The following is a 72,089-nucleotide window of genomic DNA, read 5'->3' on the forward strand; positions in this document are numbered from 1 at the left end:
TTGATTTTAGTTAAATTTTATCTCTGTTTAGAGTGTCTACAGATTTGTATACTGTTCACTACATACATAGAACCATTTACACAGACATTATATTACCTGAGCTTACTAGTCTGATTATTCCAGCCTCCTTGGTATAGCAGGGTCTGGTACTAATTAATGCTTACTTTTCTCTTCAAACTGTGTTTGTTTCCTTCCTTTGTAATTGTTTCATGAGAGCTGGATATGATGTAGTAGGTAAAGAGACCTATAAATAGGTCTTTACAATACCATTGTAGAGTGTGTGGGGAGAAACAGCTACAGTCCTATAATTAGATCTTACAATACCACTATACGGTGTGTGCAAAGAAGCATTCTACAGTCCTAATATTAGATCATGGTGTTTTAAGGACTCGGGCTTTGTACTATTTTGCAAGTATCTCCCAACTGTTTGTGAAGTTTGGTTTTGCTGTTACACTTTTTGTTTCTATTGTTCTTGTTTGTTTGGAGTTTCAGTTTTCCATCCCTTTAGGTGGTACTGGACAGTAACCGTGGACTAGAGCTGGGCATTTCCTTTCCCTTGAGTCAGTTATGCTCTAATTAAACCCTTGCAGTTAGAGTCTCCTTAGTTTTTCCGGATCACTGACCTTGCTAAAAACAGCTCTGGTATAACTCAAAGTGGTTACTCCCCCAACCCCTGCTATATATATATGTGTGTGTGTGTGTGTGTGTGTGTGTGTGTGTGTACAAATGCATATATATGTGTATATATTGTATATGTATACATATATTCACTTTGTGCTGTTCTATCATATCATATCATGATACTTTGAGAACTTGCTAGAATCATGGAGCTAAAACTCAAAAGCCTGGGAATCTCCAGACTTACCCATTAGCAAGCTATCAATTACTATTTAGATTTTTTTTCCAAAGGCTTTTCTCCCCTTTGCGTATTGCCTCACAGGCTTCTGCTCCCAGTAGTAGTGAACATTTATATTTACCCATCACTTTGTCTTGGAAACTTTGGGAACTGTGCTCTTTCTCTATCTCATCATGTCAACTTTGCCCTGAGAAAAGTGGTTGCTTCTTCAGTATATTTGCTCCTTACTTGTTTCTAGGAAGGAAATGACTTCCCAGCTCTTTCCATGATGGACTAAAAGCCTTGTCGTTCACTTTCTACAGCTTTCTCCTTAACCTCCACGTAGTCAATCACCTGGCGACTTAAGCACCCTAACCTGTCGTATGTCTTAACATTCTTGGAATAATGGGCAATGGGTATCATGTGCCATTCTAAGCACTAAGTCAGTGCTTCCTAGGGATCTTTCTTTTTCTCTTTTTTCCTTTTTATTTTTAGAATCAAAAATATGTAAAGGTATTATTGTTAATAATTGATACCCAAGTACTGCTTTAAATTTCGGAAGAGAGCAGAATGCAGGCATCTGTATTTTCTTCATTTTTAATTTATTTATCTTATTATTTTATGTGTATGAGTGCTTTTCCTGCATGTATGTTTATGTACCATATTCATGCAGTGTACAAGAAGGCCAGAAGAGGGAGGTGAACCCCTTAAGAGTGGAGTACAGACGGTTGTGGACAGACACATGGGTGCTGGAAATTGAACCCATTCTCTGGGAGAGTAATCAGTGCTCTTTGCTGCTAAGCCATCTCTTCAGTCAGCCTACTTCTCTCCTTTTTAATAACCTGAAATTTAGTGCCAATTACTTTCCACTAGCATACTATAGAGCACTTCTGAGTAGCAGTAAGTCCTCTCTCATTGTAAATACTCTTCACACTCACCCACTTCTTTCTTTGTTTTAACCAATGATATGAAAACTTAGTACATTTTAATGTGCATTTTTGAACTTTTGAATTGATGCCTTTTGTTCACTTTTCTCATTTACAATTTACATCTATTTCTTTCATAACAGCCAGAATAATTAATGTGAAACCTAAATCATACCATGCTACTTTATCACCCAGTGACCTTTCAGCATGAAATCCCAATGGCAGTTAAATGATAGCTCATTCTTAGAATTAGATCATTGAACTGATAGCAACAGCCACATTCTTTTCTAACTATGGACATGGAGTCTCAGATTTTAATGGAGATTGCATTGAATCTGTAGGTTGCTTTTGGTAAGATGGCCATTTTTTACTATGCTTATCCTACTGATCCATGAGTAGTGGGATCTTTCCATCTTCTGACGTCTTCTTCAACTTCTTTCTTCAAAGACTTAAAGTTCTTGTCATACAAGTCTTTCACATGCTTGGTTAGAATTACACCAAGATATTTTATATTATTTGACGTTATTGTAAAGGGTGTAGATTTTCGATTTCTTTCTCATCTCTACCAACCTGAAGAAAATTTATGTCTAAGTGGATCAAATACCTTGACATAAATCCAGATACACTAAACATGATAGAAGAGAAAGTGGGAAATAGTCTCATTCACATTGGCACAGGAGATACTTCCTGAACAGAACACCAATAACACAGGCACTAAGATCGACAATTAATAAATGGGGCCTCATGAGACTGAAAAACTTCTGTAAGGCAAAGGACACTATCAAAAGGACAAAACAACAACCTATAGAATGGGAAAAGATCTTCACGAACCACATACCCAACAGTGGGCTAATTTCCAAAACATATAAAGAACTCAAGAAACTAGACATCAAAAAATAAAAAAACAATAATCCTATTAAAAATGAGATATAGATCTAAACAGAAGAATTTCAAATGGCCTAGAAACACTTAAAGAAATATTCAACATCCTTAGCCATTAGGGAACTCAAATCAAAACAACTCTGAGATTCTATCTTACACTTATATGAAGATCTAAGACTAAAAAAACAAATGATAATTCATGCTGAAGAAAATGTGGAGCAAGGGGAACATTCTTCCATTGCTGGTGGGAGTGCAAACTTGTACAGTCACTTTGGAAGTCAATATGGCAGTTTCTCAGAAAACTGGGAATCAATCTACCCTAAGAGCCAACTATACTAATCTTGGGCATATACCCAAAGGATGTTCAACCATACTCATACTACAAGAACATTTGCTTAACTATATTTATGGAAGCTTTGTTTGCAATAGCCAGAACCTGAAAACAACCTATATGATCCTCAACCAATGAAGAGATAAAGAAAATATGGTATATTTACACAATGGAGTATTACTTAACTCTTAAAAAGAATGACACCAAGAAATTCGAAGGCAAATGGATAGAGCTTAAAAAAAAATCATCCTGAGCAAGGTAACCCAGACCCAGAAAGACAAATATGGTATCTGCCATCTCATAAGTTAATAGTCGTTGTAAAATAAAGGATAAATGTGCTACAATTCACAGATCCAGAGAGACTAGGTAACAAGGAGATTTTACGGAAGGCCTCCCGGACCTCCCTGGGAAGGGGAATAAAAGATATTTGTTAGTGGGCTGAGGGCAGGCGGGGATGGGAACAGGAGTGATCGGATTGGAAGGGGCATGGTGGGAGAAAACTGAAAGATACTGCTGAAAAGTGGGAAGGGGAGCACAAGGGAATCTCCCAGGAAAAAGTATACCCAGGCTAAACTCCTAGCAATAGTGGATATGAAGCCTGGACTGCCCATCTCCCTATAACTAGATTGGTGCCTAGCTGAATTGTCATCAGAGAGGCATCATCCAGCAACTGATGAAAACAATTGTGGATCCACAGCCAAACACTAGGCACAGTCTAGGGAATCCTTCAAAAGAAGGAGAGAAAAGATTGTAGGAGCTTGAAAGGTCAAGGACATCAGAAGAAAACTCAGAATCAACTGACTTGGACCTCATAGGGACTGAAAGGAATACCGGGGAGCCTGCCTGGGACTATCCTAGCCATTCTACATATGTTACAGTTGTATAGCTTGTTCCTTTTTTGGGACTCCTAACAGTGGGAACAGGGACTGTCTTCGACTCTTTTACTGATCTTTGGGACCCTACTCCTCATCCTGGGTCACCTTGCCTTCCTTAATTCATGGGGAGGTGCTTAGTCTTACAGCAACTTGATATGCCATATTTTATTGATACTCTGCCCTTTCCTAGACAGAAATGGAAGAGGAGTGGGATGGGGGTAGAAATAGATGGCAATTGTGGAGAGGAACTGGGAGGAGTGGAGGGAGGGGAAACTGAGGCCAGTTATTAAAATGAATAAATTAATTTGTTTTAAAAAATGAACATGTTTCTCTTCCATTTGAATTTGACAAGTATACAGATGTAGAATTTTTCTCGGGCTCCTATATGATTCTAATTTTGAAATTTTGGAATTGAAAAGAAAATAACTGCAAAACTTACATGTTTTGTGTATATTCCATCAAATGTGGTATTATGGACTTTAAGACTTGGCTTTCAGAAGAATTTCATTGTAATCTATAGGACTTTTGCATAAGGTAACCTAGTAATTATTACAGCTTTATAGCAGACATAAATGTTCTATATCCATTCTCATTTTTGAATCACATTAGTACAGATGAAAGCATTGTTTGCTCTTCACAAGAAAAATAAATGCTCAAGAAGATGACCAAACTTGACTTTAGTTCACATTAAAATGAGCGCAACTCTGATTCCAAACTAAGTAACCTCAAACCTGCATATTTAGCTACTAATTCTTTAAAATCAGTCGGGATGAGAAAAGCAGTCTTTAGAAATGGGGTAAAGTGCTCGCCCCCTCACTCACCACACTCACTGGATTCTGAGTCTGCCTCCTGGCGGTAAGAGTGGGAAGGCCTGTCTGAGAGTCAGCCCCACTCTCTAATGATCTGCTTCCCGTGGCTTCAGAGAACAATAGAGCTGTGAACCGCATTTCTAGTTCTTGTATGCTCTTCTGGGTTACCTGAAGCTCCTGGCTTCTTTCGGCAACAGACGGAGAAAACATCCGTGTGGTCTTGAAGATTGTGGGCCTTCCCTAGCTTCTAGGAAACGAGAGGGTTTTTTGATATGGAAGAGAGAGTGCTGAGCTATGTGATTCCGGAGCAGGTTTCCTGCATTTCTTCTTTGGGTTGTTGGGGTGGAGCCATAATCAAGGAGTTATTTTCTACACTTTGTTAGATAGACTCCCAGTGGTATCCATCCATCTGAAAAGCTCATCCTTGTAAGCTGTGTGTCTGGGTCCTGAACAACATGTTGTGCTTGACAGAGCCCTGGGGAATACTAGCTTAGCCACAACAGTACATTTGTGGGGCTTGTTGTTAATGATTCTGCGTAAGCGTACACCCGGTCCAGAATCAGAAGAAACACAGTGGAGGCGAAATGTGGACGAGATCTCCTATGTGCAGATTCCACGGATCAAGGAACCCTTCACTGTGGCAGAACTCACAAGATAAAATTTGCCAGTGTCCTCGTTACAGAAAGGCTTCATGAAAATAGAATAAACACAGGGAATCTCTCTGACATAAATCTTTGACTTTAGAAAACTCTGGACAGTTAACAGTGGTGAAAGCCCTCCTCCCATGTTGCGTGTAAGGGCTTGAGAAGAAGGAGCCCTTGTGAGGGAACTGTGTACCGACCTGAACTGCGCACGACACCCACAATGAAGAAACAGAGGGGAGTTCTCGGTCACCAGAGGCTTTAAGGAACTGTGTAGTAATTTGACGTGAGAAAGATAAGACTTTAGTGATATGATCTGGAAGGGCTGCGTCATAGTAGGGAAACCGCATTCCCGCAAGCATGGCCACAGGTGTGCCATGATTTGTGGCTAGCTGTCACAAGAAGGCTCACTTCGTACTGGTGCCTTCCCTGGATCAGACATCATTGTCAAAGCAAAATGAGATTTCGTCTGCTCCTGTGATGACCTCAATGATATTCTGGGACAGCCAAAAGAATGAGAGAGAAAGTATTTTTATTGTTTGCAGGTAGTGCTTTATGGCTTCCCTAAGCCAATCATAGTGGAGTCAGCCCAGAGGTAGCAAACATTCTGTTTTCTAAACAAATATTAGCTTTAAGTTTTCTCTTAAAGCTTTATTGAAGTATAACTAATAAGCTGATGAAGTATATCTAATGTGTGAAACTGGGCTAGCTTGGATACATGCTACATCTAAACCTATGAAACCATTATAATCATTCTAAGGAACATGAGCCCTATTATTGTATTCACCTGTTATGTTTTATAATCTTCCTGTGTTCTCACAAGCCCTTCAGGCAACCAATAAGCTATTTATTATTTCTAAGTAAGTTATTTCCCATTTTCTAGGCGATCATCTTTTAAAAATTATTCTGATTTTTAAATGTGGCTCATAGAAATATTTTCATTCTTTTAATTAGTATTCTGCTGATGTCACAGGAATATGTGACAGTATTCCTGGGGAGAAATAAACAGACTATTCACCCTCGATAGTAAAACAACAATAGATCGAAGTAAGAATATCACCAAACTTCAACTGGGTGGGGCAATGACTTTTATCTTTTATTGCGATTAACTTACAGGAATGTGCATGAGGGATTTCGTACAGGAGTAGAAATGATTCAAAAATAGCTGTAACACCAAAATCTCACTTAAACATCAATGAGAACTCACAAAAGCTGCAACCTGGAATACACTGAACAATCCACAGGCAGCTTATAGATTGGAGATTGTCTCTGGCATCTCAGGGTAGCTTCTTCCAGGTAACTCAGCTGCCTGTATCTGTATCGGTATTGGTATCAGTATCGGTATCTGTATATGTATGTATACGTATATGCTTGGGGAGGGAGGAGCCTAGTCTATCTCATCAGTTTCGGGGACTTCCTGAAGACTTTGACTTGTTTGTGCCTGAGATTAAGGAAATCTCCAGCATCATAGAATTCACCTCACTTTATAACATCTTTTATTCTAATCGCTTACCTCCAAGAAGCCTTAGAGGAAATCACTACACAACATCTGTAGGAATACATACTGTTTTCCCAATTATCTGCTAATGGATATTTGTTCTATTTTAGCTTTGTGTCTATTACACAAAGACAAAGACTTGTATGTTAATGATATTCAGTGTAATGTTTTAGTATACTCTTATGCTTTTGAAACAAATGTTTCTCTTGTTCTAGTGAATCTATCCTTATTAACATATAACATTATTAATATAAGGAAATAGAAAGGCATATATTATGAAGCTCCAGGACTCTTCCCAAGTCTTTTATCATCATCTATAATTTCCGTGCCAGGAGCTTTTATTTCTTCCTCCAGAATACTAACTAGCAGTGTATTTATAATATCGACATTATGCCATTAAATGGACAATACATTAACATGTATTTCTAAGATGTAAGTGCCCTTCCACAACTCTAATGAATACCACATGAAAAAATGCAAATGTTAAAGAGTGGATGTAGTAAACAAGCTGACAATTGACTAGGCACATTTTATGTGCAATGAACATATAAAATGTAACCAGTCTCACTAGCAATAAAGATTCAAATATGAACAACCATTTAATTGTATTACCTACATTTGGAAAAGATTTAAAAGCGTGACACCCTTAGGCAGAGAGACAGAGGATTCTCTCCAGCTATTTGGTAGGTAGAAGAGAAAGGTAAGTCTCCAAATAAAAATCACTGCAGAGGTATGAGCCTTTATAGAATACTAGCTTATCGAGATTTTGGCATTCTCTTTCCATGGACTAATACTATTATTTAAAGTAATCTGGGTCTGAAAAAACATGGGATAAAACCAGACTCGCTGAACATAACAAACAATGAGGACTACTGAGAACTCAAGAACAATGGCAATGGGTTTTTGATCCTACTGCACATACTGGCTTTGTGGGAGCCTAGGCAGTTTGGATGCTCACCTTACTAGACCTGGATAAAGGTGGGTGATCCTTGGACTTCCCACAGAGCAGGGAACCCTGATTGCTCTTTGGGCTGATGAGGGAGGGGGACTTGATAGGGGGAGGGGGAGGGAAATGGGAGGCGGTGGCGGGGAGGAGGCAGAAATGTTTAATTAATAAATAAATTAAAAAATAAAATAAAGTAATTCTGTGACCAAGATAGCAAATTACTTGTAAAGTCATAGACAAATTAAAACAAATTTCATAAATAACTTTCCTTACCATGAACAAAAATAATAGAATTCACCATAAACATGTGTTTAAACATAGATTAAATTAATTATTAACAGACACAAGGAAAATTTATTTGTATTTAAATGTGAAACTTTGTTTCAAATTGTTAGTGAAGTCATATACTTTTGTTGTATTTTGACAATTGAATTGCAAACAAATCAATATGTTAATTATGTTTTATATAGAATGATCATCCAGATAAAACAAAAATATTAAAAATGGTGTTTGCAAAAGTACAGTAAACTTACTAACATTATTATCTGATGATAAGTATCTATAGCAGGGAGGAGAAAGAAATTAATTTTTTTATTCTACAACTATTATGTTAAACCTTTGTCCTCTTAAGTTTAAATTTGATAATTATCCTGAGTTTATATAAGAGACTATGCTGTTAGCAGGCCCAAAATATTCCGGGATGATAGAATATTATATTGGCAATTTTTGTTTGAATGTCCCTAAAGAAAACAGTTCTTGGACACCTGGGAACGCATCTAGAGCCAAGACTCTTGCCAACCCTAAAATGGCTCCCTAAATTAAGATATCTTCTTTTCTGCTCCCATATCCACCCTTCCTCCATCTCAACCATCGCTTTCCCCCAAGGTCTCCCCAATCCTCCCCTTCTCCCTTCTCTCTTCCCATCTCCCCTTACCCTCACTCCACCCCCACCCCCGTGTTCCCAATTTTTGCCCGGAGATCTTGTCTACTTCCAATATCCAGGATGATAAATATATGTTTTTCTTTGGGTTCACCTTCTTATTTAGCTTCTCTAGGATCACGAATTATAAGGATATGTCCCCAGCTAGGTCCTTGGGCAGCAGAGGAGAGGGCGCCTGATCTGGCCTTGTCCCATAGCCACACTGATGAATATCTTGCATATCACCATAGAACCTTCATCCGGCAATGGATGGAGTTAGAGACAGAGACCCACATTGGAGCAGTGAACTGATCTCCCAAGGTCCAGATGAAGAGCAGAAGGAGGGAGAACATGAGCAAGGAAGTCAGGACAGCGAGGGTTGTGTCTACTCACTGAGACAGTGTGACTGATCTAATAGGAGTTCACAAAGGCCAGCTGGACTGGGACTGAATGGGCATGTGATCAAAATGGACTCTCTGAGCGTGGCTGACAATGAGGGCTGACTGAGAAGCCAATGATAATGGCACTGCTTTTAATTCTACTGCATGTACTGGCTTTTTGGGAGCCTAGTCTGTTTGGATGCTCACCTTCCTAGACCTGGATGAAGGGGGAAGGGCCTTGGACTTCCCACAGGGCAGGGCACCCTGAATTCTCTTAGGACTGGAGAGGGGGGAAGGGGAGTGGGGAGGAATGGGAGGGAAATGGGAGGATGGAAGGAGGTGGAAACTTTTAATAAATAAATAAATTTAAAAAAGAAAACAATTATTTGTGTTATTTTTAAAATATTTCTATAACTTTGAAATTATTACCAAAAAAAGCAGTTTAAATTTTGTTTAAACAGGAAACTGTAATACAACCACAGTGGGTTATCCACACAAAGACATGGAAATGAGAGGAAGATGTGAGCTTCCGTGGAAGAAAGAATAAGGTGTGGAATGAGTAAAATTTGTTAGAAAATATATTACAGTGTCAATCAATTTAAAAGAAAATAACTAAAAATATTTTAGCAAGTGAATTCATAAATTGCATCTGTCTCATTACTGCTTGCCAGCGCAATCCAGACGGCATTTCTCGGCAGTTGACAGTTTTATTCATAATGGCCTCGTGTCTTTTCAGCTCCATCTCTTGTTGGTATGCTTTCATTTCCAAAGACTGGACAAACTCAACATTTCATTGAATCAAGTATCTTTTATATCGTGTAAATTCATTATGAATCAATTCATTATACTGAATATTCATTAGGCACCAATTTTTCCAACCTTGTATCTTCAAAGGAAAATGTGAAATTTTTTTAGACAATAAAAAAAGGATACTAAAAACAAAATTTTCATTGACTTTGTGCATTTTACTGAGGATTTACATTTTTAAAGAGAGAGCTTATGAATAATGGAACCCATGGCATGTGACCATGGGCAAATACACTTGCCATTTCTAATGTAATTGTGTGTGAATGAAATTCATTGATATTTGTTGTTTTGGTGACCCAGATTCACTAGAATTTTTTACAGAGGCATGGATAAGGGCTTGTTTACAGTTTCAAGGGCACTAGTAGCTACATCACTGAAGAAAATGTCTCTTGATCTTCTGTCAACCATTAACTAGATATAAATCTTCATTAGAAATGAAACCCCTTCCAGTTCCATGACAGGGTGCTGATATTCCCTAACTTTTGTGTACCTTGTACTTACAGCAGAGCTGTTGTGAGTTCAATATGTCATGACAAGAATCCAACATTCTAGAAGTCACCATTTTATTTTGTCCCTTTTCCCAACTCTTACATTTTTTTTGCACCCTTATTCTACTCTGTTCGTTGAATCTTGAGGGGGTGGTACCAATGTTGTATTTATGGCTGAGCATTCAATACTCATTTATTCTCTCTATGTTGACCAGTTGAGAATCTCTGTCACCAATGGCCAATGAGAAAAGCAGCTTTTCTGATCAAAACTAACAGCACCTACCACTAATATATGGCCACAAGCTTTGGTGTTTAAAGGGCAGTTTAGCTGCCATAGGACATTTTAGTAAAAAACAGTGGCCTCAACCACTAGAGTCTATGGTCTTCACAGCCATGAATTATTGACTGAGTACCAGATGTGAATTGCTTCTTGTGAAATAACCATCCAATAAAATTGGTTGGTTTCCACCATGACAGACTTGCTGCTATTGAGTCAACAAGATCATTTCATCTAGCTGGCTGGTAATGCTTTGCACAGGGTCCATCATTCAACAAAACTGTCAATGACAATTCTCCCAGCGGCCTGCATAGCACCTACCAATGCTGTGAGGGCTTTGTCAGCAGGCAGGAAACTTCCATTCTTACTCCTTCCAGAGTCTCTGCTCAAGTTTTCACAGCTTCCGTTTGAAAAGATCAGTACCAGTTCTGGGATTTCTTTAACAAATAGGAATATTGAGGTGCTCAGTGTACAAAATAGTTCATCCTTAGTATGAGACTTTACCAGAGTTTGTACCATGCCTTTTTTTTAACTCATTCAATTCATGGGCTTTCAATTCACACTGAAGTCAAGTATTTCTCACATGTTTTGTTCTTTGTCATAAAGATATAAAAATATACCACCCTAATTACTAAGACCTTTCTTTTTTATTTTTATTATTTTATTATTATTATTATTATTATTACAAATTTTCAACTTCTCCCCTCCTCCCATTCTCCCTCCCCCTCTCTCTTCAGTGCAAAGAGCAGTCAGGGTTCCTTGCCCTGTGGGAAGTCCAAGGTCCTTCCCCCTCCATCCAGGTCTAGGAAGGTGAGGATCCAAACAGACTAGGTTCTCACAAAGCCTTACTAAGACCTTTCAGTCTGTGCTGGCTCTACTCACTGTCAGCAGATTAACTCTTTAAAATTTACCATCTGTATTTCTAAAATCCCTGTCATCGAGCACTGCATCTTAACTATAAGTGCAATCATTAGATAATGAATATTAGAACATTGGTAAAACCTCAGACACACATCATTACAGTGCAGTGTTACAGTGCAGGTGAAGGTGCTTTCACAATGACCACCTCTGCTGTTGACTAAGGGTGTGAGGTCACATAGTTTACCAAATATCTCTGCTCCTCACTTTCATAATAATGAAATAGCTATCCGTCCTCATAGACACATATCGTTCGTGCTTTAGAGAATAAGTGAGATCATGCATAACTCTCCAAATATAATTCCTATTACAAATAGGAATAAGTGACCACTTAATATATATTAGCCTACCCTAATGTAGGATTTCTGAGTAACTGAATTACTGTAGATCTCATTGTTTTCTTTATGTACATAACTATGTGAGATAAAGAGAACTTCCCAGAAAAGTTGATCTAGATTTTAGATCAATTTTAATAACTCTTGCAAGAAAAGAACTGAATTAATAATTGTTTTAATATACTTATCTATAAAGTAATTGAGAGAGATTGCAATTAGGGATGTCACCACTGAAATTAAAGTTCTTAAACATCCCTTTGTCCAGCTCTGTTTGATGGCAAATAATTGGCATCTATGATAGCAAAAAAATGAATCACTCTCCAGTAACAGGTTTCCTAAACGGTTTTAGCTATCAGAGATAATTCTTGAAATCTTCATTTCAAAAATAACAAACACAATGTTTACATTATCTACCAGAAATCAACAATGACTCGGAAATATTAATACGATACCAAATAAGCCTATTAGCACATTCTTTTGAGTAAGTGTACTTACCTGTCACTCTCCTTCCATCATCAGTTATGACAAAATTTGTACAGAACATCTAAGTAGGATGTGCCAAAAGCAATCGTGTCTTACAGAGAGGAAGAAAAGCTTGTGCAAGACAAGGAACTTGCATCGTTGGAACAGATATACTTGTAAAGTAAAAAGAGCTCTATAGGAGAAACTGGATTGTGAGCTTCCACATCAGATTGTTTGTATGGGAGGAGAAACATTGTGGTGAACTAATGAGGAAGCAAGCAGATTCCTTGTCCTTTGGCACTATTCAGATCTGGCCTACAGACCAAACAAAACAGATGAGATCAACTTCAATCAGTCTAGTTAAGGAAAAAGAATGTTTAGCAAAATTATGAAATACTCTTTTCACCAATAAAACTACACAAAACTGACAGTGGGTGACTAAGAAAATACTATTATGTGACTACCAATCGATTTGCCCACAATGATTGTATAGTTAGACATGTGGTTTGTGGAGTGTGCTTCAGAGCAGCTGGGACTCATTCCATAGCCACACAAAAAGGTGCTGTGCAGGAAATTCTGACATCTCACCCCTTTCTCCCTCCCTTCCTTCCTTCCATCCTTCCCTCGCTCTTTCTTTCCTTCCTTCCTTTCTCCATCCCTCTTTCTCTCCCCCTCCCACCCTCCCTCCCATTCTTTCTTCTACCCTTTCCTTGTTCCTTCCTTCTTTCCTTCCACCCTTTCCTCCCTCTTTCTTTGCTTCCTTCCCCCTTCCCTCATCCTTTTTTCCTTCCTTCCTTCCTTCCTTCCTTCCACCCTTCCCTTCCTCTTTCTTTTTTCCTTCCCACTGTTTGCTTTTTCCCTCGTCTTTTCTTCCACTCCACCCTCCCTTTCCTCTGCCTTTTTTCTCTTCATTTCCTCATTGTCTAAGTCTAAGTCTCTCTCTTGTCCATTCTACATTTACAAGACGCCTAAGGTTACTGACATAGTTAAAATCTGTAGGACTCAGCAGGGATTTGTCTATCATTAACGTAAGTTTAGTTTTTACAATACAAAGTATGTTTCCACCTTTATAGTTTCAAAAGACTTTGGGGGCTAGAAGTTTAATTGTGACAGAGTGCTTAGCTAGAAAGCTCGAGGCCCTGCTCTGAATACTCTGTACCACAATTCATACAGACATGAAACTGACCACAGTTAGACAAACAATTCAACAGCAGAGTAAACGTACAATCAAGCCAGTGTATTTACAATAAAACCCCCCCAAAGACAACTTCAATGCCAAGATTCATTTGAATTATTTTGAGTTATTTTAATGTACATATGTGTTTTTAAGCTTGAAACATTTTAAGTTTTTTTTTTAAAAATAATCTCCACAAATATTTTTAGCGCGGCCTCCTCAATAAGTGGCTCTTGTAAGGCATGAAGCAAAGGAAAGGATAACAGGCAGTTTTGATTAAAGATAGCTTCAAAAGCTTCAGCCTGTTCCAAGCCCAATGACAGAATACGCACAACATGTACCAAATAGACTTTAAAACACATTTCACTAGCATTGCTTGTCATTAAATCACCTTGAAAACAAGTCAGTTCCAAAGACAGAAATGTGTAAATTCTTCGTTGTCTTAACGGCAAATCTGTTTGTCTCCTCTTGAGAAAACAAGAAAAGTGTGTCGTGACTTCATAAACCTCTGGTCTACAGAAAAGGCTGCAGAGAAGGCTCAGGTTCCTCACATTCTATTGCATAACAGTTTCCTCTGAGATTGAAATGATCCCACATTACAGGGAAGCTCCTTAAACCAGAGCATAAACAACTGAAAATCGCTTTGGGAAGGCCCTGAAACTGACCGGGTTCACTTAGGCCCTTTCCAGGGAGTAGGCAACCCAAACTGCTGAGAGTCACTCTCGGACGAACCAAGCAGCAAAGATGACTCTGAGAAGTGTTTTGGGTCACTTGGAAAGAACGCTCTCTAACCCGTTGAGCTGCCTGAAGGCTATGCAGGGTGCCCCGGGTTCCCAGCTTTTGTGCTCACTCCTTCAGGGGTGGGCTTTGGTGATGATGCAGGTGTCTCTGAGTTATTTCTGCTTCTTTAAGTGATCCTTCACCAAGGTACTGTAAACAACCCCGATAAAGCTCATTGGCTCATCAAGTTGGATTTGGGTGGTATCCATACTTTGGTTGGTTGCAGACTCCCTATCTGGGGTGAGTAGATGTGCATACTGTGTCTCCCCAAGAAAAGTCATTACACAACATAGATGTAAATATTACTTATTGCATTCAGTGTTATTTGATACAACAAACAGACATACATTATAAACTGCATCACCTGCCATATATTTCTCTAATGGTTCAACTATGTTGTTCTAAGTCTGCATGGATCCCCATCAGCATTTCCAGGTCAGGGTGTGTGTGATGAACGGAATGGCAGGTGCAAACCACAGCAACCTGAGTTCTAAGCTCTACCCTTCTCAGTCCTCTCATCCCTCCTGTTCACCCCGCTCCTTGTCCGCCGTAGCAAAGACTTAAAATCCTCTGCCGTGCGAATCATGCATCACCAGACATGGAATAGAGATGAAACAGAGACCAAAGAAGGCAAGATGATGTCAGTGGGAAGATAATGTGATCCAGTGCCGCACAAGTGAGCAAGCAAAGTTTGGTTTTGTGAATGTCAGACAGCTCATTCTTCTGAACTTATGCTACAGTGAATTCCCAGAATGCCAAGTTACAGCTCCTGAGAGCTTCAGGATCTAAGTGTCTTTTGTGTGTTCTAAATTTTCAAACCAAAAATGTATTTGAGGGCCTTAATTATAATTTTTAAATACTTCATTTGTGAATTTCATACCTTCAAAATCCAAAGAATTAATGAAAGGTAGAAACAAGCTTCAAGAAGTTGCTTCAAAGTCTAGGCAATTGGATACTGAAAGTCATCTTCTCTATCACCAGGTATCACAGTGTGGTGGTTTGAAAGAAAATGGCCTCCAAAGAGAGTGATACCATTAGGAGGCATGGCTTTGTTGGAGCCTTGTTTGTGCCTTCACTGGAGAAAGAGTGTCACTGTGGAGGAAGGCTTTGAGGTCTCAAGACACACCCAGTATCTGAGTTCACTTCCTGTTACTTGTAAGATGTTGAACTGAAAGCTCCTTCTCCAGCACCATGTCTGCCTGAATGCCTCACCATGATGATAATGGACTAAACCTCTCAAACTGTTAGCTTCTACCTCAAGTAAATGTTGTCCTTTATAACATTAACCATGACTAGAAACCCTAACTAAGACACAGAGCAAGGATGGCATTTACATCTGCTGGAAAAAACATGTCAAATTATTAATAACCTATCAACAACATAGTCATATTCTGGACTCTTAACCTTCCTTCCATGTAAGTTTTGGCTGTTCAGTTGAGCAGGCTGAGCCATAGGTTGGTTTTGCTAGAACCTTCACAGATCCTCCCATCTGATAAGGGCTCCTGCACGCCCTCCAAATAAATGAAGACACTGTTTCTACCGCGCATAAGAAGGTCTGAAAGCGATACATGCCATCCCTTCAGTGTGGAAAACATGCCTTTCTTTTTCCTCGCCATTCTGTCAAATTTGAAAAGACTAATGTGATTATGTATTTCTGACCAAGAGAGTTGAATTGCCAAACAGAAAAAGTGCCAATCCAAATAGATTTTTTCTAGGACACTGCCCAACAGTTCAAAAGGAATAAATTACTTCCCAAAGCCAAACACAAAGAAGTTGCCTTCCTTGGATTTAAAAGGCAAATGCACAGGCTTACTGTATTATACACAACACACTGTTTTCATTACTGTGAAAAGTACAGTGAACTCAAAAGCAGGAAGTGCAGATGTGAGGGGCTGACGTTCCTCCCTTGCCTCTGTCCTGTCAAGTCAGGTTTTGTGGTTGCCACCATGTTGGCGTCTCCCCTTACTGTACATTTCACAGCGATGCAACTGAGTATATGAGTTTCTCTGCTTCCTTTACCCTGACAGCAGTTCCTTCCCCAAAGCCACCACCATAAACTTGTAAACAACCAAATATGAGAAAGCTCTCCAGCTTTAAAAGTGATCTTCAGCTGTTTGTGGATAAAAATCTGAAATCGATTTTCTTGGCTTACACTACTAGACTTAGCATTCTCCAGCATCATCTTCTGCCATTCCCTCAACTTCCATCAACATCTCAATATTCTCCCACTCTCTCCAGCACTGTAGGCTTCCACTTCTGTTTGTACTACCCCTTCTCTGACTTTCCTAACATATGTATTACTCATCTTTCCAGTTGGAGAACAAATAACACTTCAGAGGAGACCTGCCTCTCCTGCCTCACTGGATTGAGCTCTCCTACACAAACCCTCATGACAAGCACATGCTATACTAAATTGTGGCTGCTACTGAGTCATTGTTTGCAACAGATAGTCAGTTAGTATGGGAACACAGGTAAAAGAAATTTACTCAAGGTTACTTATAGGAGGTAGATTTCTTTTTCTCTTGCTTCCTGTCAATATATTGCCACCCTACAACTCCTGGATAGGGGTAACTTTGATCACTCAGTTTTTCTTCTGTCTCCCCAACCCTCTGGTTCTTACTATTTGTAGAATTATGAATTTTTTTGTTACTTTCAAACCATAAGACTGGTTTAATCATTAATGAGACTATGAAGTTTCCCAATACATATTTGAGTTATTAAACAGACTTCTATTTCCAGATTGGAATGTGAGGAATTTTGTGCCTGCTACCACCACACTTGAAGCCTAAATCCCAAAAACATAGAACCTGAGTATAGATAAAGATGGGACTTTTATTTGTTTTCTTAATAAAATGATTTATTAATTCTTTGAGAATATCCATACAAAGTATTTTAATTATATTCATATCCCATTTCTTCCTGTAATTCAGATCCAGATTCCCAGATCCAACTTCACCTCCCTAATCCCTAATTTTGTGTCCTCTGTTTATTCGTTCTTAGTGAACTCATCAATCCCATTTTGTGCTTCCCATGTACGTATGGGCCCTGGGTCATAAACTGGAGGTAATTCAACTTACCGTGGATGGTACCTTGAAGGGAAAGTGAGTCTCCCTCTCCTGGGATCCATTACCTGCCTGTAACTCAGCAGTTAGAGGTGGGGTTAGTGAGCTTCTTTCTGTTCCATGCTGGAGTCTGGGCAGACAAAATGGCAGCTGCTCTGAGCAGCAAGTGCCATGTGTGTGGTGGTCTTGTGAGGTTTAGAAGACAGTTTCTCTCCATCACCACCTCCAAACCTCTGGCTCTTGAAAAGTATTTTCATAGAGTAAAGCCTTTTAAAAGATGATTAACTTAAAATTAAAACGTTCGGACAGCCCCTAATCCAATCTGCCTTGTGTCCTTATATGAAGAAATCTGGCCACAAAAGAGACATCAGTAAGACTTATGCACTGCAAGAGGCAGCAACTTGTAAGCAATGTACATAGGCATCAGAAGACAAGTGTCTCAGCATTTTTACCTTGACACCAGAATCAGCCTCAAAAACTGTGAAATGTAAATTTCTATTGCTACTCCCACAAATTGATAACACTTTCCTGTAGAGAGTCTAGCAAACTAATACAGTATGAAAAATTGGGAATATTTTCTTTGCAATCTGGAGCTGAAATCTACCATTGGGATCTGAGCATATTATTAATTTAGTGGTTGCAACTAATTATGATCTCTAAAATCCAGAAAGAAATATGGCCATCAAATGAGAAACCTGATATAAATAATTCATAACCATTAAGTAAGTGAGAGGCATGGTAGTGGGCGTTTCAAGGAATGACAATTTTTTTCTCCTTTTAATGGATCAGGAAACAGAATGAGAGGCTGAACTACTGACTTAAGTACTTTCATAGCTAGAAAAGGGAAAGAGAGGCTACAGAAAAAAAAACCAAACCTGGATATAAGCCAGCTGAGCATTACAAAAAAGCAATGACTTCGGGGCCTTACGACTTGTGTAAGGGCCCAGATTTGCTAGAACCTTCAGAGTGATCTTGAGTCAGGTTACTTGTCTTCTCTCAGCCTCAATTTCTTCATCTATAAAATGAAAATAAAAGTAATATTTAATTTATAAGACTGATAAATGGGTTAAGTGAGGTAGCTTACAAAAGTAAAGGAATTTGCAAGATATTGCAGTAAGTAAGTAGACTAGACAGCTTGTATCTAAATCCAATTTCTATTGCTATAACAAAAATAGAAGAGTCTGGGTGCATCATAAAGAAATATTTTAGCTTATCTTCTGGAAGTTCAAGGTTGAGAAGCTGCATCCATACAGGCCCTCTTGATGGTTAGGACCCTGCAGAATTTGGAGTCCATAATTAAATACTCAGTGATAAGGAACAAGCAAGATCTCTTTTTGTCTACTTATAGAGCCACTGTTGCAGTGGGAAGAGCCTCCCACCATGACCTCCTTGGATATGAATTGCCTCCTAGAGGTGGTACCTCCAGGTACCACTAGCATATGACTTTGAGGACTAAGTTTCCAACACATGGATTCTCAAAAGACAAATGGATGCAGGTTGAGAAGCCAAGACACCAGAGTTATCCCAATTTACCTTCATGTTTTTGCTATTGATGCTGTTGCAGCTACTGCGTTTTTATTTCAGTTGATTAATTGCCTGTTTCTGTACTTACTTCTATTGAACACATAAAATGAAGCAAACATATTTAGGGATGACTAAATGAACTTGTGATAATTTTATCAAAACAAAATAGTTTCTCTTTTCAAAATAAAAGATGTTCTACTCAAGAATCAGCCAGATCCAAGTCAAAACCTTCTCCTTCAATTTTCTAGATAAGTGGTGTTGGGGTTGGACCAAGTTCTCCAGACTACCCAAACCTGTTTTCCTCATCTATAAAATAACCACAATAATAACTACCTCACATTTTGGCTGTAAATAATAGAGGCAATTATACATGTATGGTACTTAAGTATAATAGCATTTATATAACATGTGTTATGCACCAGTCACTGGCTTGTGCTCTTGAATTGTATTTAACTTATTATGGTCTTCTCAACAACTTCATGAAATAAATACTGTTATTATCCTCATTTTTCTGGGGGGGGGGCTAGGATTGGGGATGCTAAATAATTTGCAGGACTGATAGGTGTTGAACATGGCCTCAGGAAATCTGAGCTTTTCACTATTTTGAGATTTCTGTTCCACCATCCCTCCATAAATGATGAATATTCAATCCTTGCATTTTCCCTAGGGAGTAATTATTCTTTTGAGATTTCACAATATTTTGTTTTTATTTTAAGAGATCTTGGTTGAAAACTAAAACAATCAAAGGAATGTTCTCACAAAGTTATATTAATGATAAGCCTCAGATTTCTCATCTTTCCAGACATGAATCATTTTTTAGTAGCAACTTACTATGATTGTAGAAATATGTAGCTCATGTAAATACAAGTTAATAACACAATTCACACGATCCACAGAGAAGTGGATACACATCAAAATCCACAGAAGAGGCAGGATATTTTTATGGGATAAACAATGTTTGGGTATTTATTTTATTTTAAGTTTTTGGTTTTTTGAGACAGGGTTTATCTGTAGCTTTGGAGACTGTCCTGAACTAGCTCTTGTAGACCAGACTGACCTCAAACTTACAGAGATCTGTCTACCTCTGCTTCCCGAATGCTGGGATTAAAGTTGTGCACCACTGCCGCCTGGCTAAGAATGTTTGGGCATTTTTATCTTTTAGACAAGGATACACAATGACCTATAGATATTTTTAAATTAAAATGTACCTGTCTTATAAAATATATTAAAAATTTTAAATATCATCCTAAAAATATTTTTTCTTGCTCTTAGTTTGTGAAGAAATCTTGGCACTCAGGAAAAATTCTCCAATTTCTCTTAATTCAACTTCTGTTCCCCTCTGCCTTTCTTTATCTAGCGTTCACTGAGCACACACGCACTGAGGCCAGATACTGAAAGACACCCAGAGAAAAAGACACACCCTTCTTCTGTGAAGGCTCTCAGATTGTCAACCAATTACAGTAAGTAGAAAACTGGGTTTTCTAAGATAGGGATTTAATAGCTGGAGACAAAAACAGGTGAAGAAAATGGGAGGAGAAGGCTGTTGCAGTGAGCAAGGCTTGCAGGGCAAGGTCTTGAGGGTGGAGATTGGAATATGTTGTAACTGATACAGCTTCCGGGAATGTAGCAAAGGCTACCAGATAAAACACACAGCATTGGTTCCATCGTATACAGTACCCTGGAGATAAAGAATTCTAATCACAAAAATGGGGAAACAGGAGCCCATCAGTGTCATTAGAACGTTTCCTAGTTTGGCACAGAAGCCAGATTGAAGAAATTTAAGAGCAGATGAATTCAGGAGTCTAAGTGCGGTTGCTAAGACAAGGCTCAAATGAAGCAATTGCTAGTAGGAAAGTGGAAACTGATGAGGAGGATTCACAGGCCCTGGGTATGCAATCCTAGGTCTTCTGTATGCAAAACCAAAAACCAAGAAGGTCCCTGTTTTCCCCTATCTTGCATGTACGATTTATGAACAATCTAGAAGCAATTTGTTAAGATTAGTATTTATTGTGCTATTATACGGTGCCAGGCCCCGTGGTAATGCTTCACATGCATTGCCTAATCCTTACTTAACAAATAAGGAATCTGAGGCACGACAGAAGGAGCAACACCCACATGGTCACCTTAAATCTCACCCTTAGCCCCTCAGGTTCCTGGTTTTGTTCCCCGACACAGTCTCCAGTCTAAATCAACCCCATGCTCTTCTTAAAAGAAAAACTGATTTGCCTTCTAATCTCCCCGGTTGCTATCCAAACCATGTTCTGTAATGATGCTCTTGGCTCTAAAACAGTCTCTCCCGGACTCAGCTACTTTCTTCTAAAATTTCAGCACTCAGTCTTGGACCTTTTAAATTTGCACACACTAGCTAGTATTGCCCTAGCACTCTGCAAAAGCTTTTGTCAAACTTACCCACCCTGTTCATCAGAGCACTGGTCCATTGGACACCACTTCTTTCTCCTTGGAAACCCTTTCTCCCTGTTGAGTGTAGCAAAGATGTTCTTCAGACATCGTCACTCGTATGTCAGTAGCACTTTTACCAGCTCTGGCTGGTCTTTCCTAGGGACAGGCCTGTTCCTTTTCTTTTCCTTTGTGCCATGTGTGCAATCAGCATTGGTTTTCTGTTATTTATTTATTATTATTATTATTACTATTATTATTAATTATTATTTGTCTCTGTTTTGCCCTTCAACATGAGCCCTCGTGTGCTCACTGGTGAGTTTCCTATGTGTCAATGTCTGGTCTCACATCCATGCAGATATGGGCAGTACTAACTGAACTTACTGGGTTACTTGGAAAATAAGAGGAGGGGTTGGTGGGCTATGAGGACCCACGTGGGCAGCAAATGGATTGAGGTGGTCATGTTTCCTTGTGCACATGCATAGAATTCTCAAGAATAAAGAAAAAAATTTAAGTACAGTTCTTCCACTTCCCCTTCTCAGTACGATGCTGAAATATAAATATCTTTCTATACTCTTTTCTTTTTTTTCCCAAGATCTAGTTTCAAGGCAACTTTGAAACCAGTTGGCTCAACACCAACTCGAATTTACGGCAGCCGCCCCAAAGACTTCCCTGAGGAACCAGGAACATTCCCGAAGGTTTCCTTCTATAAGCAGGCAAAGTACACAAAGAATTCATTCTGCTGTTAATCTAGGGCTGCCCGGAGTGCTCAGATTTCTGTGTTTATGAAAATGAATGCCAATAAATTCAACTGGCAGAATGCACTGAAGCCTGCCGCTGTGAAAGGAGAAAGGGAGAAGCTGAATCCAGGGACAGGCATCCTGGCACACAGCCAGTGCTCCAGTTCCTTCCTGGCTGGGGGAACCTCCATCCCAAATCTAGATACCTAGCCTCGTAGGCTAGGACAGAGCAATGAGTAAGCTTCCATCAAATCCACAACTAGCAGCCATGCCGACAGTCTAGGCGAAGGCATGACTGCGGACCATGCCACAAGACACACAATTGGCACTGATTGGAAACAGGAACACCGAGAGAAGATTCTTAAAACTCTAGCGCTGAAATGTGATTTAGGTTTTTTGGGGGTCAGAGCAAAATTAAACTCTCGTGCCCAATATTTGTACAAAATAAAAGCAAACAGTGACCATCGTTCACGTCTACCCTACAACAGTATCCATTTATGAGATGAGTGGTTATGCAAAAACTTTAATAATCTCTCTCTCCCTCCCTCCCTCCCTCCCTTCTTCCCTCCCTCCTTCTCTCTCTCTCCCTCCCTCCCTCTTTCTCTCGCTCTCTCTCTCTCTCCCCTTCGCTCTCTCTCAACATCGGTCCTAATATTCTTTTTGTTCGTTCCTTTGCTTGCTTAATATTTGTTGAGGGTCGGAGGAGCAATGCAATTTCCCCAGCTGTTCCTCTGCTCTCCTATAGGATTAGCCTTTGAGTAGTCAAAGAAACTTTTTAAGAAACTTTTTCTTCCTTCCTTTCTGTGTTTCCTCTGTCAGCTAAACACCATCAAGCAACCAGAGACTTGAGAGTAAATCCGGTAGGGGAATAGGCAACAGCTGAAAGCCTAGAAGGCAAAAATCACCTCGGGACGACCCGGAGCTCCGGGGCAGGTGACACATTGAAGGTTTCCTTGGCTCTGGTTTGATAGTTTCATCCCCGCCCACTGGCAAGAGAGCTAGCTCCCAGCGCTGCTGCACAGGCGCGCGGAGGGGACCATAAAAGCTGTAGCGGAGCAGAGAAGCGGAGCTCGCCCACCACCCGCGGAGAAACGACCCACCATGCACGTGAACGGCAAAGTGGCCCTGGTGACCGGTGCAGCGCAGGGCATAGGCAGGGCCTTCGCCGAGGCTCTGCTGCACCATGGCGCCAAGGTAAGGACTTCTCTATCCACCCTCACGCTGGAGCCCCGAGAGTGCAAAGCCCCAGGCTCGCTAGCAGACCTCCAACGCCACTGGCAGAGAACCCGAACTTGGATGAGCGCTCGCTGAGGTCTAAGATGGGAGCGTCTTGTTTATTCATCGCTTGAGCGTCTGCGACTCGGTGGCAGGAGCTGCACACAAGACCTGCTCCCTCTCTCTTCTTCTTCGTAGGTAGCGTTGGTGGACTGGAATCTCGAGGCAGGTGTAAAGTGTAAAGCTGCCCTGGATGAGCAGTTCGAACCTCAGAAGACGCTGTTCGTCCAGTGTGATGTGGCTGACCAGGAACAACTGAGAGGTAAGACATGGGAAATCAATCCTTAGACTCGGGAGGGAACACGCCCTGAGCAAGCAGCGACCTGAAGACAGCCAGGTAAGAACCAAGGAGGCTGAGCGCCAGCATCGCTCTCTTGGGAGAAGCTGCGACCTTCTAGCTCCATTGGATAGTTTGGACTGTTATGTTTCTTTCTGACAATCCAATAGCCATAAAAACGAAGGGAAGACAGGACTGCCTAAGAAATCCTTTTATTTTAGTTACTTGGCAGCGCATAATGTAATCAAATGTCTTTTGTGTATTCGAAGACAGTGCTGCTACAGTAATTACTCAGTGTGGGGACAGGCTGAGGAACTGTGGCAAGAGGTCTCAGAAAACTGGATGATACAGAGTCAATGACAAGCATTTGTGGCTTGCCTTTCTCTTAAACACTTCAGAGTACTAGTTCAAGGGTCAGGGTCACAGGCAAACCAAATGCTTTTAACCAGATATTTTCTCTGGGTAGCCCTCCCCCCCCCCACACACAAGATGGTTCTTAAAATAGTAACTGTGTGGTGTTAGAATTAAAGAAGAAAAAACCCTCACGCCTTTCCCCAATGTTTTCCTGTTTTTCTGTGATCTCTTAAAATAGACTTGTGAAGTATCAGGAAGAATACCGGCGTCAGCAACATACACTGGCTGTATAGAGGGCTCAAAGAATTTTCATAAAGAAAATTTCCCGGGGCAAAAAAAAAATAGAAAAAAAAGTGTTGGTGTTTCACAAGGTGTTCTTCAAAGTATGAAGGAAGTTGGTAGGCACATTTTTAATCCAGAAGTCAGTGAACTTCCACCAGGTTCACTCTAGACTTTCTATTAAAGGGATACTAAGGTCTTAGGTTTCTTCAATCTTAGTATAGCCTGTGAAGAAAATAGACTGATCTTTAGAAGACTGTGAATCTAAAGATAAGGGAAACCGGATAAAGAGAATGTCATTAAAATATGAAAGTGGTGTTAGGCAATAGGTAACATGCCATAAGTAGAGCAATTTATTAAGAGCATCATAATGGAGCATGCATTGCCAGAGGATAGTTTTATTGATAACATATTAATGGCATCTAGGCTTAAAGAAGACCCAGCACTCATACTGCTGGTGTAGGGACTGGTACAGATAATTTGTACGGCTTCACACATGGCATTTAATGTCAGTTATTTTGCCAGTAGTTATAATGAGTACCATGACTATGAACATATTCCTTAAGCATAAGTAGTTGTAAAGAAAACTCAGGCTTGTCAATCATCAGAAGTCTACCTGTTGTTTAAGACATACAGGCCTAAAATGAAAGGATGGCAGTGATTCTCACAACATCAGAACATAATGCTGCCCACGACTTTTTAAACTGTTTAGATACGCTGGGCAGTGGTGGCACATGATGCCTTTAATCCCAGCACTCGGGAGGCAGAGGCAGGCCGATCCATGTGAGTTCAAGGCCAATTTAGTCTACAAGAGCTAGTTCCAGGACAGGCTCCAAAGATACAGAGAAACCTTGTCTTGAGGGAAAATAAGACTGTTTAGATACATTGTAAAATTACAGAGTTGAAAGGGTTCTTGGATACAATCTAGACATATTATTGTACAAATTAACAGTTGGAAACAGCACAGAAAGTTAGATGAATTACAAAGAATATCATAACATGTAAATGTCAGCCGCACAAAACTTTTTAGTCATGTGAGCCAGGATCTCAGTGATTCATTAAAAAGCAGATGGCACAGGGCACTTTGGTAAAAGCAGAGCAATGGCAACTAGGGGGGAAGAAAAGGTAAAGATGAATCAGACATGTGTGTCTGATAATTTCCCACAAAGTGGGGCTGTCTCCGTAGAGACGTGATCATGAAACCTAGGACAGAGGGGTGCAGGGCAGATTCATATTCCTTGGCCTTTTCTGGAACCAATTTAGGACTTAAGAAATGGTTTTAAAATTCGACTAAAATGTAAAAAGTTTTGTTTTATTGTTATTACTTTTGTTGTTTTTCAGTTTGGCCCAATGAGTATAAAATGATGCCTATGCAGAAACTTTGACAATGTGTTTAGCGATCAACTTCATGTCAGTTGTCTCCCCCAAAGTATGTGATGGTTGTCAATAACTCTAAAAACTTATTTTTGTCCAGATAAAATTTGGGATGATCTGCCTCTTTAAAGAAATATACATGTTCACTTGCAGGCCTGGAAATACATTTCTGCCACATGAAAGAACAAAGACAACACGGTTGTTGTCTACAGTCTGAAGTAATAGAAGTAGAAAGAAAGTGACCATGGAACTCGTTAAATCTATAGACCTGTATAAAAAAATTATTCTTTAAGAAGTATGAGTTTCCCAATACTACGGTAGTAAAGCCAACTTTGAACTGGCTAAAGAGGGTTGACAAGACCTGGATGTGAGGTTAGACAATGCAATGAGTGAGATTCGGGTCTTGTGATCTATGCAAAGTTTCCCTCCCAATGGAACACAGTTTTGTACAAAGCCATAATGAAAAGTAGCGATGCTAATGAGAGGGAAGACTGAAGCAGAAAACATGAAGGTAGCACTAACATCATGGAGTCAACAGAACACAAAGTTCTACTCACTAGGACGTCAAAGATTTCTCAAATATGGATTGAAATGCATGAGTACTCGAGTTAGTTTAATGCTTCGTATATACAATATAGCTTATTCAATGGGGTTATTTGAGGGGCTAGGGGCATAGTTCCTACGGTAGATCACTTTTCCATAGTGTGTAGGCCCTAGATTTGACCCTTGCTGCAAACATATATAAAGAATGTATATTTATCATCTATGCTAACGAGTTATGATTATGTCTTAAGGAGAGAAAGATACTAGCTGCCCAAACTGACCTCAAGAGAGCTCTTACTTTGGGATGCTCACTTCTCCAACATTTACTCCATCAATTTACTGATTATAGAACATTAATATGAATTCAAATCACCTAAAGATATGTTGAAGTCAGATTCTGATTTAGTAGCCATGCAATAACTCTACTATGTTTCTAATATTTGGGTAACTCTAGCTGACAAAATTGGTCTATAGACCACTTTACTGAGAACCAGATCACGAGTGTAATTCTTACAAAGTGGGCAAGTAGATTTAAACATCCAACCAAACCTGGTGGCGCCAGCCTGTAATTTCAGCTATGAAAGCTAATGCACGAGGGTTTCAAGTTTAAGGACAATCTAGGTAATTTCGTGAGACCCTGACTCAAAATCAAAAGTCAAAAGATAATAGAGATATAATTTAGTGCCTAGACTGTGAAGTCCTAAATTTAACCTGTGGTACAACAATAAAATAGAGTAAAATAATAAAGTAAAATCAATAAAATCCATGCCCTCTCATAGGAAGTTATGTAAAGACAGATATGGAAAATTAAAACATCCATCTCTTTTTCATTAGATACTTTTAGAAAAGTCGTAGACCATTTTGGAAGATTGGATATTTTGGTCAACAATGCAGGAGTGAACAATGAGAAAAACTGGGAACAGACACTGCAAATTAATTTGGTAAGCTTTATTGGGCTCATTTATTCACTGCAATTATTTAATACCTCTTCTTTATACATAATAATAATGTTATAATTATATTCATATAACAACACTTATGACCTTCTGTATAGAAAAGTATAAGTTAGCAAAAGCTAGCAAATAAAATTTTCATAAATATGAAGCTATTTGATATTTGTTATTAAGGAAGCATTTTTTTAATATTAGAGGCAAAAAAATACAGCTCATTAATACCTGAAATGCATGGATAAGTGAAATTGAAATTTCAGTACATATAAAGTTTTATTAAGATATAACCCCGAAGACATTGACATGTATTTCTGTGTCTAGCTTTTTTGCAGTAATGGCAAACTGAATGTTGTGACAAGAACCTTATGGCTTGCAAAATGCTAAAAATATTTATGTCTGGTCCTTCACAAGTTGAGATTGCTAAACCCTGACTCAAACTTACTTATTTGAAAAACAAACCTTAAGTTCTGGAAATAGATCAGAAAACAAGGCTAAAGAGACAATTGAACTTTCTCATTAATAAGACTTTCGGCATGTAATTCAGTAATTCAGGTGGTGTGCATGAATGAGAAAGTGTGTGTGTGTGTGTGTATGTGTTTGTGTGTGTGTGTGTTTGACATGCATGCTCTTGTGTCTGATATACACATTTGAAGATCAGTTATATCTGAAGCAAATTATGGGTAAAATTTTAAAATGAGGTTTTCAATTGACCCAATGTTGTACAAGTGGGTAGATTATGACATTCTATCCTCAACATAATGCAACTGAGGTTCAATAAAACCCAAAGCTTTCCCTGGCGTTGCAAGAAAACAAGAACAAAAACAAAACATAAGAAGTGTGTAGCTAAAACAAAATGTCAGATGGATTTTATACAGGGCCACCATGCCCTGGGTCAAGTTATTACAAGTTTGCAAAGCAGCCAAATGTCAAGAACAGCACTGACTTCATGTATGAGAATATAGACGACTGTTTCATGAGTTTCTTTCTAGGGGATGATAAGCTTTAAAAGAGGAACTAGACGGGGCTGGAGAGATGGCTGGGCTGTTAAGAGCAGGTTGTGGTTTTGTGTTGTTTTCCTAAGGACAGTTGATATATATCAAACAGATATTAAACCATTGTCATGTACCTCCATCCCCAATGCATCGTCCTCAGAGATCCCACCCAGCATATTTCCACCAATCTCATAAAACTCTCTACTGGATAATTTTACTAGGTGTATGTTTTTATATGTATAATTTATGCTAGCACAAGTAAGTTCTTTGAAGGCAGAAAGTTACTTTTTGTGTTCTTACTCAGAAGTACCAAGAGTCTTGTGCAAATTATAACATAGTAGTGGTGAGTGCATCTCTGTTTTAGTACAGTCTTTGGTGACTTGCCACACCATCTCATGTGTCCTTGCACCTTCATTACTAACCATGATTACCCCCTTCTTATCCTTTACCCTGCCGATCTCACCAGTCTTCCCACACAGGAAAAGTACTGTTCTATTGTCCCGAAAGCCATTTTTGAGCTTCTCCCTTTATCTGAAGGCAAGAACAAGGTCATTAGCAACCCCTCAGAGCTCACCAGGAATATTTTAGATCGAATGAGTGATTGCAAAATCACAAATGATGAATGGAGCAATAGGTCAATGATAGGAAATAGATCCACGATAACAGATCAATAGAGAAGGAGGATACACTGAGGATGAGATAGGATAATATCTGTTTAGCATGTATGAACTCTGAACTCAGTCCTCGGGGGAAAAATGTACTCTTAACAGATGAACCCTCTCTTCATCCCCATATAGTTCATGTTTTTAACCCTAGGAAGAAACTCATAAAAGAGTCCTGTATGTTCTCACACAGGGAGTCAGTGCTGTACTTGACATTTGGCTACTTTACAAATTTGTAATAACTTTGGTAGGTAGGTATGTGGATTTGCTTTGAACATTGGTAAAACAATACTAAAATGTGATTCTTTTAACATAAATTGAAACTTTAATAAACATACATAATTCATTTCCATTCAGATAAGAAATGCAATCTAATGTTCATATATAATTAACATATATTAAATCTTTTAGTATATTCAAATAAAAAGCAAAATGTAAAGCTGTTGATGATTTTCTTTCTAGAAATACTAGTTGACTACTGATTTTCTCCAGGGAAAAATGGGGTGAATATTTGGAATTAGTCAAACCTAAAGTTCAATTCTGAATCTAACAATTTATGGACTCTTTATTTATATCTATGATCTTGAGTTGTGAAAGAAGCTAAACTTCCTACCTCTAAGGACATTTAAGCTTAAATAGAACACAATTTGTGTGAAGAATGAGCTCAGTGTTAAGACAAAGACATTCAATAAAGTATATTTCTCCTCTAGGTATCAGAATATATATTTGTCCATGATCTCCTTTTTATATGAAGTGGATTCTTCTGTTTTATTGTCCCTCTAATAAGGAGATGAATTGAGCAAATAGGCATAAGTGTTACTGATTTAAAATAAATTTATTATGGAGCCATCAATAAGAGCTTCAGAAAAAGACAAAAGCATGCTGTTTGAGTTAAGCCTACATAAAGGTCAGCCATAAGACAGACAAGAGACACAGTGGGGAGAGTAACATCAGAAAAAAAGAGTGAAAAATCCAAAAGTATTACACAAAGCAAACAAGACCCTGTAGAGCATTTTTAAAAAACTAAAAAAGAAAGAGATTTAAAAAGGAGAGTTACTCCTATCTGAGTCAGAACTCAGAAACATGGGCAGACCCAAACAGAACCTCATAGTTCCTAGTAGGTGCTGTACTTGGGGTAAAAATTCTGGGAGGGAAAAATACATTGTCTCATTAACTGGTGAATTACCCCCATCCCCCCTCTCTTTAGGCTACCTTAAAAAAGCATTGTTAATGTGTTTCCTTTTGTTGGCTCCAAAGGATATTCAGGAAAATGAGATAACTATTTGGTGCCATTGATGCCTTGTAACAATGAATGTTCTAGCTGAAGTATATTAGGAAGAGTTTGCTAAATTTTAAGTATCTCCATCTAAGTAGGAGACATAATATTTAGCTCTAAAACAAGAAACCACTAAAATCTTAGATATGAAATGTTAAACAGTGAAGGAGATTTCAGAAAATTAATATTCTTTATTAATGTTCTTCAGGAACTGGTTTGGAGAAAATATCAAGGACTCTAAAAAGCAAAATCACATGATTTAGATGCCAAAATACTCTCATTACAATGTAGTGTAAGAACCATAGCCTAGGGAGTACTGCGGAGTGGGGGAAAATGAGATAAGGGAAATGGAGAAATGATAGATTGGGCATTTTAGTGATGAAAAATACAGGTGTATCTCTCTCTCTGAGTGGGCATGTATGTACACCGTGTATGTGTGCTGTAGAAATATGCAGTACCTGATAAGAAGGGAAACGAACAATTAGGATCTTATCACCTGTCTAGATGTCTTTGTTACTAGAGAATTATTCCCAGTAGAGAAGAATTGAAAAGAGTGGATGTAAGTTACAGAACACAGCAATTAGCAAAAAATTCTAACACTTGGAATAAGTTTGAATTACAATTTTAGTATTATATACAAAGTTGACTATTCACAACCAAAAGTATTGAATTGAACATACTCATTTGATCATTTTTCAACAGTTAAAGAATTTCTCTTTTCTCCTTTTGAAGTTAGAGAAATTTTTTCTTGAAGTCAAGAACAGAATTTTAACTACATTCACAATGTATCTTAAATAATACCATAGAGTCAAATTATATTCTGCTTCATCCTGAAATGTAATATAATTTTATTTAGATGCTTGATTCAATGATCTAATATATAAGATATATAAGCATTGCTCAAAACCATGAAATATTTCATTCTATGATTTTTTTGTAAAAGTTTATTGTGGGGGGTTGTGTGTGAAATCTGGAACAAGGAAAATATTGTTAGAGTAAAAAAATGAAAATATCATTTGTATAAAACAATACATTAGTTAACACTTGAAGCTTCTTCCATCAACACTTTCACTTAAAGAGTTATTCAGTTCTTTAACTCAGATGGTTGAGAAAAATATCCCTGTCCGCAAAAAATACAAAAATTAATCTTGCTTTTTAGAACTTTAAAACTAGAAGCTAGAGAAACAGTTCAACAGATAGGAGCATTGACTGCTCTGGCAGAGGGTATTAGTTTGGTTCCCAGCACCCACAGGGTGACTCCAGTAACTCCAGTCCCAAAAATCTAATACTTTCCCTTCACCTTCAAAAACACCAGAGACACACAGGTGCACATCCATACTTGTAGACAGACATTCATACACAGAAAACAAAATCAATGTATTTAAAAAATATTTTAAAATTAAAGCTTAAATTTTGTACATTTCATATCTTGCAGACTTTGGAAACACAGATGCAGAATGTCAACAAAACTTTAAATACCAGAATAAAAGCATACAGTGGTGTATATAAACTAGAACCTTAATCAGGCCTGCTGAAGAATTGGGCAAAAACTAACAGAATCTAACTTATTTCAGTCATGTATATAATTGTTTCCTTTTTATATATTCCAGTAAGGTTTTCTTTATTCGTTTATAGGGCAATTGCGATAACTGGAAAAAATGCTTAAACGAATAGAATTTTGGCTTATTTTTGTTTCCTTGTTATTCTAGAAATACTACTAGGAAAAGGAGTTCCCATGAACACTTGCTAAGAAAGTTCTTTTTAAAATGGAAAGAAAGCAAACATGAATATGAACTCTTTGCTGCAGACTCATGGCCTGTTGACCTTTTTCTATAAAGCATAGATAAAGTGAGAATTGAACTGTCCAAAGTGAATCTTCATTTTTGAAACACTTAAGCTGAAACAGAGAAGAGTTTAGAGAAATAAGAGGAGAAACGTACTACCGGTTTTCTCTTAAGCTAATTTACAGAGTAGTAATTTCTTAAAGGCTAGCAGAAAAGTAGAAAGCGTTTCCCCCGGAGGAGGTGAGCAGGAAAGCAGTAGATGATCAGAATGAAGCCATCAGCAGTGTGGAGTAACGTTAAGTAGACAATATATCAAAAGACTGTGTCCAAGAAACAGAAAATACGCACTCAAACTAGAGCTAGAAAAGAGGTGTGTGATCTCCCCAAACTGAAGGGCTCGGCATTATCTGATAGTGTAGATCAGTGCTCCCATCACAGACTAGACACTTTCATCTCACCAACCTGCCGTCTTTCGTTCAGATTTCATTTTCATGATGCTGTATGCTTTACAGTGACTGAACACTTACCAAGAAACATTAAGGGAATAACATAGCCATTTCTTAAGAACAACAACGAGATCCCACTCTTCACCTCTACCTTCATTTTTCCATCCCCAGGTCTCACTTCCCGTAACTGGTAGGCTGCATGCCCAGAAGTTGATATGCCCAACTAAGTTTGGTGAAATTATGTAGAAATATGATAACCTACACTAATGTTAGGAAGGCAAAAATGCAAATCAGGATCAATTAAAACTTCAAAGTGTGCAAAAACACTCACTGATTATACTTGCAGATCTCCCTATGTACCTGAGTGAGCACTGTGTTTCGTATGCAAACATATGATAAAGGCTAATAGCTGTGATCACTTTTGCCATCTTTGCTTCTGGATTAGGTTTCTGTTATCGGTGGAACCTACCTTGGTTTGGATTACATGAGTAAGCAAAATGGAGGTGAAGGTGGCGTCATCATCAATATGTCTTCATTAGCAGGTAAGAACGATTCTTATTTAAACAGGAAAGTTTTCTTACTAGTAATGTGAACCACAAAAGTCAATCTGTGAAGTTTGTGAATCTCAAGACAAATTGTATTGAATCAATCTTTGTTTGCATTCTTAATGATTTTTTAGATTTTTCTGCACACAATACAGAAAAAATGAACAATATATCTGCTACTTCTTTTCAAAGTTATCTTTACTGTGATATTGCTTTAGTGTGTGTGTTTGTGTGTGCTTGTGTGTTTTCAGTTATTGTTTTTCAAAGATTATTTTATTACTTCCAAATGTAAAAAAAACTTTTGACAAAATGGAAACTAGTAATGTGGTATAAGCAATTTCTCATTCCCTGTGAATTTAGTAAGAATGTGTAATTTAAAACTTGCCATCATCTCTACTAGTTGGTGTATGCTAAGCTGTTAAACAACATCCGAACACATGCTAGCTTCAAGGTATAAATTTTGACAGCATCTGTATATTATCAAGGGCAAGATTCTTAGTACTGGGTACCGATTCTATATACAGCAATTTGGCAAAAACCTGGCTGACAAAAGATCTTCCGCTGTATCCCAGAGCTTCTAGACTTGCTTGGCAGTGGGCAGACTCTTTTCTGTCCAGTAGAAAGAAGGAAGGCACGTGAAGGTCTCATTACTGCTCTTCCACATCCACCCCACCCAAGCTTTGGCAGACCTTACTGTGCTCAAAGTCCAGTGTAGAATTTGACCTCATGGTTCATCTAGCTACTTGAAATATCTGGAGAATATATGCCAAGTGTACATGAAAGTATAATGTTTTCAGTGGACAGCTGTTCTTTTGCCACACTGAAGACTGAAGGGTTGAGGCTACACAAGGAATCCAAAACTGGCTTACATTCAGAATCACGTGGTCTAGTATCAGCTAACTACTGTATTCTTCAATGATAGCTTCAAATGTGTGGAACAACTCAGTTACATAACTATACTCTAAAAACCCAGTCAGGGTTGGATGTATTGGAGAAGCTGAGGTAGGAGGAAGGAGGGAGTGCCCAGGGTTAGAGGACAGCTTAGCCAGCAGCAGTGTCCCATCTCAAACAAAAAACAACACCAAAAGGTCTAGGAATAATTCATCAGTGTTTCTAGAAAGATGCCTGTGAAGTCATAACATTTAAGGAATCTGATCATTGTTGATAGCAAGTCTAAACTCTTTATGTCCAAATATCAGGAAGACTTTAAATTACCTGCATGTTCTCAGTGTAGTAACTTCAGGATAAGAATTCACACACACACACACACACACACACACACACACACACACACACACACACACTGCTGTCATTTCTGCCTCCAATAGTATTGGGGGGGAAAGGAGTGGCCAGCAGTAGTATTTGGAGTTATCTTCAACTCAGACAATCCCTGATTCCCATTCTCAGATGATGCCTGAGCCATTATAAAAGTACCATTTATATTTATAACTATCCTTCTTTAGGGAGTCTGACATGAGACTGACATCTCATTTCTAGGCTGCTTAAAGTGAAAATTACACCCCTAATGTTATTACAAACCCAACATATAAAGCATTAAGGATAATTGGGTTGCTCTTTCCCCTATGGCATCTTTTACAAATGCCATTGCTTCAATTTTAAGGATACACTAAAAGATCCTCTCCCAAATGTTCCTTTTAAATGAGAGAGGTGGGATTGGTGAGTTGGCAAAGCAGCTGATCTTACAAAGATCAGAGTTCCCAGCAGCCAAATCAGGCAGTTCACAGTCATCTGTAACTCTACTTCCAGAGAATCTGATGCCCTATTTTAGCCTCTGCAGGCACCTGAGAGCACACCTGTGCGCTCTCTCTCTCTCTCTCTCTCTCTCTCTCTCTCTCTCTCTCTCTCTCTCTCTCTCTCTCTCTCTCATACATACACACAGACACACACCTGCATAAAATTAAATGTGAATCTCTATAAAAAATAAGTGAGTTGGATAGCCTGGGGTTATAGGTCAATAGTAGATTGTTTGCTTCGTATGGTTAAAGCACTAGGTTCAATTCCTAGTATGAGAAAGAAAGCGAGAGAGGGAAAAAAGAATATAATATTCTATGGATATTCTCATACAGCCAATTGAGTCAGCAAAATTTAGAAAACCATGGACACAGCTGGGCGGTGGTGGTGCACGCTTTTAATCCCAGCACTCGGGAGGCAGAGGCAGGTGGATCTCTGTGAGTTTGAGGCCAGCCTGGTCTACAAGAGCTAGTTTCAGGACAGGCTCCAAAGCTACAGAGAAACCTTATTTCAAAAAACCAACAAACAAACAAAAACAAGAAAAAGAAAACCATGGACACTGTGCAGAAATATACATAGATCCTTTTAGCTTTGGGTCAGTGGAGACCTTGGGTATCTCTTTAGAAGCCTGGAAAGGCTGACTCAGTTCAGCTCTTGATAAAGATTATATACTATATAAATGAGCTTAATTTTAGCCATTCTGACAGGTGTAAGATGGTATCTTAAAGTTATCTTGATTTGCATTTCCCTGATCACTAAGGAAGTTGAACATGACCTTAAGTGTCTTTTGGGCATTTGAACTTCTTCTGTTGAGAATTCTCTGTTCAGCTGAGTGCCACATTTTATAATTGGGTTGATTAGCCTTTTACGGTCTAGTTTCTTGAGTTCTTTATATATTTTGGAGATCAGACCTTGCTATATACCCTGTTTTGTTCTTTCTCAAATTTATAGCCTCCTTTTTCATTAATTGTTTATACACAAATATATATATAAATTAAATATATATAATTTCTAAATATAACTTGTTTATCTGTATAATGTTACTCGTATCTATATTTTCAGGGTTGACCACTTGCTATTGGTTAGCCAATTGAATGCTCTTCCCTGGAGAAGACTATGTCCCCCTTTCAAAATGCTTTCAACATTTACTTCCTGTTTGTTTTCCAAGCTTCCTTTATAATTTTTTTTGTTTTGGTTTTGGTTTTTCTGCTCACTCTAGTGCATGCAGAGTTGCAGGCCACATTCAACTCATCTGGGTCAGTCATTATGATTTCGTATAGGCTTGCAGAGTCCTTCACTGCCATAGCAAAACCTCAAGCCGTCATACTGGCTTGGGCAGAGAACTTAATGAGTAATGACCCCTGACGCAGTTTCAACTGCAGTTAATGGGTTTAACAAGCAGAGTGAGATGAGCCTGCATGGAGGAATGAATGTCCTCCCTCTGCATCTTCACAAGAGGTACTGGCCATTGCTGACCACAAGAACTCTTTTATAGGGGTTTTTGTCTAAATACAGCCTACAAACGTTCATTTTGCCACACTCATTCTTAAGTATTAAAAACTGTTGACGGAACAACAGAGGATGAAGTCTGGTTTACTGTTGATGATTGGATAGCTATGATACCATAAAACATCCCAACCAGTCAATGGGTTTCTTAGGATGGGGAGATAATTCAGTATGTAAGACCATTTGATATGCAAGCATGAAAACCTGATTCAAATCCTTAGCACCAAGGCAAACAAATGCCTGTAACCCCAGTATCGAAGGGTCGAGATAGAAGGAGGACGAGAGCTCACTGGCTAGCCAGCCTCCTCAAAAGAGCAAACTTCAGATTCAGTAATTCAGATAATACATTGAATTATCTTCAATATTCATTGAAATCACTAATTTCAAAGGAACCATATAATGCGAAAAACATTGTAAGAATGTCCAGTTACAATAAAGGAAAACTCATCTTCCAATATTTTAGTGAATGTCACAGGGTGGAGGAACTGTTCCTGCTGCATGGATATTAATTGTTCTGATGCGCACTATCATGAGTATATGAGCTCCACTTCCTGATTTGCACTGCCAACACTCCCCATGCCAGGCCAGAAAGACTAGTGTCAGTTTTGTTGTGTTTAATCATAAAATAATTAAGAAGACACATTTTGGAACTGACCTGACTAGAGTGATGGAGAGAGGTTACAGAGAAAGAAAGCTGTGACTGAGTGGGGCATGAGCTCCAATAGCAAGCAATGCGCCAGCAGCCAGGACACTAAACATGTTCATTATATGCAATTGAACCAGGAAGTGGACTGAAGGGTCTCAATAAGGGAGCAGTAAAAAGGTAAAGTTATTAAGAAAGAGGAGGCTGGCCTTTATACTATCTGCACACAGTGTCAAGATCCATATTTAGAACAGGGGAAGACTTCCATTCTCCTGAGCTGGATCTGGAAAAAGATCCTGCCATTCCATGGGTCTGAGGCATGGGAATCCTTGGCATGGCTATGCTTGTGAACGAGCATAAATGCTCATTTCTACAGAGGTACCCTCACTCCTTACCCTACTGATTGTCTAAACATGTATTTTATGTGCATGTGTGTGGTGTTTGTGTGCACACCTTACCTTTTCAGACACTCTCCCAGTGCACTTAGAGCTTATCTAGACTGGCTGACCAGTGAGCCTTCAGTATCTGCCTGTCTTTGTCCACCCTTCAGTGCTGGGCTTGCAGGTATACATATCTGTGCCTGGCTTTGTACATAGGTGCTGGAGATCTGACCTTGGGATCTGACACTTTTACAATAAGCATCTCACCCACTGAACTATCTTAAATTTGCTACTGTTGACAGATGTAAAGGCTAGTATTAGGCTTGAGATAGTGTTTTTAAAAGAATCATCTTGTATTTTATTAGGGAACAAGGAATGAGACCATAATTACTGCAAACTACTGTGCTTGACTTTTAAATATAAAGTATCAATTTTGAAGCACAAATCAGAGATTTCTTACAATGTGAAATAAATGAATATTTCTTTTTTATTACTTTTAGTTATGCTCTCTCTCTCTCTCTGTGTGTGTGTGTGTGTGTGTGTGTGTGTGTGTGTGTGTGTGTGTGTACATATGAGTGCAGGTGCCTTCAAAGGGACAGAAACATTAGATCACTGAAGCTGAAATTATAAGCAGTTGTGAGCTACCTGATATGGGCATTGGGAAAGAAACTCTTGTCCTCTGCATGAGCAGTACACACTCTTAGCTGCTTAGTCATCTCTCCAGCCCCAACATAACCAATAGTTTTGTTGTTGTTTCTTTTAAATCCTGTACAAAAGGCCAAATTAATTTATGTGTGCTATGTAATGTACTTTTAAAAAGATCTTCATTTCAGCAATTGGACCTTAGGGGTCCTGGCTTTGTCAAAACTCTTTGTGAGATTAGTTTGAATCACCTTGACAGTCAGTTCCCATTCCTCATTGCAACTAAAAATATTTGAAATACTGCTTGATTATATTTTCTTCTTAAAGGGAACTAAATTCACAGTTATTACATGAATCTACTTCCATAAGTTTTTTTTTTTTTGAGATAGGATTTGTAACAGTCCATGTTTTGTTAATTAGGATGCTGTCCCAGGATGGTAACATTTCAGAAAAAATATATATAGTTTCTTTTTTTAAAGCAGGCAAATCTGTCAATTAATGAATAATTTTAATTTTTATCTTAAGAGAAAATGATGAATGCTCAAATATGTTGACATAAAATAATAACAAATAGTAATTGTATTTGTAATTTATAATAGCAATTTTCTTACAGCTGTAACCAAATGGCTAACTTGAAACAAGTTGAGTTTGGAAGGGTTTGTTTAACTTACAATTTAAAGATATAAATAATTATGCCAGGAAAAGAAGGAAAGAAGTATAGTTGTAATAATGGATCCTGTTTACAATGGGCAGATTGGGAGGCAAAGAAAATGGAATGCTGGCGTGTATCTGTTCTCTCTCCCTCTCTCTCCCTCACTTCTCCCTCCTTTTCCTTCTATCTTGCACCCTTTCTTTTACTCTCCCTCCCTTTTTTCTCTTTTCTTTCAAAACTCAGTCCAGGACTGAAACATTCCTGATCATACCTCTATAGAAACATCATCAGAGACACAGGCAGAAGTATGTCTCCTAGATGATTCTAAATCTAGTCAACTTGTCAATGAAGATTAAGGCTCATAGTGATAGTTATTATGTGTGTGACATTATTTTAAGCATATTATGCGTATTGACTTACTGTAGACTCACAGTTGCTTTTATTAATACCCTGGCTTGCATCAGATAGCATTGTGGTATACAACACTTATCTGCAAAGCTGACATGGCTCATGGGCTCATAATTCTAGATTGAAGATTTGAGCTCAGTCTGTCTGGTACCCAAAGTCCAACCCACTGTGCTATAATTTTTTCAGTACATTTCATTAAAATGCTCTCATTGCCTAGCTTATTGGTACACTCCTCTCATCCCATCACTCAAGAAAGGTGAGACGGGAGGATCCTGACTTCAAGGCTAGCCTGGGTTACATAATGAGTTCCAGGTTAAGCTAGAATACAATTTCAGGGCCTGTCTCAAAGTAAAACTAAGAATATTGCTTTCAGTAAACTTTATTTTAACAAAGAAGTGTTAGGTTCAAAACAAAATTGGGAACATAGATGCATATATCTCCACCACCACTTGCTTATGGTCTCCTCCTATACTACCTACCGATACCCTTTCTACAGTGGTGCATTGGTTACAATAGATGAATATATACTGGTACATTTCCACTTGCAGTTCATAACTCACATTAGAATTTACTTTCCTACCAGCACCAGCACCCCCACCAGCAGCAGCAGCAACACAACCACCTAAATGCGTTTTTGATTTGATAAAAAGGTCCTCAGTGTGGAGAAGTATGGTCTTTATTTTCACAAAACTTAATTGGAAGTTAGCATTCCCTTGATGATGAAGGTAGCCATGATACTGTGACTTCCTCAGAAGGTTCACTTGGTGTAGGCTTGAACAGAAAGTACGGACTCACATTGACCTTATTGTACATACTGCATTCCCTGCCCTGAGGATTCTCTGCTCCATCCATTCATCCCTCCCCCATCTAACTCTTACACACACAGATCGTTTTCCTGTCTCTATAGCTTTGCCTTTTGTAAGAAGTCAGAGCTGGAATCATAATGTAAGTCACATTTGCAGTTCAGCTCTGCTTCTTCATAATAAACAGTTTAGTTTCTGATTCACCTTTTCATGGCTTGATAACTCATTTAGTTTTAGTGCTGAGTACAACGTTCAGTTATTCATTTAGTCATAGAAAGATATCTCACTTGACTCCCACTTTACACAATGACAAATAAGACCACTGGAAGCATCCATGGGGTGATTTTTGTGAGGACATACATATTCAGTTACTCTGGGTCAGCGCCAAGGAGCACAATTGCTGAGTTGTGCTGTAAAAATACATGTTTGTCAAAACTGCCAGGCTGACTCCATCCCGCCTGTACCATTTTACATTCCCACCAGCAAGGAATAGGAATGCTTATTGTTCTATTTCTCCAGCATTTGTGATTGTCAGTATCTGGGTTTGGGCTATTCTAATTAGTTCCAGCTAGAGAAGTGGAATTTAAGTATTAAAATAATTTGTGACTGCCTGTGCACATGTGACAAGGAGAGAGGAATTAAGAGTGTATTATCCAAGAACAGTGGGTACAAAGAGGACCAGAGACAGCACTAAAAAGTGAAGAGGCACCTCATTTTAGTCTGCAATTTCAGAATGACATATGAGGTTGAGAATATTTTCATATACTTCCTTGCCATGCAAGATAGTATTTTCTTCAGAGAGGTGACTTTTGTTTGTATTAAAAAGTTTTTCATTTTTTTGTTAAGTTTTAAAATTTGCTAGGTATATTTCATTAACAGTCCTTTATTATATATATATATATCTTTTAAAAGTATTTTCCCCCAGTCTGTATGAAAGTCATTTGGTTCTTAGAGAAAAAAAAAAGAGGACATATTTAAGAAATAAAACAGTGTTTGGTAGTGATATTTTTATACAGTACTAGTCCATCTATTGGTTATATGCATTTTAATTTACATATGTTTGCCTTTGTGCTTAATTTTACTTATGCATGTATTGGAAATGAATTCAGTGCAACCCAAATGTTGAAGTTAGTACACACATGAAGAAAATTGGCAGGCGAGGTGGCAATGACTAGCTTGCCTAGCAGAGGAGGGGTTCTGGCTGGAAAGTTGGAGTTTAAATTTGAGAATAATTGGCCCCATGTGTGTGCGCACACATAAAACAAAAAGAAAGAAACGGGGAGACAGTCTTTTCACTAGAAGTAGATAAGGTCATCCAGAGCAGGAACATGCATAAAACAGAGGGTCAGGAAGGAGTCTGTAGTTGTTTGTATGCTTACTGATCTAGGCAAGAAGAGATGCTAATGTTTCCAAAGCATAACTGTTATTGCTACTAGAGAGGAAGAGATCAAGCCAAGCAAAGACAGAAGCTTAAACTATCATGCAAATAGAATCTCAGAGTTATACGATACTCATCCCAGTACAAGTCTGTGTGAAGCACTGTAGATCAGTAATCGACCCTACCCATTCAAAGTATGAGAGGCAATAATTGAAATCAACACACTCTGTGTGATGAAAAAAAATCTCCACTTTACCAAATGATCTACAGTTTGACCAAATACATAGCTGGAAGGTAGAATCCTCTTTATTTAGAATTTTGATACCACAAAGCTAGAAGCAGCCCAAGTATCTATTAAAGTGAATGGATAGTATAGATAATGCTAAATCATCTGTTTAGCAAAATAATAACAGCAATAACGATAATAGCAATAAGATACTGAAGAATCCAAACATAGTTATCACAAATGAAAGAACCAGACCTCCCAAAGCAACTTCAATGATTACATGTGTATAAAATTCTAGAAAATGCTAATACTAGCATAAAATAAAGCAAATCAGTTGTTTCTTGGGTGGAGAAAGAATAACAGAAGGAAATATATAAGAAGAATCATAAGATGACAGATTTGTTCCTTGTTTTAATTACACTCATAGTTTCATTTGTTTATATATATATATATATATATATATATATATATATATATATATATATGTCAAAATTTATCAAATTGTGCACCTTACAAAAATATGCTGGTTTATTTATGTCAATTAAAGCTCAGTAAAGTCATAAAATTTTAAATACAGTGAAACTTACTTAGAATGTTAAAGTAAAATTCATCAAACCCAATACTATTTTTTAAATGAAAACAAGTTCACTGGGGTATAGTAGCTCTTTATTTTAATCCAAGCACTTGTAGGGCTAAGGCAGAAGGATTGAGAAAGTTCAAGTGATGTGGGATTCCCATCTGAATGTAGTGAATACCATTGGTTAATAAACTGCCTTGGCCTGTTGATAGGGCAGAACTTAGGTGGAGGGGAACTAAACTGAATGCTGGGAGAAAGAAGGGCAGAGTCAGAGAGAAGATATGGAGTTGCTGCCAGATACAGATGCCAAACCTTTCCAGTAAGCCACAACCATGTGGTGATACACAGATTAATAAAAATGGATTAAATTAATATGAAGAGCTAGCCAATAAGAAGCTAGAGCTAATGGGCCAAGCGATGATTTAAATAATATAGTTTCTTTGTGATTATTTTGGGGCTGAGCAGCCAGTAACCAAAAAGCAGCCTCTTACTACATTCAAGGTCAGTTTATGCTACATAGAAAGTTTGAGGCCAGTCTGGAGTACATAGTGGGACTTTGTTTGATTGCTTTTTGTTTGTTTGTTTGTTTGGTTGGTTGGTTGGTTGGTTGGTTGGTTGGTTGGTTTTTTACAGTTACACATAAAAGTAAGCAAGCTTGTTGGCATTCCAATTGCATTTATAAATCTACTTCTAAAGAAATGATGTGTGTATTTTGTTCTTGCTCATGACCACAGCCAACAAAACACTAGTTGATACATTTCTCATATGCAATGCCTTGAAATAGCTGGAGATCATAAGTTTGTCAGCTCTACAAATGTAACAAAATTCATTCAGTCATCATCTTTGCTAATATTTATAAACAATATCTTTGTCATTTTTATGACTCTGTCACCTAGCCTACCCATGACTAAGAGTCACATTTTGTTTCCTGCAAAGCATGTGAGCACTGTCCTCCAAACATTAACCTTTGTCCCATATTCCTGTAACAAAGAGGTCATGCAAACAGTACCATCTGGCTACACCCCTTTTCTCTTTATCTTACACTTCTACCATCCCCATGGACCCAGTGGAGACATTGTAAATTCTTGCTGACTGCCACTGATATATGTAACTACCTTGCACATTTTACTGACCCAAAACAACAAGGCGACCAACATGTTCTTGTACCTTGAGATCACCGTGTACTAGGTGTGATCTACCATCTCCAGGGATGTAAACTGCTCCTGAGCAAACATGCTTCATAAATTGAAGCCTGGAAGGCACCCAGGGAGTGGTTAGGATCTGCATTTGTAGCTGAACTTTGGCATGACACTCAACTGTGTGGTGCTGTTGTGTGACTAGTTAGCAGGGTGGAGACTGGAACATCTGAGCAGAATAATTTAACACTAATATGACATTTGATATGACTCTCACACTAACCAGGGACCAGCCACTGCTTCTTGACAGAGAAGAATTACATATTTCAAAAGAGTTGTCAAAACTGGATCACCTGAGCAAGGCAAGGTGGTGCGCACCACAACTCTGGTTTGTGGAAGGCTAAGTCAGGAGGATTCTAAGTTCAAAGACAGTCTGGGATACACAGTGAGACTCTGTCTCAAAAGGAAAATGTAGCGAATGGAAGAAACTCATGAGACACAAAAGTATTTAATGACTAGCTAAACTGAACTGTTTAGATCTGTCAGACACGTGAAGCTTGATAGCAACAGTCACTCAAGTAAAATAGGTTCTGTGTGATAGTTGTTTGCCTGGGATTGCTTTAGATTATGCTGTTTTACAATAGTGTCTGGTTTCATGCGAGTGTATTTACCAGATTAATCTTAAATTGATGTGACCAAAAACCACTGTTTGTATAGTCCACTTTACATCAATTTATTTAGAATTTTTTCTTTCTTTTTCTCAGGACTTATGCCTGTTGCACAACAACCTGTTTATTGTGCTTCAAAGCACGGCATAATCGGATTCACGCGCTCAGCAGCGGTGAGAAAATCATAACCAGAGACTCTTTTCCTCCTTGCATGCATAGATGAAACCCAAATTTTACAGACTATAAGAAAAGAAGTTCAAATTTAAAAAAAAAATCTAGCTGAAAAATGGAGGAGACATCTTACTAAAATCTTTATAATAAAAACTTTAGCAATCTTATAAAAGACTAAATAAAGACTATACACTGCAAACTAGGAGAGAGGTGGGTGGTGGTGACACTAATAAATATTTTAAGGTTAAACAATAGGGAAATGGTCTTTGTTTCTAAAATTGTACAAAGTTTCTTTTCTGCAATATTATTGCCAGGAGGACTGGGTTTCAGGTTTTTTTGTGTGTGTGTTGTTGTTGTTTGTTTGTTTGTTTATTTTTTAAGAAACAGTTTCTTTGTAGCTTTGGAGCCTGTCCTGGAACTTGCTCTGTAGACCAGGCTGGCTTCAGACTCACAGAGATCTGCCTGCCTCTGCATCCCAGGTGTTGGAATTAAAGGCATGTGCCACTACCACCCAGGAGTCCTTAAATAGAACACTTGTATATAATTTTGCATGCTGTGTGGAAAATGTATTACAAAGCATAAACAACAAAAAAGGATAGTTGAAAAGTCTCTGCATGGTACTGGATAGGTTGGAAGAACCAGACAGATGAAGTGCTTTGCCCTAACATGGAGAAATTATAAGCCAAAGGATCAGTGTTAATCATCCCCGAGGAGGAAAGCAGTCTTTACTCTTAATTTGGGTTGATGAGACCTCAGTACTTTATTTGAAAATGTCCCAATGTTTTAGAAAAAGATAACCCATTACAAAGCAGAAATTTCACATTTAAATTTGTGACTGAATATTTCTACAATCAGCTCTCATTGTTTACAACAGTTATGAAGTTACTGGCAAATGCTGAAGTACTGATGCTGAGCCCTTGTTTCTGTAAGAAATAAAAGATGAAGTTACTAAAAACCTGAGTTCACAACATTTTGATATCAACCTTGTTGTATATATATTTCTGTATAATAAAAATAACCTTCATATATTGTCGAAATAATGAATTAACAAGTAACAAAGCTTCTATTATGATGTTTGCTTCAAAAACAAAAAAACAGCCTCAGTTACTTAGCTTCAATTGCCCAAAGTCCACAGAGTTCAGTAAAGAAGAGAAGCTTAGATAACTCTGTAATCTTAAGACTTTTCTAATGGTGCTACTTTTATGAATGAATTCTGGGTGTTTACACCATATGTGCCCGCTGGGACTTGTTCCATATTTCAGAGCATACCTGCTGAGTGCATTTTACGATAAGCTTTTAAAGAACTTTTCATTTCGGTTTTCCTGTAACTATCCTTTGTCAAAGTTTCTAAAGCCTGCAACTGTGTTCTGATTGACAGATGGCTGCTAACCTTATGAAGAGTGGAGTACGACTGAATGCCATTTGTCCAGGCTTTGTCAACACACCAATCCTTGAGTCCATTGAAAAAGAAGAAAATATGGGCCAATATATAGAATATAAGGATCAGATCAAGGCTATGATGAAATTCTATGGAATCTTGGAGTAAGTAAAAAACTCTTTCTTTACACAATGTATCAAAGCCTTATCTTTGATCTGAGCAATCAATCATTTTAAAGTTTTAAATTTTAGAAAATGATACAAACCTCAAAGTTTGGATTGCCAAATGTTTTGAAGGGAAAATCAGTCACGAGAAAGAGGATTGTGCTTAAATGTTATGAATTTTGTTTTGAAAACAGACAGTGCCATCAGCTTTTATCAGATTTCTTTTCTAAATAACATTTGTTCACCTTTCAATGCAATTATACTTTATATGCCTAAATTACAAGCAAAAATCAAGTAAAACTCATGTATTGTTGTTTTACCCCCAAATTTCAACTAGTTTAATAAAAACAATTGATCTTCTCTCTCTCTCTCTCTCTCTCTCTCTCTCTCTCTCTCTCTCTCTCTCTCTCTCTCACACACACACACACACACACACACACAAGAACACAGGGACAGACACATACATGGGCGCATAGTCAAAGAACTGTGTCTAAGTCTGAGTAGATGGGTTGACACAAATAGGAACTCACAGAGACTGTGGCAGCATGCACAGGGCCTGAACAGGTCTGGGCCAGATAAGGTCCTAGCATGCGGAGTAAAGTATACACATGCCCCAGCTCTAACCCAGGAGCTATTTCCGATTGACAACCACCTGAAAATAAAAGAATAGTTTTCTTCAGTGGAGTCTAGCTGGCCACACAAACCACGCTTAAGGCCAGACACTATGTCCACAGTGGATAAATGACACAAAACAAACTCAATGGCACTTTTCGAGGTTGTCTCATAATGCTCTGTCAGCATTACGTCAGGGACTAAATATCTTATTTTGCGTTTTTGTAAGATTTCAGTGTGTCTCTGTGTTTATATTTGTTTCTTGAGCTTTTTCTTTGACTTTTTTCCTTCTGTTGTTTTATTTGTTTTGACCTATTCTGGTTTGTTTGTATTGATTTTGTTTCATTTTCTTTTATCATTATTATTTTTACATGCCTATTTTATTTGTATTCCACTGTGATAGAGGAAGAAAAGATGTGGATTTGGGTAGGTGGGGAACTAAGGATGATCTTGGAGGAGTTGAGGAAGGGGAAAGCATAACCAGAATATAATTTATGAAAAAGAACTATTTTCAATAAAAATTTTCACAAAAAAACAAATAATAAAATTTAAATATACTCCTTTGGCATAAGAGTATCCTTCATTTAAAAAAAATAGATGAAACTTTTGTAAGATGAGTTAGATGAGTTTTTCTCAGCACAGGATTACAGCTATTGTATTGGAGGAATCAGATCTCAGTTTTGACTCTACCACTGTCCATGAAACTGTCCAGCAAATTTCAGAAAGTGTTAGCTTTCTCACATAAAGGGATAGTATAGCAAATTTAAAGACCTTCAGTACATCAATAAGATGTTACATGAAATGTATTTAAAATGACACTTGGTAAAAATGATCTTCATTAAATTCTATTTGATTCTATTTTTCTTCCAATGAAGTTTCTAGCTAGTAAGTCTAATATCTATTGATCTAGTATAGATGAAAAAAATGATCATTTTTAGCAATAGGATTAATGACATCAAATGCATTGCCCAATGATCACTAAATTTGTTATATAATTTGCTTAATAGCTCAATGAGTAAAAACCGAAGGTAGCAATAGGTAATGAATTATATTTTCCTACGACAAGGATGCGGCCGCTTAAGAGAATATTGTGAAGTTAATTACTTTCAGTCTCTAGTTTCAAAGTCCAAATGTTTCCTTCATTTTCAGCCCCTCAATCATTGCCAATGGATTACTAACTCTCATTGAAGATGATACTTTCAACGGTGCCATTATGAAGATCACAGCATCTAAAGGAATTCATTTTCAAGATTATGACATCACACCATCGACTGTAAAAGCTCCATGAACGTCTTAAGCATCAGCTCTGCTGAAACTAAGCACAAGTGGCTCACTCAGGCTGCATCTTTATTCATATAGCTTTTGAAATGAAATGCTGTAGTATGAAACCTACCTGCATGCATCTGATGTCAATATTTTTCTTAAATGATTTGTTCAAAGTGTAGATAAAGATGTACGATAAGCTAGCAAAAAAAAAAAAAGCTGCAGTGCAAGCCAAAACCAGGTTATAACCTACATCCTCTAAGGAGAAAACAAAGGATATTCGAGAGATATTCTGCCTTTCAGAAAATGTATTTATCACCGTGACTCATAAATATTAATGGTTTTCAGAAAGGAGATACTTGAATTGTTATTTAAGTCAAAACACATCTTAAATGATTCACTATGTACGTTTGCACTTCAAAAGGGAGGAGCTACTTTGCAATGGAAATATTTAGTAATAACAGCTTGTGCATTATCTGCAAGCTGAACATGTCAACTCTGAAGATCTGCTGTTGGGGATTCCAGTAGTTAGGAAATGAGTCCCCGTGTGACCATGTCCCAATAATACATCTGATGTATGGGAAAATGATACTTGTACTATCAGTGAAGACTCACACTTCAGCCTCAAACCAAGGAAGATGGTTTTGCTTTCCTTCCTAATTTTATAATTCAATGGATTCCAAAGACCTCAGGAATGAAACTTTTAATAGTTGTAACAAAAACGAAGAAAACTATAAAATTTTATATGTGCTATATATGCTTATTAAGAAATGATTCAAAGCTATTTTCCTGATTATTTCTTTGTTGGTTTGTACTAATTTCAAAAGTGCCTATCTTTCAATAAAACTCTTTTATTCAAACTCACATAAATTACTTAGTCTTTGTGCACCTAATGAGATGATAAAACCAATTCTGCCATATCCAAAAATGTTCTTGTACATATGCTTAAATTCATAATAACACAGAGTGAGAAATAGTTCTGCTTCACTTTCTCCATTGTCTGGTATTTAAACATCTTTAAGCCAGGAGGTAGTGGGGTATGCCTTTAATGCCAGCACTCGGGAGGCAGAGGCAGGAGGGTCTCTGTGAGTTCGAGACCAGCCTAGTCTACAAGAGCTAGTTCCAGGACAGGCACCAAAGCTACAGAGAAACCCTGTCTCAAATAACAACAACAACAAAAAACCCAAATCTTTAAATACATCCCTCTGAGAAATAAGTGCTCTTTGAGGAATGCTCTTTGTAAGCAGTAATTGATACCAACAAAGGTGAAAGTGCATGGTTTTCACCTCAATTTCACAAAGAATGGCTGTGAGATTCACTGTACCTGGAAAATGCAAGTTTCTCAGTTTGCAACAAAATCCACCTATTTGAAATTGATGAGAACTTCCCTAATTCTGCAGTAGTAGCATCCCTTGCATTATTTTAATCCATCGATAAAGAACAAGTCACTTAATTTTTAAGGAGTAATTTAAATATGAATCACTGGTCTGAAGTTTCACCTGCTATATTGACATGCATAGGAAACCAGTCCCTATGACCATCTAGCTAGTAGAAATGAATTACAATTAGACACAAATGCCTTTGGATATTCTCATAGTGACTAATCAGCAAGTATTACACATGTATCATGTGCCTTACCTTACATCTTTCCTCTCTATAATGTGAAGTTACAATTTAAACTTCTTATTTATGGAAAATTATTTTGTACTTGCACATATCAATGGATGTTATGCTTTGAATTAAACTTTTTTCAAATTAACTATAAGTATACTTAAGATCAAATATTACACAAAACTGAAATATTATTACATCATGTTAAACATTTACTTGAAAAATTACATTCTATAGGTAGCTTTAAATAAATCTATAATGTTGTCTATAGGATAGTTACAAAAAATAATTAAATTGAATGTGGAATGGAAGCCTTGGCTTCCTTCAATTTTTTTAGTAAAAATCCTGATATAAATAATATCTAGTTTTAAATATTTTAAATACTTTCCTTTAAATATTTTCTGAGAATTTAGAATTCTCAGAATAGAAAACCTACAAATATAACCACATGAAAGAATTGAGGACTTGATGAAAAGATGTTTAAACGTTCAGCCAACATAATTTTTCTCAAATGAAAGCTTTAAATAAAACAAGTGTTATGTGAACACAAGCATTCAGATACCATGACTGTTGGTCTGATAGCCAAGATGGTAACTAGTGGGTGGCATATCCAATATAGACATGCTGGACAAAATTATACATGTCCCAAGCAGGAAACATGAAAAGACGTATATTTTATCAAGCTCTTAAAATGGCACTAACTTAGAACTTATGAATTGTTTATATGTAGAATTTTCCATTTGATATTTTCAGACTATTGTTGGCAATGAGTACTAAAACCCTGGATAATGTAGAATTCTGTATTGTAGGAAATACACTCCCCAGGTCCAGTGTCTTAACAGAACAGAACCATAATCTTTTCCAGACCAGTTTTCAATGTAGCTATATTGTAGGTAGCGCTAAAGGTAATGAATGATTCAAGGGTTCACATCACCGACTTTTCACTGCTCCTTCATGGGTCAAAGTCTCGTATATTGCTCAGATACGGACAAGGCACACCTACTTCATATCTGTTTCTTTCTGTTCTAGTGTAATTTGAAAAACTACACAAGGGGCTCTACCCATGAGCAAGGGTGGTATAGAATGAGGCTTTGAAACGCGATCCCAACTGGGAAGTGGCTTTGCAGCAGCAACTCTACATTTGAGACAGGAGTATGAGTCTTTGGTTCTCATGGAAGAGCTATGGTATCTAACAGTCCTTCATGGTTGTAAGAGTAAACGAAATACTAGTTTAACTCATTGCAATGTCGATACATTGCATTCGCATTTTCTTGATGTGGCAAACACTGAACAAAAAATAAAAACCACTTAAAAGGATTTATTTACAATATTCACATCTGTAACCTTTTTTTTTCTTGGGTTGTTTAATTGTTTTTGGTCATTTTTGTATTCTTGGTATTAATCTTCTGTCAGATATACAGCTAGCATAGTTTCTCCCATTATGTAGGCTTCCTTGTCATTCAATAGACCATTTTGTTTGCTATACACGTACTGGTTCCAGTCCCTTCCATTAGATCCTCATTGGTACACTTTTGTATATTTCTTAAGAGAGGTCTCAGAGCTCAGTCCTCAATCATCTGCTGGAGTCTGCTGGATTCTGCAGCTGAGATGGTCACTGCCCTGGTTGCAGTTAAACAAATATGACTTAAAATACAGAGGAAGTTCATTGAGATATTGAGCAATTATATCTGAGGGACTGGAGAACAGCTGATAGAGTGATGGAATATTTTTATTCCCTTTGTTTCTCCAACTATAATCAGTCACGAATCCCAGGGTGGCTCCTAAGCCATCTTCTTCAATTCAACTCAATCGTCTTCAATTCTTAGTAACAACAGCAGATGTCCTAACAACTTATACCAAGGCCAGCAAGATGTCTCAGTAGTAAGAGATACTGATAGACCTGAAGCTCTGAGACCAACCTCAGCATCTCACGGTGACAGGAGAGAATCACACCCTGGCTTCCCCATGCATGCTAACAGCACTTAAGAGTCTATATTCATGCACAAATACACACACACACACACACACACACACACACACACACATACACACATGTATACAAATTAAAAAATAATAAAAATCTTAAAACTTACACCATATTAAGCATGTGATTTCTTAGTGTTGTATAAAACACCTACCAGAAAAATTGCTATGCTAAATGACCAAATGCTAACAACAATAACAAGTTTGTGTAACTAGAAAAAGAACCATAATTCTCATTATCTCCACTTTTACTCAACATTCTAGTTTAATCAGGCAACAGAGAGAAAATTGCATTCTGAATGGAAAAAATAAAATTCTTGTTATTTGCACTGGATTTAACTATAATTGTTAGAAAGTCCAACATGTTTCACTAAACTACAAGAGTAAATGATAAAGTGAGCAGGTCTGTTTGACTTTTGGCATACCTAGGGTATGTTGCAAATCCAATGTCACACCCCCAATAAAGTAAATATCAAAATAAAACGAGGCCCAGGAATTTGTTAGATTGCTTCTGCTTACAAACCTGTATTTGCACTTTTGTAGACTATTAACTCTACGAGATTTACATGTTCAAAATTCATATATTAAGTACTTTATGTTGTGAACAATAAGATGCCAAAGATCTCTTGAACCTTCATGAGCCTTCAAAAGATTTGAATGAGTTTGTCGCTGGAGAGTCTTGCATAAGGTTAATAGCAGCTGTTGGATCCCGATGCTGGTTATTAAAGGATAGAATGGCCACAAAAGTCTCTTAAACAACAATGGAATTTGTTGCTTCCATTTCTGCTTCCTAAAGATTATTTTTGACAGCCTTTACTCCCTACACTTGGACTTCTTAAACCATTCAACCACTCATTCTGAAATAGCTATTCAGCCAGTTCCCAACCATCCCAACCACCAGAACCAGATACACAAGTTTTGCATGACCTTTTTCCTGGGGAAACATGAAACACATTGCAGTTCATCCCAGAGAATAAATCAATGACTGACAGAAGTGATGATTACCCCCAAAGTTCAACTTGGCAAAAACTTAAGTTTGTTAATATTGCTTCCTGGGCAAGTTTTGCATGACCTTTTTCCTGGGGAAACATGAAAGACATTACAGTTCACCCCAGAGAATAAAAAAGTTCACCCCAGTGAGTAAACCAATGACTGGCAGTAGTAACGATTATCCCAAAGTCCAACTTGATGAACCACTGAGTTTGTTGATATTGCTTCCAGAAATATGGGTGAGAAGTTCCTGATGGAAGCAGGGATGACTCAAATACAGCTGCCTCACTGAAAGATCCATTCCAGCACGGTGGGGCTTTGATGACTCATGAAACCTGGAACCCGTGACTCTGTATATGTCTTATGCAATTCAGCAGGTAGAGGAATGTTTTCTATATGGCTCAGCTCATGAGAGTCTCCTCTAGATAGCTTAGCTAGTCTCCTCTAGACCAGCTTAGCTGGTCTGAGTCTTGGCCTAAATGCTTTTGCTGTGTTTGTGTTCTTGGGGAGGGGCTTTGAGAATCCTGTTTTATTTTAGTTCTTGTGGAATCTGTAAGAGTTTTATTTTAAATGTTTTCTTTTTTTGAGATGAGAATATAATTATACCATTTCTCCCTTCCCCTTTCCCCCTCCAAAAGCTCCTATGTATTGCCCCACCTGCCTTGATCTCTTTCAAATTCATGACTTATTTTTCTTTAATTGTTACCTGGGGGGAGACATTTTAAATACATAAAATACATAAATGCAACCTACTCACTCTACAAAATGTTATATGTGTGTCTGTAATTTCAGGGCTGACAATTTTGTACTAGATAGCCAACTGTTGTGCTCTTACCTGGGGAAGCACGGTTCTTTATTTTATTTTATTTTTATTTTATTTTTCTTGGCAGTCTTAAGTTTCCTAAAGTTCTTTGTCTAGGGTCAGACCTCATGAGCTTTGCCCTACCCACATTAGTATGTCTATTGCTGTTTCCCTTGTTCATGTCACCTTTATCGTATTCAGGAAGTCACGCTGATAAGACTTCATGGATGCAGCCTCTGACTTCGTAGGTGACCCAATCTCACAGAAAACTCGCTGATGCTCTGGCTCTTACACTCTTCTCGTCCTCTTTTCACAATGATACCTTAGCCTTAGGTGCAGAAGTGAAACTGTAGATCTATTGGTACTGGGCTCCGCAGCTCTGCATTTTGATCATTTCTGGTTTTCTGTAATGATCTCCATATGTGTCTCCTTAATGAGGGTGAAGACTACCACACTCCTCTGTGGGAAACATGAGAAGCCTTTTTTTGCATTGTTAGTAGGGATATCCGAGAGATTCCCACTGAGCCTCATATGATGACATCATGAGCCCCATAAGCCTCCTATCAACATGAACATTGCAATTTGGAGGAAATTGCCCCACAAAAATGGTTGAGCCCTAACCAAAGTTAACCAAACCTGCATCAAAGCAGAAAACTGTCTCTACTACACAAAACCCAAACCATCAACCTCAGAAGCTAGGAAAGTAGATGGTTGTTTTAGCCCCTGATATGTGTATACAGACAAAGCTACCTGAAATGAGGGCTGACAACGAGATACCATACAGAGTCTTACAAAAACTTAAATCAAAAGAAAACATGCAAAATACAGCAAAGTGAACAACATAACAACTATCAAGTATCATCTGACTTTTGCAAGGCCCTTCCAAGAGAAGGTCAAAAGAAAGAGGGGAAGAGGAGGAAGAAAGGAGGAACAAGGATGATTTTTTAATGAAGAAGAAAACAATTAAATAAAAATAAGATCTCAAGATGAAGGGAAATTCCCAGAGAAATGAAGGAAAATGAAAGGAAATGAGAAGGGCAGTCAGAAAGAATAAAGAATTAAGTAAAGGAAGTTATGACTTCTAGGAAATAGAAATAAAATATCCATAGAGCTGAAATACACGAAAACGCAAAATGTAGGCGGGGCGAATGGGGATAAAGTTTCTAAGGTGTTTGTATTTACTAGAATCCTGTAATGGTAAACGTCTACTTTCAACTTCACTGGATGGCTACCAGGAAGGCACAGTTTGTCATGTGTCCGTGCAGGCATTTCTAAGAAGTGAAAAGTAACCCTGAACAAGGTCGGCACCGTGCCATTGGCTGGGGTCTAGACCGAATCATCGCTATGCTTCCCGACCGCGGACAAATTCTGACCAGACGCCCCATGCTCCTGCTGCCATGCCTTTCCCACTAGAATAGGCTTTAGCCCCTCAAGATATGAGCCAGAAAAAGTCTTCCTGCTGTCATTGCTTATTGCCCGATGGTCCCAGCACCCAGAAAAGTCACAAATACAGATCCCTAATGAATATCAAAGATTACTAAACCAGGAAATCCTAGTAGAAGCTAGAAAATGAAAAGTACAAACTAATGGTCAATTCAGGAGAGTTGTTGGTAACACTTAGTAGATGTGCCCAAAAGAGGGAAAGAAACAGGCTCAGCTGGAAACAAATGTAGACAGCCCCTGACATAGTGCCTTTCAGTGTACAGTTCTCAGCGCTATGGCAGCCAAAGAGTGATAGATACACTATAGGAACTGCGGCTTGGTAAGCATTGGAGAAACCAGGATTTTTTTCAGTCACATGGGCCTAATGAATGACGTCAAATCGTCTGGAATGCCAGTGTGAAGAGTGGTCCAATATCCTGGTGATTTTCTGCTCTTTCTGGGAGCCACCCTCCACCTGAATCCCTCCTAAATCTGGAGCATTGTTCAGGTCCTAATCCTGCAGTGAAGCGAATACATCCTGTAACCATGATCTCCGTTTATCAACCTATAGGAGTAAGTAAATGTCATTTACAGTTATACATTTTGTTTTTAATTGCAAACGTGGCTCTGGAATTGTTCTACTTTGATTTCTTTTTAACTATTATGGTGTGGCTTATCTCCAGCACATTTAATATCTGACTTGTTTTGGTAGGCATATCTTGGGAGTTGCGTGACACCGCTTTCACTGAGCCAGCCCCACGATAACGGCCACCTTGGTATCTAGTTCTCTAGACACCCTGACCAGCTGATAAGTCAGAGTAGCCACCTAAATCTGAATTACTCAAGCACATATGTCTATTTATAGTGAAAGAGTTAAGAAGTGCTGCTTGTTCCACTGTTTCGGCCCAAGCAGAAGTGTGGGAACAGGAAGTTTTCTATCAGGGAGGATGTTTGGGATATCAGTTGTCTTAAGTAATTTCATTGTCCTTATCAGATGGTCGCTTTACTGCCCTGTGAAAACACGGTTATGTTTTTCCTCTTCCTGTAGCTGGATCAGCAAGGGGCTAGTGTAAATCTCAGGGACTAGCACAGACACCTAGGGATTTACAGGAGTGAGCGTGGCGCAGCTGAGGTTTATGAGATCAAGTCAGAAAGTGTCATCTTTCTAGACTAAACTCTTAATGTTTTTCTACCATTTTTTTTCTGACCCACGTCTAACCATATCGAGTCTAACTCTCATATCACTGTATATGCATTATTTTTTTTCTTACAATTAATCTCAAGCCTGCAGTTTTTACCCTGGTCAATTGAACCCAAATACTGTTATTTGGGGCTTACTCCTTTACTGCTTTAATTGGGTGGTTTCTCAGCTCAAAATCTTGTCTGCTTTGTCCAGAAGTATGAAACTGGGCCCTCTAGGCAGACATGCCAGACATACACAGTTAGATCACAGGTCTTCTCCCTGTCACAGCCACTCCTGACCAAATGACACGCTCTCACCCTGTGCTCTGGTTTGCTCACTCTATTTCCTTTGCCTGCAAGTCTCCCCGGCTCTGAAGCTGGGAAAGGGGGTAGGAAATTCTTTCAAGCAGAAGAAAACTGAAATTGAGGTGGGATGTATGTAGTAGAGATACTAGGAAGAGAATTGGGGCATTTCTCAAAGAAATGTGCCTTTACAATTTAATCTAGCATTTTAGAAGCATAAGGAATAAATGTCTGGATTCAATTCTTTGCACACAGATGTTCTCAATCACTGTTCATTCAGATTCAAGAGAACAAAGAGTAAGCTTTTCATATTAGAAGAATACCCCTTGGGATGATGAAGCAAGCCTCCCCATGGTGAAGCCTTGTCCCACAGTGGTGTACAGCAATGCATATGGCTTATGAGTTGATCTGGACCATAATGGAAGGAGTTTAGTAGTCAGAGTCTACTACTCTACTACACTACTATCATCATCCTGACACCATTCTTTCTTCTATTCTAAAACATCACATGGCAAACTCCTAGGATGCCGGGCAGCTTCCATTCTGCAAGATAATTTCAAACAACACCACACAGCACAAATGGGTCTCACCTCTTCATTGTCTTTATTTACCATATCTTACATTGACATGAATGACTAATGAAAATGCTAATATTCCACAATTCTGTGTCACTGCATTAAAACATTCAAATCCTAAAGACATGAAAAAACAAAAGCATGTGCAATAACACTTTGAAGACCACACACACACACACACACACACACACACACAGAGAGAGAGAGAGAGAGAGAGAGAGAGAGAGAGAGAGAGAGAGAGAGAGACATAAACTCACACAGACATATATTAAAATATAACTTGATGAGGAAAAAGCCAGGCTGAGTAGAAACAGTAATTTCTGAGAAAATTTATTCACCTTAATCTGTAGATACTTCAGATATTTCTAAGGCAAAGTTTGGTTCTTCATGGCTTCTTTTGCTTCCTTATAATAATGGGGAGACAGTGAGTGAAATATTGTTTTTCTACCCAGACATTCTCCATATAACTAAAATTTACATTTGCCCTTTCTGTGCAGCAAATAGGGTTCATACATGTTCTCTCATTTTAAAATAAGGACTTAGCAATATGAATGTGGAAAAAATCTCAATAGCTATGATCAGAAGAACAAGAGCAAACTACCCCATTTTTGTTGCTCAACGCAATGATCCAATTTGCATATTCATTAACTGGAAATGTTTTCAATATGTCTTTATAGCAATTTATTGTGACCAAGTCTAAAAGCAAATTAGAGATGATTGCTCAGCTAAGAGTGGTAGACACTAGAAAGCTAAAAGGTATTTCTAGATATACAGACCATGATAGCAATATAATTGGACTCTGGAATTGGTAAGTATGGGTCCATATTTTTCTACCAAGCAGGAAAAATTTTTTTCTTAACAAAATCAGGATAGGGATGCCATCAAAAATAGCCATTGAGAATTAAAAGACATGGTTGTAATAGAATCTAGAAAGCCAATAATTTAGGTGATCCAAAAAGGACTCCAAATAGAATCTAGAAATACTGTAAAATAAAATTGATTTTTTTAAAGACAATAACCAAATTTGTTCTTTCTTGAGAACTTTATCATTTTTCAAATGTTTATTTACACAGGTCCTGGTTTTAATCTTGGGATAAAAATTTCAAATCTCAGACAAAATCACATGGAATCAAAAAGTTTGGCTGAATTTAATTGTGATTTGTTTCCTCCTAAATTAGTAGTATGAGACATGTCAAAACTTCCCCAGATAATGGGAGTTGGACGTAGCATTTATTATATATTAAGTATCATTTAAATGATATAATTTCATATATAATTTAAATCTGTATATCCCATTCTATAAAATAAGTGAAAATTTTGTTACTCTAGAGAGGAGCGAGGAACTTTCTTTGCCAAATCAGATGTGAGTCATACACATTTGTTCTTGTTTGTTAAACAGCGAACTTTATACCACTATTTTTCTTTAACTATTCGGAGAATCAGAGAATAAGCTCTATCCAAAAAAAACCTTTGTGAGTAATATTGGATAATATTCAGAAAGTTTATCCCACTTTTATTATATGTACCTTTCTTTGTGTGCTACAGCCACAAACTCTTGTGAGGATTGACTCTATCCCAACTCTAAACTATGTAAATTTATTTTACTTAAGGCAAAATAGTTCTATAGACGCTTTTGTATAAAAGCAGATTAATCCACATATCCTTTATTTCCCCAGGCTCAGCAATTGCCATAATCAGATTAAATCTCAAAACATGGATTGAGTGCTTGTACAAAGTGATGCTCTGGTTAGCAACTATTAATAATCGTTCTGTGAATATGATAAAAGATGACCTGAGGATGAATTCAGATGAGAGAAAGAATTCAGGAGAGGTCACAGTCAAAAGAATACAGGAAAACATAAATTTGCATTAATCTAGTATGCCTTGACTTTTCACATGTGGAAAGCAATAAATCTGGCTTACTGTTTATGCTTGCCTGACTTGGAGATCTGTTAATTGCAGCAAATATACATCTGCTGCTATGTAAAATATCCGGGAAGCAAGTCATACCCAGTGAAAGAAAAATATAATATGGTAAAGGTTAAATTAATGACTACTACTTTTTTGTTCTCTTTGAAAATATGTTTTTCTCAAATAATATATCCTGATTTCCAATTCCTCTCCCTTTGCTCCCCCCAGTTCACCTTTACTCCTCCCATCCAGACATACCCCTGTCTCTCAATAGAAAAAAAACTGGCTTCTAAAGGATAATAATAAATATTATTATAAGATATGTTATAATAAAATGTTATTATTATAATAAACTCATCAGAATTGGACAAAGCAAACAAACAGAAGAAAAAGAGCTCAAGAAAAGGCACAAAACAGATATCCATTTGTTCACACATTCAAGAATCCCATAAAAACACTGAACTGAAATCCATAATTGTACAAAGGACATATAGGGTAATATATTTATATATATACATACATACATATGTGTGTATAAGTGTGTATATATTACCATATATGTCCTTTATACATATGCATTATGCACCAGGTACATGTATATGAGTAAAAACATATAAAGTAAAAATAAAAAATAACATAAAATGTTTGAAAATAAAAATAAAAAAGCCCTAGCGTGACACTATGAAACAAAGACATCCACAGATCCCACTGAGTTCCCTTTCTGTGGGCCATCTACTGGTGAGAATTCTTGTTCCCCAGTGAGACTCCCTGGAAGGAAACTGAATTTCCATGTGCCAGTTGCTGTCCAGTGGAGATAGCTTCTGAGTTAGCTTTGGGGGCATGTGTCTACTTCTCCTTTCAGCTCTAGGACCCCATCGGGTGCAGACTTAGTGCAGGCCATATGTATGATGCCTCAGTTTCTGTGAGCTCATATGTGTGTCAGTCATGGAGATTTAGCACACCTTATGTTTTTGGTGTCCCCCATCCCCTATGGCTCTTATTCTTTCCACCTCCTCTTCCCAGGGGTTTCCAGGGCCCAGAATGAAGAGATTCGATGGAAACATTCCTTTTAAGGCTGAGTGTTTCTAGGTCTCTCACTCTGCGTAATGTCTGGCTGTGAATCTCTCTATGTGTTCCCATCTGCTTCAAGATAAAGCTTCTCTGATGATGGCTGAGCAAGGTACTGATCTGTGAGTAGAGCACATTCTCATTAGGAGTCATTTTATTGTTGTTTTGTTTTGTTTTGTCCAACAGTAGTATTTGGTTTTACACTACATCTCTTGACTAGCTAGTTTTAGATTCTTGGTCACCCAAGCCGTGTTGGTATGGGTTCCATCTCATTGAATGGGCCTACAGCAATATCAGATATTGGTTGGTTACTGCCATAAGTTTTGTGCCAACACTGCATTATCATATCTTATATGTAGGACAGCATTGTAGACAGAAGGTTTTCTTGATATTTTTGGGTTTTCGAGACAGGGTTTCTCTTTAGCTTTGTAGCCTATCATGGAACTAGCTCTTGTACACCAAGCTGGCCTCGAACTCACAGAGATTTGCCTGCCTCTGCCTCCTGAGTACTGGGATTAAAGGTGTGCATCACCACCACCTGGCTAAATCAAAGGTTTTTATGGATGGGTTTGTGTTTACCTTTGTCCTTTGGCAGCATGCAGAATACCTTCCTGTATCGATGAAGGGGTGAGAGATCTACGTAAGCACTAGCTTGACTTCGTGTTCTCTGAATTGTACAGGTGTTATCTTCAGGGATGAAGTCTGGCATCACTTTGTAAAGGGCAACCTATAGTCTTGATCAACAATTTAATTAGTTGCAACCTAGTCCCAATACTGAAAGTTTTATTTGGTGACAAGAAATGTCCCATTAGGGAGCTCTCTCTCTCTCTCTCTCTCTCTCTCTCTCTCTCTCTCTCTCTCTCTCTCTCTCTCTCTCTCCTTTCTCTCTCCCACACAATTATTTGGTTAATCTATTTCAGTTAGACCACCTTCATATATGTATACATTTTAGAAAGCTTCTGACCTTTAAATTCCCCATTAAGACCTCAAGTGTTATTCTAATAGGTCTGCCTGTATATGTGTGTGTCTTTCCCCTCTTTTGCTTGTTTGTGTTTTCATTGATTTATTTAAGGGATTTATTTATTTCCTCTATAAAGGTCCTCTATTATATTTATAAAGGCTATTCAAGGTCTTTTTCTTGTGCTTCAGATATGCTGTGATTATTCACGACCTGCAGTGGTAGAATTTCTGGGATCTAATGGAGACATATTGTACTGTCATTTCTTGTATTTTTACACTGGCAACTGGGCATGTGGGTTTGGGAAAATTGTAGTCCTAGGTGCTGATATATGGTTGTCTTTGCTGAGTGGATGTTTTGTTCCTTGGTTTTTGTTTCCTCTCTGGTTCTTAGGAGAGTGTGGTGGCTGTGTGTATTCTGGTAGGAAATTCTTCTGGGTTCTTGCTACATGTTCCTATTGGGGGTTCCAGAAAAAAATCTGTTTCTAGGTATTGGGAGCTGCCACTTAGGAATGAAATTGGTCTAGGAATGGAGAGCTGAGAGACTCCACAGAAGTGCAGAAAGCATGAAGTTTCCCCCAAGATCGGTTTAGTTCCTTCAAAAATGGGTGTAGACAATGTGGAGAGGCCACAACAAGGGGTCTGCCACAGGGATGGGGATGAGACTGGGGATTGTATTTGGAGGAGAGGAGAAAGGGGTAAAGATTTACAATTGGTCCACCCACTTTCCTGGCTGGAGTGGCAAGTGGATTAGCAATGAAGAGGATAATGAGATGAGTGTAGGGAAGAAAGTCAGAGGGGAAGATACTTATGTGTGATCCACTGGAGATGGGGCAGGGAGGAAGAGAAGGCCACTGAAGGATGTTTGCTACAGAACTGGGGATGGAACTAAGGGGTTTTATTTGGAGGTTAGAAGAGACAGGTGAAGATTTGGAGTTAGTTATCTGTCTCCTTGGCCTGTGCATCTGGAGTGGTCCCAGGTAATGCCTTCTGGTACTGGAGGCTGGGTGATGAAGTGAGGGGAAGGGAAGGAAAGCTCGGAAGGACCCTTGTCCTACAATATATGCAGACTAACTTGAAGTGGATTAAGGTCTGAAGTACAAGGCCCAAACCCACAGAACTCCAGGAAGAAACAAAGAAGAAAAGCTCCTTGATACTAATCCAGCAGCGACTGTTTTGGAGAAGATATCAAAGGGACTGGTAACACAGGCAAGAATGAACAAGCAAGACTACATACACCACACTAAAATCTGCTGCCAAACAGAGGAAGCAATTGGCAAAATTAAAAGGCAACATATGAAATTAGAGAACCTATTCATAAGCTATAGATCTGATGAGGTGTTGATATTCTAAATCCATAAAGAAGTCACATAACCTGATAGTAAAAAAATAAAAACATATAACTGATTTATAAGTTAGGCAAAGAATTCAAGCAAAATATAAATGGTTAACAAGTGAGAGAAACAGGTCGCAAAGATGCTCAGTGGGCAAAAGTGCTTGTCAAAAAGAGTTTGACCTTTGGGACCCACATAGTGGAAGAGAGCCCGTACTACAACTTATTCTCTGATTTCCATGCATGCACTGCAGCACACATACCCCCCCACATTTGCATAAATAAATAAATGCATTTTAATTTTTATTCAAAAACAATAAAAGTAAATCTTCCATATAAGCTACCAATCTCTTAAAATATTGCATTAATTTTTATATTAGCATCCAAAATAATGGGTTTCACCACAGCATATTCATTAATTACCAGGATTTAAATATTTACTTTGATTTTTAAGTATTTCATACATGAATACTGTATTTACATCATTTTCCCTTCACCCTCCAACTGTTCCCATGTCCCTCTACCTTCTCAAAGTGATTAACTCTTCCTTAATTTTACACACACATATATGTATAATATATATCATATATATGTAATATATAAAATGTCCTGCTGAATCAATTTCTCATGTGTGTATATATTTACAGCTTGCCACTTAGGACTGGATAACCTATCAGAGAGGGTTCTTCTCTGCAGAAGACATATAGCCCCCTTTCAGCAACCATTAACTAGGTATAGCCCTTCATTCTTTGGTAAGACCTTGTGAGCATTCTTTCTACTATATGGGGTGTGAAATACTATTGCCATTTTGTTGGTCTTGTTTGGGTGACCATATTGTTGAGACTTCATGAAGACAGTGCCCTCTAAAATACACCTATCATAGCAGTCTTTTTCTTCCAACTTTCACACAATCTCCGTAATTGTGAAAGTGTAGTGATCACATTGTAGATGAACCAATTGGGAATGATCCATGGATCTCACTTCTGGGTATATATTCAAATGAAATGAAATTATTATCTCAAAAAGAAAGTGATTCCCCCTACTTATTGAAGCATTATTTCCAATAGAAAAAGTATGGAAATAACCTAAGTATATAACCTAAGTGTGTATGTCTAGTAGTCAAACCATCTTTATTTTCTAAATGCTTGATACTAGGTTTGAAGAGCATGCCCAGAAAGCGGAATGAATCATTTTTGGATATTATTTGTTCTAAAACTTTCTCTCTATTAACCAGCTTCACTATTACATAATGTTACCTAAAATATCTAACCTTGTTAATTCAAGTTGAGACTTTGGAAGCTCTTAGCATGCAAAACCACAGTCTTCGATGGGCAAGATAGTAGCTATTATTTGACATTAAACAACTCAGTAGACATTAGTTTATCAGAGTCTTCCCAGCAGAGATAAGAACCCTAAGGAAATGGAATCCAAAGTTTAACATGTTCTGGGACACAAGAACTCACAAAGGAAACAGATATGAGTAGGACTAAACAAGGATCCCAGAAGGGGGTGGGTAATGAAGTCACAGAAATGATCTCCTGTCCAGCTTTGGTTATTACCATTTCCCAGTCCCAGTCCTGTGTCGAGAATGGAGCTACTTTACGTGTGAACACTTGGACTGCATATTTACATGAATATGAACTCAGACATCGACAACTGGCAAGGCAGTAAGAACATGTTCTAGAAATAGATGTGAATGCCAGCCAGAAGCTTGCCACAAACAACCTGAAGATACACCACGTTCTGAAGCTCGAATCTCCCCTCCCTACTCTCTTTCCCCAGACCTCACCCTGCCCTGCCCCAACAGTCATTGATTGTCTTGGCAATCTCTCTTCAGGAGACATGTGCATGACTTTGCTGCCGCATTTTCCATTCAATTTGGAAATTAACCAGCTTCATGAAACTCTCTGCTCAAGTTACAGAAAAAAAAATGATAGTTCAGTACTAGGACAGCATCTAGACATAACTGAAGCTGATTCAGATGGTTGTTAATAAATTTTACTTTTACAAGAAAAACGAAGCCCTTCTTTTTCTTTCTTCCCAATTTGTTACCCTTTTTCTGTTTTTTTCTTTCTTTCTATCACATCAAATAAATTTGATCTTGGATCGACTTCCAGCTACTCATTGTGTAGTTTGAAAGAAAATCTTTATAAAATTCACTTTAGGAAAGCTATCTTTCCTTAGAATAAAGATCTTAAAAATAAATGTTTAGGGCTGGTGAGCTCAATTGGTGAAGTTTTTTCCCAGCACCCATGATGGTAGACCCCCCAGCAGTACATGAACTAGTGGTTGCTCACCGTTGCCATCCCAGTACTAGGGAAGTAAAGACAAATGAATGAGAAATTTAAACATATCCCCAGTTGCTTATAGTTCTTTGTGTAGGGTTGAGCCCTCCTGAGCTTTGCCTCATCTACTTTTGTATGTCTACTGTTGCTGCCCTTGTTCAACTCAATTAAAGAAAAAAAATTCTCCCCAAACAGAGAAAGTTCCAAGCCATCCTAGGATATAAAGGTATATGAAAAACTATTTAAAAAAAACTAATTGTTTTCATTTTTTCTAAGCCAAAATAAGAAAGAGAAGAGATAATACATTAAAATATAAAATTACTATAACTTTATATTAATTTAATGCTTTATTTTAAAAATACAATTTAAGAAAATACTTTGGGGTTTAAAATTCTAACATTAATGAAAAATGATCCTGTGTAAAATTTTTGGAAATGAAAACTCTCCCTTTATATGTCTAGTTTATGGTATGATTCCAGAGAGACCACGCAAACCTCACCTGAACTATATATATCTAGTTTCTGGTGTGCTTCCAGAGAGACATGAAAACCTCATTTGAACTGTAGAGCCAATCTGCCAACAGAACAAGTTCATATGTTTCCATGTTTGAGGTGCTGACCTTCTCTTTTTATTTTGTTTAATCAGGAAATATTTGCACTACACTGTTTAGGCTTCTAGTTTTCAAATCATCTTCTTTGCCAGCAGCCTGACCTCTTCCTCCTCCTCCTCCTGGGATTCTGGCAAAAGTAAACTAAGTGTGGTAAAATATCAAAGTTTCTGAAGTCATAGAGCTACAGAGGTTGCATTTTCCTCATTATTTATTCCACATCCCCTGTTTCCAACCTACAAATTAGTAATGCAATCCAGGAAAGAAACTTGGAGCTTCTAAATCAAATGGGGTGGAACATAGAATCCTAAACTCAGAAAACAAGGGATCATTTACAGAGCTATGTAAGTTATTCATAATTATGGTGGCAAAAAAAAATTGGACCAGAAAGTCAGCTGCACAAGCTCAGTTGCCAGTCTCACCATATCCAGCCACCAGTTGATAAGCACGTGCCTCCTCAGAACCAGAAACTCTGAACCTATTTGGAAAAGATAGATGGAACAGTTACAGAAAGACTTTGAGAAAAGAGCATGAGGCCAAACTGTTTTTGTTTTTCATTTTTATTTCTCTCAAAAACTCTCTACTTCCAAATAGGCAAATCGGTTGAATAAGTGCCAAAATTAAACCACAGTACTTGTTGAAGTCTTAAAGAAATGAAGTTTCTAACCACCAATATGCTGGCAAGTTTCTAAAGATAATGAAAGAAAAATTACAGAAGCCATACAATTCTTTGTGGAAAAAAAATGCTGAATACTTTCATATTTTTAAACTCACCTTTTTCAGTGAAGAAACTCATGATAGTTTATTAATACTTTATTATACTTACTTTCAGATAGCCTCACAGCAGTAGACAACAAGGCTTAAAGACACATTTCTTATTGTTTATTGGTATATATGTGTGTCTGAGTGAGGGTGCATGCACAGGTGTCCATAGAGAATAGAAATAGGCATGAGATTCTGATGTGGGATTCCCCTCTGTATGCTTAATAAAAAAAAAATTGTGTTGAGCCCGTGATAGAGTAGAGTAGAGCTAGGTGGGGAAAACTAAACTGAATACTGGGAGAAAGGAGGCAGAGTCATGGAGAAGCCATGGAGGCGCTGCTGCAGACAGATGTGCTGAAACTTTGCTGATAGGCCATGACCTCATGGTGATGCACAGATTAATGGAGATGGGTTAAATTAAGACGTAGGAGTTAGCAAATAAGAAGCTAAAGCAATTGGACCATGTAGTGATTTAAATAATATGGTTTCTGTGTGATTATTTTAGAAGTCTGGGTGGCTGGGAAATGAACAAGCGGTCTCCTTACAATAAATTGGTGCTCCTACATGTGCTAGATAAATCCATGTAAAACCTGAGAAAGGTTGAAAAGGAATTCTAGACACAAAATAACAAAGTTTAGCACAGTTTCTTGGTAGCCACAAATTTTCTTTTTCTAGATGGGCTTGTAGCAACCAAGGCACCATGGGGCACAGTAAAAACTGCATTACTGCTTTAAAAAAGGCAGCGACTTCCTGGTTCATCAACACAAAGGGCTCTAACTCTCGGGAGGTCCAGCTATGGAACATTTAAATAGGAAACAATGTGCTACAACTTGCTTAATGGCAACATAGACTAAAAGTGGGGCAATGTACATGATTCACAGAGGCAATAAGCAGCTCTGCCATGCTGGACTGGGCAGAGCAAGTAGACAGTGCCCTATTTCCCCTAGCAATGTTACAGCCTAGGTTCCTAAGAAGCACTTAACATTTTAAGAGACACTCCTGGACAGAAAAGAATTACAGATACAGATAGGACAATTGGACAGATTCAGAAATAAGAAAAAACTCTAAATGAGTCATAGTGTTGGATAAATGTACATAGACTTGGGAGAAAGAAGAAAAAGAGTATAGAGAGTTAATAAAAAGAAAAAAGAGACAGAGTAGAGACAGTTATAGATTAAAGAAGTAAAACTAATAAAATAAATATTAAAAGTAATAGAGTAAAAAAGGATAAGCCACATAAAGATGGAAAATACATAGAGTGTCTGGATTATGTATATTATTGTGTTTTCTTTAAATTTTTTGACTGTGAACGAGCTAAGTTACCAACATATATACTTTAAAGGTACTTTGATTTTAGAATTTGAGTCTAAGGATATGTTGCTTTGGAAAAGAGCTTCTTCTTTTGTTTTCATAGAGGATAAGAACCTGTGTATTCATTCTATAATGATGTGGTTTGATTGACCAAGATCCCCTGAAAGGTTACCTTGAACACCCCTCAAAAAATTGCTTTGCCCAATGAACAACAGGAAGGGGTTTGGAGAGAACTATGTCCATATTCCCAAATATTGTTTATAAGTGTTTGTTTACATTTAAAGGGAGCTATGCTACAGAGATTTGCATTGGTATGGATCTTGGTTTATTGATACAAATTTAAGGTCAATTTTGTTACACTGTATATATGTATTTCTGATCTTGATTAAGGTAATATGTTTGTGCAGCTCATTTAAAAATGCAATGTATAATTAAGAAGTATAGGTTAATAGAAAATTATCTATGATAGTCAAGCTTATAGTCATGTTAGTTAGGTTTTTTTAGATATATGGAGATATATTTCAATTAGATGGATGTTCTTCAAACCTTTCAAATACCTACAGAATATGGCATTTAAATGTTTTAAAAAGTTAGGATTTTTCATGACAGTGAGATACATCTGCTTCTGGCAGCACCAATTACTTCAAGAGGAAGATGTGCATCAAAGAGGCTCTTCATGAAGTTTGTTAGCCATTTGGGCAAGAAACTGCTCTTGCCTGGACTGCTTGATGGTTGCTATGTGAACTGAACATGCAGGACCCACAGAGAAATGACTGCTGAACTTGCCTAAAGGTGAGACTGTGCTTCAGAATTCCTGCATCATGAAAGAGCCTACAAGACATTCTGCAGGACACAGAAGAAAGTGACTAGCAAACTGTCAATATAGGCAGAACTGTCTTTGAAATTCCCTGCTTCATGGAAAAGTCTTCCAGATACCATAGGCCTGTAGGCTAAAGATGGATGCCAAAATGGTAGAGAAGAACTTTGGGACTGTCCAGGCAGTGAGATATCTTTGTCAATTCTAGAGTTTTAGAAGTAGCTTACAATGCACTTCCTGTTTACTTACGTAATTTTATATCCTTCTGGGTTCTTTGATGGAGTTAAAGAATAGATACAGCTATAATTTTCCTTAGTTATGATAAAAGATAAAATAGATATAAATATTGTAACTGTAATTCTTGTTTGAAATCTGTTTTGTTATATGTAATTTTTCTGTGTTAAAGTTAAAACCTTCCTTTTTATTTAAACAAAAATGGGGAGGTGATGTGGGATTCCTCTCTATATGCTGTGAATATCTTTGGCCCGTGATAGAGTAGGATAGGGCTAGGCAGGGAAAACTAAACTGAATGCTGGGAGAAAGGAGGCAGAGTCAGTGAGAAGCCATGGAGATGCTGTCGGAGAGAGACATGCTGAAATTTTATTGGTAGGCTACGACCTTGTATTGATGTACAGATTCATGGAGGTGGGTTAAATTAAGATGTAAGAATTAGCAAATAAGAAGCTAGAGCTAATGGACCACGTAGTGATTTAAATAATATGGTTTCTGTGTGATTATTTTGTGAATCTGGGCAGCTGAGAAATGAACAAGCAGCCTTCCTGTAACAAAATCCCTTATAGTTAGAGTTATGTGTGGTTGTAAACCACCGGACATGGTTCTAGGAACCCACTTGCTTCCTCTGGAAGACTAACAAGTGGTTTTTACTGCTGATCCATCTCTTTAGCCCACACAACACTTTTCTCACCACCTTTCTAACACATTTTCAAAAATCAATCAACTTTTTTAGATGTTAGAAAAATTACTGGGCTAGGGAAAAAAATTAAAACTGCAGCCAATAGCTTTGTTTTCCTATTCTAGTGATAAAAGTGGATAAAACCAGGGGTTTGAAATATCTTTCCTTTAAACCATCTAAGCATAATGTTTTAGTTTTTTAACAGATTGCCTAATATCCCCATGACATACTTAAAGTCTCTTGACTCACTAATAGCTGAGTCTGGAATCTAAGCCTCCCATATATGCCAAAGTATACTCCTTTGGGTTGATAGACAGACCAGTTTCTGAGGACTCTGTCTCAATATCCCAAGGCCTCAAATAGCAGAAGGTCATGCCACATTTTGAACTTTCCCTCTAGGTATGAGCTCTGCTCCTTCATGACAGAACTGAATTTGATTTTTAAATAAAGCCCTATGTTTTTTCCTACATAATATCACCCAGGGAAAGAACTGTCGCCTTCAGGTCTGGCATTAGGCTGGGCCACCTGCCTAGATAGACTTTGCAAAGCCCTTGTTATGTTTTCCCTGGTGCAGATGAAAAGGAAGACCTTATCAGCATCCCAGTCAGGAAGCCAGGCCTGGGTGACAATAAATACAATTCTATTTGCTGCAAATCATGACCTAAACTGGATGCGATAAGATGCTTCCAGTACTCAGAGGCAAGGTGATCAGAAGTTCAAAGACAGACTCAGCTACATGATGAGTTCCAGGATAGCCGGAGCAACATGAGACTCTTCCCAAATGAAGTAAATAGACAAATGAATAAATGAATGAACAAATAAATAAATTACTAACTTATTTTACCTCAATTTTAATACAAAAAATGGGATGATAAAACTAATAGTAACTATTATGGAAGAAAGAAATACAGTGAATGAGAAACTACATGCCTTTAGAACAATATCTAAGTTCCATAGATTCTCAAGCAATTTCATTTTTAAAAAGTCTGAGGCATTTTCAATGCTACCTATACTCTATTTCTAACTATCCCAGAAGATCCCATGCTGAGCTCCTAAATGCCAATCAGCAATGAGTGTGTCCTCTTCTCTCCCTCCAAGCACCTGCACAAACATATGCTCCTACTTCCTTCCTACTCCTCCCAGACACTCAGACAGAATACAGAGAAACTCAACAGAAGGACTTCTATCGAGATAGAAATGTATTCAAAGCTGAAATTATTTTAAAAGTCTGGCTCATTTGTAATATACATTAATGAATAAAAATCGTTCATTATTTTTCCAGTGGAAATGTCTGAATTCCCGCTCACATTTAAAGACTGTGTGTGTATGTGTGTGTGTGTGTGCATTACTCTGATTCAACTCACAATTTTCCCACTTTACAGAAGTATGAATGCATTCTGTAGAAACTGAGGTTTCAGCTTTTCACCTTTGCTCTCTTCTCTGCTGATGGTGAGAAATGCCTCGTGTTGGGCAGTGAGCCAGGGCTTCCAGTCAGCACAGAATCACGCAGGTAAACAGCAGACACTCCTCAGTGTACCTTGTTGCTCACTTCAATGTTTAATTAGTTTGTGTGTATTAAGTGTGGCTGTGAATTACAGACTTCAATTTATGATGGGTTTGTCAGTGTGCTCTTTCTCCATCACGAGCCAAAGAATTTGAGAATCCTGAAACATTAAATCATCGAGTATTAAGATTCCTCAGTGTTAACGTAATGATTGTTTAAATGAAACATAGAAGGCATTGTTAAAAGAAGTAAATATGTGTTCCACAGGTAACAAGGATTTTATTGCAATCTAATTATTTTAGTTCTCCGTGTGGTTGTGCATACAGAGTATTGTGTATATTAAACTTTTTATGTCTTCATATAAAATCCTATTTTAACACTTCATCTCGATTTTTCTTCTAAAACATAGTTTGTTATTGTTAAAGTGTTGGTTTAGCCAATGTAAAATTCACAATTAAGGCTGATAATACAGGTCAGCAAGTAAAGGCCTTGCCACCAAGGCTGGTGACTGAAGGACTTGAGTTCAGTTCCAGGACCCATAATGGAGGACTGACAGTGCTGATTCCATGCACACACAGAGAAATAGTATGATTTTACAAAGTTATCACCAACCAAGGACTCCTTCAATCTTTCCAATTTAAGGCAGATATCATAGGACAAGAAAGCAAACCCCCATCCAACCATCTGCCTGTCTGCCTGCCTGTCTATCTATCTATGCATTCATACATACATTTGTTAAAAAAATAAAATCAATAAGCTTTAAAATACTGTGCCTCATATTAGAAAGGAATCTCCCTTTATAGTGGTTAAGGAGTTTTATACAACCATAAATTGTTTGCTACAAATTGTATGTGTGTCCGGATGTTGGTGAATATCTGCACTGACTTAAGCCTTTGAAGTCTTAATTTACTTAATTATAGTTTCTCTTTTCTTTTCATTTTAATTCAAACTTTGTTTTTCTCATTGGTTTATGTGGGGAAACCTTTGGACACTAGCTGACTGCAGATAGTATCTTGGAGTGGACGCTAAGTGTCGGAAAGGCTAGAGCCTTGGCTGTGGTAAGTTATATAAACATATCAGTTGTTTGAAAAATGCTATTTTTGTAGTATGCCCTGTTTTTTCTGGGCAGAGTTTTTATGCGTGCCATGTTTGTGCGGTCTTTTTTTTTTAAATTTGCACAGCAGTTTCCTTTGACTTATAACTTATTAGAAAACTGGGCATTAAGCTGGTCCTTTCTGCATTGTACTGTTATTATTTTCTTCATTAAACCCAGTCGGACACCTGCAAGCAAAGTCCAATCCTGGCCGCCTCTTGTGATATACGGCAGACCTACCTGCATTATTCTATAGGGACAACTGAGACTGGCAATAGCTTTCTTTGTCTCTCTACCTCACGGGAGGCAGGGTCACTATGAAGAGAAGACCGGCAGAGCAACCGCTTAGAAACAAGATCTACCCAGATTTTCAGATCAAAGTAAACAATCGAGCACCTCTCAGGTCTTTAGAAGTTTGTTCCCCCTCTATTGGATTTTTGATGAAGGTAGATAAATAGGAAGGACAGAATACACTTACAAGTTGAAATATCCTTAGTGGGGGATGGCAGGGAGTTTGTGAGTCGTTGAGTCAAGTTTGCATTTTGAAACTTAATAAGTACCAACACCAGATGCTTACAGGGTATAATGGCTTCAGGAATGTAGACAGAATGTTAAAGCAAAGGTGTTCCAATTCCTGGTTTGCCTTCTCATACTAACAGGCTGCTGTACCTTGGCATGGTGCCTCTGAATTATTAAGTGTAAGAGATGGACACCGAAAGCATAATAGTACTTAATCTGTGCCATCAGTTCTTTTCACAAGAAAAAGGCATGCATTCCTGGGTAATCTGGGACTTAAAGGGGAATCACATTTATAATCACTTAAATGTACATATATCAACAACTCAACTACCCAGGTACCACAGAATTAGAAATAGGAGCTGCAACCACTGACGCCTTTGCACCTGCTTTAGCAGAGGCTTATTCTCTACAGAATAGCTCTAAACAATACTTAAAACAGCCTCTAACAAAGATATTTTTATAAACAACAAAAGCACTACTAGGTATATAAATCATTTATCCACAATCCTAACAAATATTCATAGGGATTTGACTACCTAGCAGCTTCACAAAATGTCCCACAACTCTATTTATTGGGAGAATTTTATCATTCTCAGAGTTGAAGAGATTGTTTTTTGTTCTAACCTATTCCCCACAGCATATAAAGGATGTTAGGACATTTAAAAATTACCCTTAAAGGCACAATGACTTCTGTTTGTGGGTCTATCTGGCCTGGCATGTGATACTTAGACTAGTCCTCTGCAGAGTGCAGAATAGGTTTTACATTACAGGTCATTAGACCCGCACTGCAAAAGCCTCATGAGCCCTCTGTGACCAGCACTGCAGAGCTCGTCCTGTTCTACAGCCTTTCTAGATAACAGAAACCTGAATGGCAAGCTTGGGCTTGCACAGTCTGAGACTTTAGGTTTCCCCAGGCTACTTTTCTAAAATCAGAGGTCAGTTTGAAATAACAATTTCAGTGCTTGGCTCTACAAGAATACTAACAGAATGTCCCATTATAACTACCTCCATGTGTGTCT

The 72,089-nt window shown here is 38.0% G+C and overlaps 1 protein-coding gene across 1 annotated transcript; it reads left to right on the plus strand.

The window, feature by feature from the left end:
- The first annotated feature begins 22,980 nt into the window (after positions 1-22,980).
- Hpgd (15-hydroxyprostaglandin dehydrogenase) lies at positions 22,981-47,992 on the plus strand. Its single transcript, XM_075986790.1, has 7 exons — positions 22,981-23,200; positions 23,420-23,543; positions 26,943-27,049; positions 32,664-32,760; positions 43,631-43,707; positions 45,084-45,247; positions 47,009-47,992. Exons 1-7 carry the CDS (start codon positions 23,108-23,110, stop codon positions 47,145-47,147), a joined length of 801 nt encoding a protein of 266 aa, XP_075842905.1. The 5' UTR covers positions 22,981-23,107; the 3' UTR covers positions 47,148-47,992.
- The last annotated feature ends 24,097 nt before the right edge of the window (positions 47,993-72,089 follow it).

This window comes from Microtus pennsylvanicus, chromosome 9, assembly GCF_037038515.1.
Source record: "Microtus pennsylvanicus isolate mMicPen1 chromosome 9, mMicPen1.hap1, whole genome shotgun sequence".
NCBI lineage: Eukaryota > Metazoa > Chordata > Mammalia > Rodentia > Cricetidae > Microtus > Microtus pennsylvanicus.

What these genes read in the sequence shown, in the direction of transcription:
- Hpgd (XM_075986790.1), top strand. Translation starts at nt 23,108, where the DNA reads ATGCACGTGAACGGCAAAGTGGCCCTGGTGACCGGTGCAGCGCAGGGC. An exon ending in TGCTGCACCATGGCGCCAAG is followed by an intron (nt 23,201 to 23,419) that starts GTAAGGACTTCT and finishes TCTTCTTCGTAG; the next exon opens with GTAGCGTTGGTGGACTGGAA. An exon ending in GATTCACGCGCTCAGCAGCG is followed by an intron (nt 43,708 to 45,083) that starts GTGAGAAAATCA and finishes TCTGATTGACAG; the next exon opens with ATGGCTGCTAACCTTATGAA.